This window comes from Phoenix dactylifera, chromosome 11, assembly GCF_009389715.1.
Source record: "Phoenix dactylifera cultivar Barhee BC4 chromosome 11, palm_55x_up_171113_PBpolish2nd_filt_p, whole genome shotgun sequence".
Taxonomy (NCBI): Eukaryota; Viridiplantae; Streptophyta; class Magnoliopsida; order Arecales; family Arecaceae; genus Phoenix; species Phoenix dactylifera.
Genome location: NC_052402.1, coordinates 15,598,660 through 15,669,376, shown reverse-complemented (window position 1 = coordinate 15,669,376; position 70,717 = coordinate 15,598,660). Strand labels below are relative to the sequence as shown.

The 70,717-nt window shown below is 46.1% G+C and overlaps 5 protein-coding genes across 5 annotated transcripts in view; 1 reads left to right on the top strand and 4 right to left on the bottom strand.

The window, feature by feature from the left end:
• LOC103717080 (caffeoylshikimate esterase) overlaps positions 1-76 on the bottom strand; it is an 8,421-nt gene extending 8,345 nt beyond the window's left edge. The window contains exon 1 of the mRNA XM_008805324.4: positions 1-76. This exon is cut by the window's left edge and continues 550 nt beyond it. The gene's annotated coding sequence lies outside the window, so the exon portion shown is untranslated.
• A 449-nt stretch (positions 77-525) lies between these two features.
• On the top strand, positions 526-6,426 carry LOC103717092 (nuclear pore complex protein NUP43). The gene is made up of 5 exons (XM_039131745.1): positions 526-1,314; positions 2,789-2,858; positions 3,789-4,023; positions 5,855-5,928; positions 6,052-6,426. The coding sequence occupies exons 1-5, from the start codon at positions 674-676 to the stop codon at positions 6,124-6,126; spliced, it is 1,095 nt and encodes a 364-aa protein (XP_038987673.1). The 5' UTR covers positions 526-673; the 3' UTR covers positions 6,127-6,426.
• A 3,813-nt stretch (positions 6,427-10,239) lies between these two features.
• Positions 10,240-12,182, bottom strand: LOC103717091 (adenylate isopentenyltransferase-like). The gene has a single exon (XM_008805338.3). It carries the CDS (start codon positions 11,684-11,686, stop codon positions 10,625-10,627), a length of 1,062 nt encoding a protein of 353 aa, XP_008803560.2. The 5' UTR covers positions 11,687-12,182; the 3' UTR covers positions 10,240-10,624.
• A 23,110-nt stretch (positions 12,183-35,292) lies between these two features.
• LOC103717075 (ER membrane protein complex subunit 4-like) lies at positions 35,293-42,420 on the bottom strand. The gene is made up of 6 exons (XM_008805314.4): positions 42,205-42,420; positions 42,059-42,115; positions 40,726-40,879; positions 38,180-38,277; positions 38,012-38,077; positions 35,293-35,660 (listed from the first exon to the last, which is right to left on the bottom strand). Exons 1-6 carry the CDS (start codon positions 42,325-42,327, stop codon positions 35,622-35,624), a joined length of 537 nt encoding a protein of 178 aa, XP_008803536.2. The 5' UTR covers positions 42,328-42,420; the 3' UTR covers positions 35,293-35,621.
• Positions 42,421-62,409: 19,989 nt separating this feature from the next.
• LOC103717074 (V-type proton ATPase subunit G 1-like) lies at positions 62,410-69,010 on the bottom strand. The gene is made up of 4 exons (XM_039131744.1): positions 68,908-69,010; positions 66,778-66,874; positions 62,811-62,911; positions 62,410-62,725 (listed from the first exon to the last, which is right to left on the bottom strand). The coding sequence occupies exons 2-4, from the start codon at positions 66,863-66,865 to the stop codon at positions 62,582-62,584; spliced, it is 333 nt and encodes a 110-aa protein (XP_038987672.1). The 5' UTR covers positions 66,866-66,874; positions 68,908-69,010; the 3' UTR covers positions 62,410-62,581.
• Positions 69,011-70,717: the final 1,707 nt, after the last annotated feature.

The following is a 70,717-nucleotide window of genomic DNA, read 5'->3' as shown; positions in this document are numbered from 1 at the left end:
ACTTCGAACGTCCCTTTCCAATCATCACCGAGGAAGGAAGTTGCCCATGCTTGCCATGCAGTCATGGCATTACCGGGCACCACAAGCAAAGCTTCATTTTCCAAAACAAAATTAAATAATTAAAAACTATAATTTATATGTTTATTTGTACTAAAAAAAATTGTACATGAAATATCCATTAAGTACCCATTAATAAAAATTAGTTTTTAAGTGATGAGCCTCTTTGGATTGGTGGCATGAAAATAAAAAATAATCTACATGTTAATTTATGATGAAGACTTCGACCAAAAAGTTTTGGACACATGCATATAATAAAAAGTATAATCATAATATGACATATTATATAATTATAAAAAATAATAAAAGTGTCCTAAAAATAGTAATACAATTTGCACGTTTCATATTTTAGTACAGTAGTATTTTATCAATTAAAGGAATATTATATTTATAAATCATTTTTTGTGAAATAAAAAATTTCCAACATTGTCTATTTATTAATTTTTTAAAAGGATTTTTATGTACTGCAACAATTTGGAAGCAAGCCAGAAATTTGCTGATTCTACAAGCGGGGAGGGGGGTGGAAAAAAAGAAGAAGAAGAACATTCCCACTCATCGCTATTTATGCTTTTTGAACCCTGTCATAAACCCTGAAAAGTGAACAGGAGACGAAAAAATGGCGAGATCCGGCGATCTCCACTTCCACCGATTCCCCCAGTCCAAATCCGTCGACGCTGTCCGGTGGCTCTCCCCCTTCTCCGCCTTCGACCGCTTCGCCGCCGCCGCAGTCCACGACCCGGACACAGCCTCCTCCGCCCTCGAGATCCACTCCCTCACCGTCGACGCCGCAAACCCTAAGAGTCCCCTCCTCCACCTCTGCTCCTTCTGGTCCTCCCCCTCCCGTATCTCCTCCCTCCGCTCCTCCCAGACATCTCACAAGCACCTCGTAGCCGCCGCTGCCACCCTCTCCGGCTCCCTCCACCTCCTCTTCGTCGACCCTGTCGAGGGGTCCATCGACTCGGAGCTCTCCATCGCCGACGACCACTCGCTGCACGCTGGCCCCATCTCGGCCGTCGACCTCCAGGCCGGCGGGCAGGCGTGCGTGAGCGTGGGGGAGGACGGGAGGGTGAACCTGGTCACCGTTGGCGAGGCGAGGCTGGACCACCAGAGGGTCCACGACAGCCGGGGTTTGGTCTCCTACATGGCCGCCAGGTGGGCGTCGCCGGCGGAATTTGCGACGGGAGGGTTAGGGTTTGGGGTCCAGTGGTGGGATCAGAGGAAGCCCGGAGGGTTGGTCTCTCAGTTCAAGGGAAACTGGTGAGTCGAAGTTGTTAGATGTTAAAAATTCTACTTTTTAGGCTGTTTGAAGTTTTGGAATACCACGAGAATGATCCTATCTCATGTAGGTTTTGTTACTATGCTTTAAAATATGTCCGTTCGTCAAAATTTTAGCTTGTTATCCTGATGAAGATGCCAAGAGTTTCTCTACCTGGTGGAAACTTGACATTACATATTCAAATTTTGCTTTTAAACTTGATTCTCGTTTATCAGTCAATTAACTTATCAAATGCTTCAGACTCACAAGAATAATTTGTACCAAAATGGACTTGTTGCATTGCTTGGAGTTACCAATCATTTTGTGTTCGAAATTAGTGAAATGGAACATATACATTACCAATCTGGTCATGTCCTCTTCTCATAGTAGCTTTGTCTAAAGATAATTCTTGAATGATTATATATAATGGTTGAGCCCGACTTGATAAAATATTATTGTAAGTTAATGGATCTACAAGCATAGGCACTAAAATGCACGAAGTTTTGAATAACATGAACTTGCATGTTGTATCACATCAGTGTCAGCCAGCTTAATATATCAAAAATTTATCCACTCGATTTTGAGAAATTCTTCCAGCTAGTTCTGGGCCAAATTTCTTGTCAAGGCAGTTCGAAGGCCCACTGCGAAACTTGGATGGCCAGAATAGTGACAAGGAAAACCTACCTTGTCAATTTTGTTAATTAGCTGAGATGATCAGAAGGCAAATTTGCAAAAGCATCACTGTTTCCTTGGGTAGTTTCTGGACTGATGGAAGCATGGAAGTGTATTAGTTTCTTAGGCGCACAACTCATTTTAAGTTCAAAAACCAAAGAGCCAATCGATTTGCTTGGGCCTTACTGCACCATGTTTTCCTTATAGCTTTATACTATCATAGTCTATAGATGTTTGAAGAAACCTGTCAGGTTATATTGAGGATTATCAAGTGCTTTTGATTCCTTGCAGAACACTAATGACAGAATTGTTATTATATGGCCTATTGTTTGGGGACATAGCAACGCAAACTCTTTCGATCCCTACGCATGCATACGCATCAACTGGTCTGTTGCTGTGTTCAGGTAGCGTACATCTTTATGATACCTGATAACCTTTATGGGCATCGGCGCTTTCTGTAAGCAAGGCAACAGTTTCTTCTTTCAGAGTCATGCCTTCTCTCTGGTGCCTTTCGTTGACCTGTCTTATTATCTTCTAATACTAACCATGAAATATTACCTGGACCTGTTGCTCCATTGATAAGCCTTCTTATGTACTGGAACTTTCAAGTAAACTGTATTCATATTTCTTTGTTAATCAACATTAAAGTATTTTATTTTTCTGTCCTTCATGAGCATGTGTTGAAGAAACTATAACTGAACATTTAACTACGATGATCTCGTACTTCTTATCCTTCCACAACACAGACTGTTCACCCATGCTCTGTTATGCAAATTGATTCTTTTAAACTTGCTGATGCTACAGGGCACGAGGAAGTTTGACCGGCATGGTGCATTCCATTGATATTCATCCATCACGAAAGCATATATGTGTGGTAAGAAGGCTTCTTGCTCAGTCTTTACAAGCAGTTTTCTTAAATCCAATGCCAGACATCAGATACAAGAATATGTTCTATTTGACCTTTTACATCAACATGCATATCCAGAATAGAATTTTTGACATCCTGTAGAGTATCTTTTTGTGTTGAACGGGGATATATGACACATATAAAGGTCACCATAAGTGGAAAAAATTATATAAAGATTTCTAATCCTTCTTTCTCCTGTAGCTTTATGCTTAAAACCAAACTGACTTTGGTAGCTCTAACGGTGCACAGTGATGATAATCACAGGCCTCATCAAAGTCTTGAAATATGAAATGCAGTGCACATTTATCACTTTCGATACAGAAGGCTCTAGGACTACATTTACCATTTAAGTTTAAATTTAATTGACCTGGATAAACCTGTAGATTTGGAAGCTCAACTTCTTAAACCAATAAATGGTTTAATTGTATAAAACTTACAAACTCCATTAGCGTTATATTAGTTAATATCAAGTATTACACCAACAAAGGGGCTCCCCGCCCACTCTGCTGCCCACCTGGTTTCTCTCGTTTAATGCACTTGTTGTTACTGCACATTCTTATGTTAATGACTGGCTGAGGTTTTAAAAATTGGTGGGGTGGCGGGGTGTCCCACCATCTTGAGTGTGGGGATGGGACAAGTTGGGAGATGGATTGGGATCGATGGGAGATCCACCATCCCCAAGTTGTCGGTATGCAGAACATCCCAGAAAACTGGGACAGCCCCATCCCACAGTATTTTAAATTATTTTGTAATAATCTCTTTCTTAGACATGCTAATCTCTTCAGAGATATTCCTTCTATTTGGTCTTTGTTGTTTAGTTCCAGGTTCACCATTTGAAATCTTGTTTCAGATGGTTAATTATAGATCATGATTACCAGTTCCTTTGAATTCTTGAAGGTTGGTGGCTCCTCTGGTACAGTATTTGCTTGGGACCTTCGCTCGCAACAACAACCAATTCTTCTCTCAGGAGTTAGTCTAAATGGAACAACCCAACCCATCTCTGAGAGTGAGGTTTGGGAGGTCCAGTATGACAGCTACACTCATAGCTCGAACATCAACTCAACTTCTTCCACAAGAATATTACCTATTATGATGTGTTCGGAAGACGGGATCCTTGCAGTCCTTGAGCAAGGTATGATACATCTAAATATGTGATGATGCATGCTACCATTCTCAGTAATCATGACACAGAAAACATGATTGAATTCCGAGAATTAGAATTGCTGATAGTTGCTTTTTATTAGTAAATGAAATTGTCATAAAATGTGCTTGACTTGCTGAGAGGATCCAAGTGTATTTCTCTGTCCAATGTATATTTCAACTTGATATTTCATTAATTTTGTAGACTGTATGGCACTTCAAGTAACTTGTTTACATAGAGGATGGTTTACTCCTACCAAATACGATAAGCTATGAGCTACTCGATCTGTTTCTCATAAATTAGACAGTGAGACTGTAGGAGACACTCCCTGAGTCATGTCATTGCTGGGTAACTATTTCAGATTGTTTAAGTTAATTATCTTATTGCCATGCGTGAACTTTCTGTACATGTTATAATATGTTTGTCAATCAACAAGTCAATTTGGAAATTACAGTCCTTTGTAATTACTAGTGGCTCTGTAGTGGAACAGTGTATTCTTTACATGCATATAACTCAGTTCCTACCGGACTCAATCAATAGATGTGAAAGTCCTTTGGGCAAGTCTCATGCAAAACTCACTTTTCTGTGCCACCTCTCTCTTCATCATTAGTAAGTTTTCTTGATACAGGCATTCTTTAAGTTTTTGAAACCATTACCTGTTGGAATCACACTTCATCATTAGTAAGTTTTCTTGATACAGGCATTCTTTAAGTTTTTGAAACCATTACCTGTTGGAATATGTAGTTTAGGATGTATTGGGGAAGAAGGCCTGGATTGTCTCTAGCGGAGTTTTTGAAACCATTACCTGTTGGAATATGTAGTTTAGGATGTATTGGGGAACACACACACACACACACACACACACACACACACACACACACACACATTTCATCATTAGTAAGTTTTCTTGATACAGGCATTCTTTAAGTTTTTGAAACCATTACCTGTTGGAATATGTAGTTTAGGATGTATTGGGGAAGAAGGCCTGGATTGTCTCTAGCGGAGTTTTTGAAACCATTACCTGTTGGAATATGTAGTTTAGGATGTATTGGGGAAGAAGGCCTGGATTGTCTCTAGCGGTTAGAGAGGGTCTTCAACCTCTCCAAATAGGTACTTTCAGATATATGATTTTAGAGTATAGGAATACAGAGTTGAAATGTAAAAATAAAATGGTGCTCTAGAAAGGTTTATCAACTGCTTTCGTGAAAGTTTTACCAGTATTGAGCAACTTTATTGTGTAAGGGGTATTGTGGTGGTTTGGTGCTCTTATCTTAGAAGGCACATTTGTAATGAGTAGTCCAAGATGTTTACTTCTTGTTGGTGCTCCACAGTGTTGCCACTGTATCTCCTTAAGAAGCTGAAATGAGATAATGAAGTGCTTAGACAAACTTACCTTGTGATGTCCTAGTATCCTCTCATTAAAAAGTGTCATTCTGACATCAACTTTTGGCATGGAAGCAATTAATTCCTCTGGATGTCCCCGTGTCTCCAGACTTATTCTTCATATTCTTGCATCATAGTAGCTGCAAGAAGGGAGAAAATGTAGGATGCAGATTGTAAGAGATTTAAACATCAACTTTTGCCCATTTTTCAGAAGATTTGGGAGTGTGTTTGATATTCCTTCATCACCTGTTTGTCTAATCTCTATTTTCTGTGCTTTGCCTATGTAAGATTCTTCAGCTTATTGTGGCCATCATTACCTAGGAGCTCTGTTATCTTGTCGCTTTGTTTTCTCTCTATCATCATGGTTCTTATCATCTGTCAAAAATCATTATTTCCTTGTAATGCGCTAAACTGAGCCTAGCTATTTCTCATTCCACAGGTGAGGAACCCATCGAACTGCTAGCAGAGAACTCTGCTATCAATGCTTTTGACGTAGATCCTCAGAATCCATCTGTAAGTTAGAAAAAATGGAGAAATTATCTGAGATATCTTAAGATCAATTGTATTTTTTTGGGAAAAACTTATTTATATACTTGATATATTGCATGATATGTGGATGATGAAGAATTTTTACAGGATGTGATTTGTGGTTTGGAGTGGGAAAGCATAGGAATCTTAACAAGATCAAGGGAGACCGTGGCGAGATACTGAAAATTGATGGCTTAGAAGGAAAATTGTATTTTTTGTGTCATCATTGGCGTGGAGACTGCTTTAACAGGATCAGCAAATTTCCTCCAGAGCTTCTCTCGCCCGTTTCATCTCTAACCATGTCATCACAACAATGGGATATTTTTGCTGCAGCTTTTATCACTTAATGTACGTTGTTGTTTCTGAGGTAAGACTCCCCAGATGTACTAAAACATTTGCACTTGAAACTTCCAAGATGGACAAGGAATCAGTCGTCATAATTTTAGGAAAAATGTTGTGACATCGCAAGGCATTCTAAAGAAACTGTATCTAGTTGCTCCTTGGCCATTTTATGAAGCTATGAAAAGCTTGTTACTGTGGCAATTCTATATTTTCCTCGAAAATTCTGCTGCTCAGGCTGATAAACTTGCATGCAGTGCAGAGTTTACATTCATTGAACGTTGCTGGACGCGTTTCAGCTACTTGTTAGCCAATTTTTGCAATCTGTCCTTTTTCCAGTGAATACTAGTGGACTTGTGTCCGTTTTCAGGCTTAGAATGGCTTTTTATTTTCCCCCTCTTTTTAGGTTTAAGCTTCGTGAGATCATGTAAAAGGAATGAAATTTATGACTGGTACTGTTATGGTTTCTTTGGTTTGGAGATTCTTTGATGGAAGCTTCAAGAGAACTTTAGGGACTGTGAACAGCATCCCACCCCTTAAGATAAAAGCTTTCATGCCTTATTAGAAATCACAATTGATTTGCCGTACAAAGATCAATGCTATCTTATAACCTAGTTGACTAACATCCAGTCAACTCTCATTCTCTCCATTGACCTCTCTCTAAAGTTACTCTCTCCAAGATTTTTAACCTGAGAATCCATTAGGAATGGACTCGTTTGTTTTTTTTTGTAATTCCTTTGAATTCCTAATGCTCGGATGTAACAATAAATCAAATATTTTATATGATACCGGCATATGGGAACTTACATGGCCTTTGCCACAACGGTTATCAATTTCTCATTGGAGCTCATATGTCTAACCAGCAAATGTAAAGAATTGCAAATGTTAAAACTTGCCTCAGATTAGAAAGACCAGAACATTGTGATGCAGGTTTTTGTGCAGCTTGTTCGGAATTATTGGATGATAAATCACGCAATGCATTTGGGCAGATAAAATCGATAACTTTCTTTCAATTCATTTTTTCCTCTCCCTTATTTGATCGAAAGGTTTGAAGGCAATGTGCTACAAAGCAAAGCAGAATCTGGCATCGCACAACCATCCATTGTTGAATTGAGGACTGTGATAAAATGTGTTGTATCATAATAAACTCGGCCAAACCATGCTCTCCAAATCATGAAATTTTTAGTTGGATCTGATCCATCGTTGAGTTGGTGGATCAATCTAACCATAAAGTAACATGCACAAATATGTGTGTATCGTGCTCTTTTCTTTTTTATCTATTTTGATATGTGCTGCTTCGCAGTTGGATTGGTTCATCAACTCAATAATAGTTGAGTTAATGGATTTGATCCAATCAATAATTTCTTCTCAAATTGTTTATATAATTCCATCAGTTTTGTACTGTGCACCTCGAACTCATAGCCTCTCCGAAAGAGGAGCAAGGTGCGAAATAGTAGGGAAAACAATTCCTAGTCGGTTTGTTCAATTTTTTCTGATGTTAGGTTTGCATGGCGATCCTCTAGTAAATAGTCAGATAAATCAATAAACTCTTATATCTTGTACTTTTTAAAAGACTCTGAGTGTGTCACATAACACATGCCATCATATCGTAGCATGTATTTATTTATATATTTTATGTATAGTTCAGGCCTTGATGTATCCATAATAATCTTACACCTAGAATCCTAAGTACTTGGTATCTTTTGATCTTTCCTTGCCTCACACTCCCAGTGGCAAGAAGGGGCAGCAGTCATTGTGGATCTTTCAGTCTAAATACTCCTCTATTGGCCAAAGGAAAATAAAAAGTGGCAACCCTTAAATATGGGATGTTGTTGAGAGAGCTAAGATGTTGTTGAAGAAATTGGAAAGGAGATGTTGCATAGAGATTAAGATGAAAATTTCACAAGATGCTAGGCTTCTTGTATTGGATAATGTAGATAAAGCTAGAGAAGATTAAAACCATTTGTTCAAGATAATATAAATAGAACCATTAACACAAGCATCAAAAAAAAAAAAAAGAGGATGTCAAAAGGGAGATTAGCAGTATTGTACTCCAGGTATTTTTCAATAATAGGTAAAAGAAATTTGGAACACTGAAAAAAAAAATTTATCACCAGATTTTTTTTGGTTTTGACTTCGGTTTTTTACCAATACAACATTGTTTTTTTGATTAACCAAGACATCATTATTACAGAAATAATCCTCCTAGTTAATATTTTATGAATGCTTTTATCAGATGCCAAAATTAAGAAAAATTTATAGCAAACTATTACAATGTCGATGAAGAGAAGTGATTTGATGTGAATGTCTATTTGATTTTACCGGTACTTAGCTTAAATTGTATTCGAACCCTTTGCTACCAGAACAGATATTAGACCATTTAAAATGTATATTGATGCCTCATCCTCCCAGACCTCACTAATCTTTGAAATAAGCACTAAGTATTGGGGTGTTACGGTTTTTTTTTTTAAGTTGATAAATTAGAGAAACTACCTTACTTCGTTCTTATCCCTTCGAAAATAAAAATCAAAACGCTCCATCATCGGGTCCGATCAGATCGTGGTCACCCGAGGTCCCCCGAGTGCACCTCATAATCGGGTACGACTCGCCCTATAGCTGCAGCTCATAGAGAGAGAGAGGGCGAGAGAGAGACTAGCGCAGGCATTTGGGAATATAACAAGACTACGAGCACTAGCCCAATGCACATATGTTTTTAATTCTCTTGGCCACAGTTTCGTATGTGGCTAATCATTCTGAAAATACTTGTTGCCTTGCACACTCTGTGATGTATTGTGTTTTATTTTTTTTTTTAGATGTATTTATATTAGAAATATATGGACTATTTGTTGTAGCAAAAAAAAAATACAAATTAGGAGGGCTAATACCACTAATGCCCTCCTACAACTATAATGATGATTTTGCCGTTTATAGAGACCACCAATGGCTTCAATTCCACGGACGACCACCCAAACACCTCTTTTTTTTTGTGCTGAGCTATCCGCAATGATCAGAAATTTTGTACAAAAGAATAATTGATATTCTTTTATAGACCATTGGATCATATATATATATATATATATATATATATATATATACACACACACACACATGTATATATGTATCTATATGTATATATATCTGTATGTACGTATGTATATATGTATGTATACATGTGTGTATATATATGTATACATGTATACACGTATGTACGTACGTACGTACATACGTACGTATATATGTATGTATACATGTGTATACATGTATACATACATACATACATATATATATATACACACACACACATGTATGTATGTATCTATATGTATATATATATATCTGTATGTACGTATGTATGTACGTATGTATGTACGTATGTATATATGTATGTATACATGTGTATATATGTACATATATGTATACATGTATCCACGTATGTATGTACATACGTACGTATATATGTATGTATACATGTGCATACATACATGCATACCTACCTACATACATACATACATACATACACACACACACACACACACACATATATATATATATATATATATATATATATATATATATATATATATATATATATATATATATATATATATATATATATATAAGTATGTGTATGTATGTGTGTGTATGTGTATGTGTGTGTATGCATGTGTGTGTGTATGTGTATGTTTGTATGTAATGTATGTTTGTATGTAATGTATGTTTGTGTGTATGTATGTAATGTATGTATGTGTGTGTGTATGTATGTATGTGTGTATGTGTGTGTATGTGTGTATGTCTGTATGTACACACGCACACGATCTATATGGATCTCCAAACCGTTGCTGTGTGATCCAATGGCAAAAGTCTTTTTATCGTGCTAAAAATACAATCCTTTCCAAATATATATATATATATATATATATATATATATATATATATATATATATATATATATATATATATACACACAATGACTGAGATACCAGCATTGTTTATTTTATCGTATATTTTAATTTTTATTTCCCCGTCGCTCCACTGCTCTGTCCCTTCCGCGGGCCAGCCCCCGGACTCTGGGACTCACTCGGCCCTCACGCTCGGGTCAGGGGCTTCCTAACGCACCAAAATTAGCCGCCTCCTCCTCCCCGACTTCCTCCTACCTTACCACCCCGCGGACAAAATTCTAAACACTAATTAAAACAAAACAAGATCGCAGCCTTTCCTTTAGACTTTTCCCCCCGTTCCGTACTTTCTTTTTGGTCTCCTAAGTTACCTCTTTTTCCATTCTTTCCAGAAGAACGCCGGCTGGGCTGAGAGAAAGTGGAAGGGCGAGCGAGAACCCACGAACTCAGCTAACTACCGACTCCAGGAACCTCTTCGCCGCGGCGACGCTGGGCCCCACCACGTCCCGCTCCCACGCCGCCGCCGCCGCCCTCCCGGCCCCTCCCAGCCGGGCCTGCACGGCCGCTGTCGCGTCCACCCGCCGGAGCGCCCACCCGCACCCACCCTCCCCGAGCCGTCCGATCTTCCGCACCTGCTCCTCCGCCAGCCGCCGCGTGTTCGCCTTGATCGCCGACACGGCCGCCGCGTACTCCGCCGCCCCTTTCCCTTTCTGGAAAAACTCCCGGAACTCCGCCACCCCGATCGCCTTCTCCAAGCCCGGGTGCCGCCCCGGCTCCGCCCCCTCCGCCGCGAAGTACGCTTCCAGCTCCCCCACCATCCCAGCCGCCACCATCTCCTCCACCCGCCGGTCCAGGTGCTCCGCTAGCACTGTCGCCTCCACGTCCACCCAGAGAAAGCAGCACCGGTACCGCAGCTGCTCCCGCCTCCCCCGCCGGCGGTCCCCCGACGCGAACGGGTCCGCCCGGCGGTCGTGCCGCGCGGCCAGCAGCGCGTGGATGAACGAGTTCGACCCGCCCGCCACCACCGGGAGCCGCCGGTGGGCGGCGATCCCCTCGATGGCGGACGCCGCCAGGGACCTGAACTTTGCCGCCGGAAGCTCCCCGGCCGTCGGGTCGAGCTCCCCCAGCAGATGGTGCGGCACGCCCAAGCGCTCGGCCAGAGGGATCTTGTTGGTGGTGATGTCGAGGCCGCGGTAGACCTGGATCTTGTCGGCGTTCACCACCTCCGCCGGGAATCTGGTCGCCAAGTCGATGGATAGCTTCGACTTGCCGGTCCCGGTCGCGCCCATGATCACTACCACGCTCTCCTTCCGCCGGCTGCAACAAGCCCTCCAGGGGTGGTAGAAGAGTTGGAAGTTGCGGCGGCGTCTCTGGCTTTCCACCGCCGTCATCACGCTCTGGTGTCCCGACGAGAACTTCGACGCCGCCGGCGGCCGCTGGAGCCCCTGGAGGAATGAGAGAACTAAAGCTCTGATGGTGCTGCCGGTTTTCGAGAATAAAATTCTCATATCGGCCGATGATAACCGGATTGTTGCAATAATTTTGTTTACAAAGAGAAGAGAAGAGAAGAGAATGGAGAATTGGATATAGAAAGTACTGGCTGTGCGGGACTGGCATGCCAAGTATTTGTTAATGAACTCATTCAGTACGAAGGGAGTCAAACGATGGGATAGGAGGAAATGCCATACTTCACGTAAGAACAATTGCAGCTGAGGCCAGCCAGCTATCTCAATTCATGCTGTTCTCGTTGCTAGCCTCCTCAGCTTTCGACCTTGGTCTCTCTCTCTCTCGCTTTCGCACGCACGCACGCACGCAACACGCGCACGCACGCACGTGCGCCTAGGTGTTACTCCATTGGATACGGGCAAGCCCTTGTCTTGGTGGTTGCGAGTTCGTCGTGGTGTGCCGATTTACCGATGGTATGTGATGGATAAAATTAATGGAAACGTAAAAACTGAGCACCGCAGGGGCTTTGGCATCAGCCTAACTGGGTGGCTGTCCGTCCTAAACGCAGGAGACGGGGTGGGGAGTGTTCCGGCTGGTTTGCAACTAGCCAAGTGGCCACAGCTGCTGCACCAGACCCAACAGGGGGGAATCCTGGTTGCGAGCAATGATGTTGACCAGGACCGGGGTTGTCTATTGCATGCTCGAATCTATCATTGAATTGTGCAATGATTGTTTCGAAATACTTTCCGCCTAGCTATTTTGGTTATGGTTCAGAGCCATTAATTTTTTTAATTTATGCAAGAGATGCAACCCCAACCATTGGCCAGCTTGAGCCTTATCCATTAAAGGAATTGATTCTGCTGCATGTATTCTTCAACTAGTCCATCGCCATCACGTCAGAGGATGCATCGATGGGGCTTTCTCGTACGGAGAGGGTTGGTGTTTTTATTCTTTTTGCTAACATTTGGGCAGTTTTGCTCATAAATTGAGTGCAGTTTCGATGCTTATGCGGTGATTGGCTGTGGTGGGTGCTACACCTCAAGCTAGTGTTTATCCCCCTCGCGCCAGGCCAATCGTTGCATGATCACAAGGAGGGCCCTGGGGAGTAGGACACGGACCATGCTCTCACATACGTGCAGCTCCCAAGTGGGAGCTCAATTCAAGTAGTGACCCACAAAATGAGGGGTGGGAGCCCATCACTATGGTTTATCTGTTAGGGTATATATACATGCCATGTCGGCTTCGTTCAACTTTTTCTCGCTCTCGATCGTAGAAGTGTGATGGACAGGAGGAGAAATTATTGCTTACACGACATGTATGTAATACCCTCTCCCCCCCAAGCTGTCATTCTCCCCTAGCTGTCTAGTTGGTACAGTGGTATGGTACAGAGCATACCATATTAAGCAGACCCCATTCTATTACGCCACATTATTGGAACAAAGCGGTTAAATCTGGCTTTCTCGCACTCATGTATTACTGGTACAATCAGAAAGCGTCCTCACGAAATAAATTTCTATTCGTAGATCTACGATTGCCGGAAAGTCAGCTGTCAGGTTAAAAGCATATATGTCAAGGTATAACCCGAGATCCAAGTCAGCACCGGCAAAGATCTCTTGATTCCTCGCGGCCGGTCCGGGCACTTTGATTATCGCAATCTAATTTTGATGGTCCAACAATCATTCCAATTTTTTTTAGGCCCTTTCAGCCCAGAATGCCTACTGACGTTAAGCTAACCGCCAGAAACGCAATACACATACACAGTCCTGCCCAATACAATATCAACCCGAAAGCCTTCGATGGGATAATAGCCAAAAAGCATGCAACGACACAATCAACAGGTGAGCCCTTACCCGCACTCCGAGCAGCCGTGAATGCAACCAATCACAACCGCTGGTTCCTGTGCTAGAGCACCACATATGTTGTTGATGAATGGAGCTCACAAGAACCATTAGCCGTGATTGGCTGCATGCAATGTAGGCAACAATTTTTTTTTGTGGATAGGTGGGAGTCAAAAGAGGGTTATCACTATGTGCTATGGCTTTGCTCTGCTTGGAGAAGATGCAAGGAACTCCTGACTGTTTTTTTTTCATGGATGAAGAGAGCTCGAATTGTAAATATGGTTAGTCTCAAAGAAAGGGATTCTTTTGAGAAGGCGCTAAGCAAGAGCTATGTCTTGAGCTTTTTTATCTGATAACGAAAGCACCAAAGAAAACAGTAAATACTCGGGACCTCATCTTGGAAAAGCAAACCGGAAGGTATGATTTTGAGTTCCTCAACCCTATATAAGTATCAAAATCTTTCTAGTGCTTGTCTCATGTGGAACTAAACACTTCCTCCAAAGTTCTCATGCATTTTGTTTGTTTTAGCTCTATCATCCCCGTCAGCCTAAGAATTCAAATTAAATCATAACCAGGGGCGGCCCAATACATGTGGAGGCCTAAAGCGAATTCAGCGAAATGAGGCCTTTTTTTAATAATAATTTTTTTTAATAAGTATAAAATATTAAAAAAAAATGAGATGAAAATAGATAGCTGTCAAGTACACTATTTCAACAAAGATGCATGAATCTAACAAAGATAGACAAGATGCAAGAGCAGAATAGGAAAAGGTTATCCGATGGCACTTCATGGTCAAGGTGAAGGAAAGAATTTGTCCAGAAAGGGGCCTCTATATAAGAGAAAGTAGGGGCATTAGGGAAAATTCACTCCATCTAATTAATAAAAGTCCCATCCCACCATCTCCCCTTTAAGTGAGTACCCAAGCAGCAACTGCAACATCACAGCAGAGCAGCCATTCAACCCCCTCCCTCCTTTTCTCTCTCTACCACCCAAGAGGGGAGAAAATTAAAAGAGTCTCCACCCTCCAAGAAGTTTTTCTTCCTGATGGCCCAGCTGGAGCAGAAGTAATGTGAGGGAAGGAAAACAAAGACCAAAACCAAAAAATGGAAGGGATGAAAGATAAGAGTGGCTTCAGACGTGCATCAAGCCAACCAAATCCCTCCTCTCTCTATCTCTCCACCCAAAACAAAACTAATGTCCCCAACTTTACAAATTGCCCCTCTGCAGGCCAGGAAACTCTCCACCTCCCTTCCATCAAGGGGGAAGACTGTAGCCCGTTCCTGCTCCTGTTCCCGTTTTATATGGAGCCTTTGCTTTCTTTTGGTCATTGCAAATCGGTGCCTTTTTGCCTTATTCTTCCTTTCTTCTGTGGTTATCTTCTCTTTGCCTTCCGGAGGTCTTTCTTTGGGCTGAGACGGTCACCTAAGGCTCGGGCCGGCCCTAATCATAACTATCATAATTGCCTCATGATCAGTCCTATATGGGCCTATGTTGTACTTTCTCTTAATCCATATGGATCATGGACCAGGTCCACTTTAATACTATTTATATTGATTCAAGATCTCATCTAAAAAGGCTAGCTGAAATGTGTGATATATTTTGTATTCTTTGGTCTTATATAAGTTTTCATGATCTCCCTACTGCACAATTAATATAAAACTAAATATATGCCTGCATGACTCTTCATAATATAAGTTTCTTGATAATTAGTGTTAGTGAAGTGCCTCCTCTATTTTAAATATTTCATTGATATTCTACTAGTTGTGGAGTCAAGTGAAATCAAACTTTTCTCCTTCTTTGTGCTACAAATCCAAGAAAGACATATTGAGATGGTATTGTTGGAGAAGGTGGCTTGTATATTGTTTGCCCAAGTTTGACCTAAATTTGAGGGAAGCCAAATCTTTCAAGTTCATCATCGCAAAAGAATGAGCCCTTTGCTTGAAAACTAGTGCTAAAGGTGCTCCTTTGGTACCCATGAAAACTTCCTCCCGTAATGTGGTAGGAATAAATTAGTATAACTGATTGAAATTGGTAAAATACATTAGTAGTGATAGTATGTTGAATGAACAAGCAAGTATTTCGCAAGCATTAGGATCTTTTCTTGTGTATTAGTAGGTATATATGGCAGAACATTTACCTTGCCTAAGACATGGAAAGGTTGAACCAAATAATATAAGATCTTTCCTATATGGAGACTGAGAATGAGCATGTTTTTTACAAAATAGTAAATTATTTAATTTTAGTGTGTCTATGTGCCTCTCCATTCCTGCTCTTCTTTTTCCTTAATCCATTTTTGTTTTGTTCGTTTGATTCATGGCTTGTATGTGTGCTTTTATTAATTTTTAGGTGCTTCCCTTCTTGACCAGCACAGGATGCTTGTTCATAGAATATTATGTGTTTATTTGTATTTGGTAATACCTCCTCTGAAGTTAGTGTAATGTGTTTTACAAGGAAAGAAGAGTAATTAAATTCAAATTTGTTTCTTTGTATTTGCCAGAGAAAATAGCAATGTGAAGATCGGTTCCTTGTAGATTTTCATATAAAGGGATTATATGTGATAATCACTCTAATTTTTTTGCTATTTTCCAATTTTCTTTTGATAGAATTGTTCACTTTTTTAGATGACCATTATAATAATTTCTGCAGCCCTCCATTACATTATATATATATATATATAATGTAATAGAAAAAGAAAACATCCATTAGCATGTACTATTTAGTTGCACGAACGATTTGTTGTAATAACTATTATTATTCTCACTATATCTATTATTTTCTATCATAACACAAATATAATAATCATTATAATAGTGATTTTTTATAAAAAATTATAATACTACTTTTTTTAGGTAAACAACTGCTGTTATACTCGTTACAATGGTCGATAAGAATTTTGATGGGGTCTACGATAATAGAACAATATTGTTATTGAAATCATGGAGTTACCTTAGCATATGAAATGATATCCATACCAACTGTAATACATTAGGGTAGCATAAAGTTTCCCTTCAAAAAAATTTCCCAACCATCTTGATTCTTTTTTTAAAAAAAAATGTCGAATAATTTTGCATGTCCTATCTACGATATGAAATACGGGTGCAAAAGAAAGTGTTGTATGCAGACAATATTGCATTGCTTAAGAAATGAGAAGATTAGGAATGGTGAGTTTTTTTTGATGACTTTTGTGTGATATGGTCAGATTTGACAATTATCCTATCTTTTGATATTCTTCATTAATGTCATTTATGATGGATTTTTCCACGTTTATGAGAATGTAGAAAGATGGGGTGAATTACCTATGCAACTACTTTTTAGGAAATGAATCACCTTTGCATGTAAAGGAGCATTTGATACCAACATTGATACCTTAGGGTTGCATACAAGTATACAACTTGGTGCCTCCCAAAATTTTACCCAACTACTTTGATTCTTCTTTGGTTGATTTCTCGTATAATTTTGCTTGTCTTAGCTAGGGTGTTCTAAAGTTCTAGTGTAAAGGGATGCTTACATATCATAAGCCTTATCTATTGCTTCATGACAAGATAATTGACATGGATATATAGATTTTTTTAAAACAAATTCTTTTGATGCTTAAGGATGGCCAAAAAGGCTGATAGTTACATACCTTGCACCTTTTCTCGGTCTCATCGGGCCAAACAGCATGATTAGAGCACAACAAACATAGGTCTTGAGCACTTGATGCTAACATGGAAATTAAAGACAGATGACAGGTTGACAGTCCATGACAAGGCCTTTTGCTTGTTTGTTTGTGTGCGTATTTCACTTGTTATCATATCTCCTAATTTTAGGAGACTAATGTGTCTCACTTGATCAGTTTATCCCACATCAAGATAAATCTCGTTTAAATGGTGATTTAAATCCAATCAAATAAAGAGTTTATCTTATCAGGTGGTTTCCGTGATGGATGGAAACTGTTATAGATAAATCTTATAAACCTTATAGATAAAGATACGGATCTCTAATCTAGCAGTATAAATAAGTCTGTGGATCCATCATCTAAAGCATTTAAGTCCTACATAGATTAGAAGATTCGGATACGTACTTGAACAGCATGGGCGGAGGTCTAACTGTAGTATGTAGAGGCAACAAGCATGCAGTTAGAAGGCTAGGATCTTTATTACTGCAATAAATTATGACCAAGTCTACTGAGCCAACTTCAGCTAAAGTTTGATGGCCTCATTCATCGTTCAATCAAGTAGATAAAAAAATGGATAACTATAGCCCTTGGGTGCATCAGCTGCTTAGGCACTTCCAGCTTATGTGGATAAGTAGTTTGGATAAAGAGGTATTACCATAAAAGAAGGTGTGATCCTAAAGGAGTTATCTTCCGCAGTCGCACGCGGCCACAGACTAAACCCCAAAACTATCACATCCAATGTCGCAGTCTTCGTCACCTTGATGTGTTGTATTTCTGTAGGTGAAAGCCAGGGATCACCCATTATTCTGACTTCTAAAGGAGCTGCAAGTGAAAGTCGCCTTTCTGAATGCTGCTCGTGTGGGCTCCCACTTCCAAGCCCCCATTTCCACGGCTAAAACCCATGTCTTTTGTCCTCATCGGCTTTCCTTAGTTTATTTATGACCAGTTGCTACACTAAACAGCTATAATGACAGCTACCAGCAATTTGAGGGTGTTTCCCTTCGAATCTCCTCACCAAAACGTGCCAAGTTCCACTGCTTGCCCTGGTTGCGAGGCAAGGTGGCGTCACATCCGGATGGTCTTATGTGGAGGCGTTCAGGATAATGTTGGTCAGACGAGCTAGCCACACTGCGTGAGGAGAAGATTTTCGAGAAGGTGGTCCTGAAACCCAATTATTTCTAATATTTGTATGAATCTACCGAGAATCTGTTCAAACTTATATTTAGTCTCACATCGGTTATCCACTAAGTAAATCTTGAATGCTTATATAAGATTAACATATCTAAATAACAACTTCTAGTTACCAGGATTAAGATTTATAGCAAAATAATATATATTTCTATATATATAAAAGGAGAGATAAGAGAAAGCATGAGTTTTTGTATTTAGTTGGTGTCTCGCCAAGGATAAAGGACAGGGATTGCGAGCCAAGAGAGGAGCAGCGAGAAGAATAACAAATAATAGGAGGAGGTCAGAGAAGCAGCAACGGGAGAGGTTGCTCCAACTTGTTCCTATCCGAGCGTTGAAACAGAATGTGCTTTGAGCATCACGTGCTCTTAATGCATGGCCGAAGAGAGCGTATGAGCCGTGAACGGTTTATCCAAATGTTTTGGTGAGATCATTAAAAAACTTAAGCCTCATATAAATAATACTTGCTTTTCGTGATGATGTTAAACTTAAGCCTGGATAAGATTATACTAATAATTAAGAACTACCCTTCGGACGTATTCGTCCAGAGTGACAAGAGGAGATTGGAGTAATAATTTATGAAAATTTATTGTAATCAAAGCATTCATCAAGTACCATGTCAGCCAGCTAAAGCAATATAATTGAAGTGGGTAATGGGATGATGCTTCTGACCTTCTATTTTTAATAGAAAAAAAGTAGTTTATATGTCTAAGTTAATCCATGCAACCATATGGATCAATTCAGTAGGGCCATATTGGCACAATCATGTGGCCTTTGTTTGACTGTTCCACAATGACACAAAATATTTTTTTAAAAAAAATGAAGAAAAACAGAAGTATCCAACTGACTTTGCTAATTCTTGCTTCACCATTTTGACCATCTAAGAATTACAAAGATCGAGTGCCAAGATTTGGGAGAAGACGAAATGTAGGAGACTAGGAGTCAATCTCACCTGTATGAACTCGACTTAACTAGATGTGTTGCTGGAAATTGGACCCGGGGGCGATCGTCCGTCGAGGAGGGGGAGCTGTCGGCGGACGCGAGGGAGTAGCGATGCGTCGGCGGGCGGCGTCCTCTGTCGGGGTGCCTGCAGAAAAGCCGGTGGCCGGGTCTTCCGGCGCCGGCCCTCCGATGCTTAAGTCAGAGGGGGCAAAATAGTGTTCAAAGAAAATGGGAGCAGTAGTGCTTTCTTCTCTCTCTCTCTCTGTTTTCCCCCCCCCCCCCCCCCCCCCGCCCTTGAGAAGCACGGTTCCTTTTTATAGGGGGGTTTACCTGCGATGTGACCGGACAAGGCCGTCGTACAGCTCGGCACGTTGCTTGATCTGGTGCACGGACAAGTAGATAATTACACTGATGTCGGAGGTAAGGCCGTCGTACGACCTGAGCCGTCACGCGATCGGGTGAATCATTGCGTTGATGTCGGCGGTGAGGCTGGGGTCAGACTTATCATGGCGGACAGGACTCTGCCGAGCTGATTTGCCGTGGAGAGCTGAGGATCCGTAGATGAAAGGAGCCACGCGCATTAATTGTTGCGTAGGCCGGAGATTCACATTAATTGTTGCGTAGGCCGGAGATTCACATTAATTGTTGCGTGAACTGGGGATTTGCCGGGATCATGTGTAATAAATGCTGGGGCAGTGGCAGGATATGGCCCTTGGCCGGACCTCGGAGAGGTACGGCCGCGGCAGGTGGTTGACAAAGACAAGCCTTTGAGGTCGGAAGTCCTCTAGGTCGGATGATCCGGGATCGGACGTTCTGGGGTCGGGCGCCGACCTCAGTCGTCCGGGGTCGTCGACTGCATAGTCTTCCGGTGGAAGGGTTATTGTATTACTGGGGGAAAACCGTATTCCCCCAACACTACCCCCCGACTTCCGAGTTCGAGCTGCAGGCTCGGACGTGGGAAGTAGAAGTTGTTATCGTGGTTATCGAGGTCGAAGGGGATCATGCCCGCACCCCTAAAGCTTCTGTAACGAAGTCCGCGCCTTTTGAACCTTCGAGGTCGCTTCATGTGGTGGATTTATGATGAGGTCCGCGCCCTTAGGCATTTCGAGGTAGTTATGGCGTGGGCTGCGCCCTTTGGCCCGTCGAGATCGCTTTATACAGCGGACTTATGACGGGGTCTGCACCCTTACGTATCTCGAAGCAGCCATGATGATGATTACGCCATTTAAATCTCCGAGATCGCTTTGTACGGCGAGCTCATAACGAGGCTCCCTAGGCCCGATGAGGTGGCGCCTCGACCTTATAATCGAAGCCGCCTCCTTAAATAGGCACGCCGTTTCGCGCTTCAAAATGAGCACGTGGCATGATCTGAGGTCGGACGTTTCCGATTTTATATTGGCGGAATAACGATCTGGGAGGCTGGGGTTATCTCGGCGCTCCACGTGTCCCTGAGGCTTATTAAATGAAGGGAGCGGAGGTGATGTCCGCTCGTCTTTTAAGGTGATCCGGTTCAGTGGGCCTATGATGAGGCCGTGAGATCCGATGGGACGGCGCCTCGGTTGCGTACCCGGGATATTGATCCGGAGTGAATGCGGTGCTTCGGGTTCCGAGGTTGACATCTGGCGCAATCTAGACGGAGGATGGAAACTAAGCCCGCCAATCCGGGCCGTTAGGGGGGTCTATATAAGCCCCTCGAGTCTGCCCTAATATTCCTATTTGGTCGCCCTTTGCTTTTGTCGTCCCTACCTCCATTCTCTCTCCCAACAATACTTTGCCGACGGTCCCCGGAGCGGTTTCCGGCGACTCTTTCCGTAGGTTCTTGCCCCGTGTTATTTAGGGTTTCCCTTCTTCTCCTACCTACTCCTCTCATCTTTTAGTTTACTTCAATTTTCTGAAAAAATGGGTCTTGGTCCGGAGGAGGTAGGGTCAAGCTTATCGAGGGAGGAGCTGGAGTTAATCCGCTCCCGGTTCTTCTTCCAGCCCGGGTTTCGTCTCGAAACTGCAGGGCCGGAAGACAGGGTGACGCGGCCGCCCCCAGGTCGGATCGCGATTTACCGCGAGACGCTCTGGGCCGGCCTGCGGTTCCCTGTTCACGAGTTCGTGAACAACTTGCTGGTGGAGTATCAACTCGTCCCAGCACAGCTTGCTCCGAACTCGTGGAGAACTATCATCGGGTTCTTGTCCTTGTGCCTCGCGCACGGGATTCCGATCTTGGTGAGCATTTTCCGCCGGTGTTTTTTATTAAAGAAAAACCCGGCGGATGCAGAGTGGCTATACTTCGCCTTTCGGGGTGGTATGTCGCTCTTCCAGGGTGCCCCTTCCTCTATTCATGAGTGGAAGGGGAAATTTTTCTTTCTTGCATCCGAGGTGCCGTGGGGGTTCAACCCGAGGTGGGGGCATCCTCGGTTGAAGACTCTCAACAGGCTCTCCGATCCCTCGGGGAGGGAGCTGAGGGTCTTGGACTCCCTACGGGCCCTCGGGAAAGGATTCAACCTAACCGAGCTCCTACGGAAGGGCGCCTTGGCGAGCGTGGGCTTGAGCTCGGCGCGCCCCGAGGGTAAGAATAGTTGTCTCGTCCTATTTTTACCTATTTCTTCTTTTCGCTAACACTGGTCTGACACTCGAAAAATTTTTTGGTTTCAGACATCCCCCACATGCCGACTAGCAACACATCCCTCTTTTCTCGGCTGAAGAGGCGGGAGGCCGAGACTGGCGGGGCCATCCCTCAGCCCCGGAAGAAGTCGAAGTCGGCCGCTGCTTCCACCTCGGCCGGGACGGGAGGCCCGGAGGCGGGGGTCTCTGCGGGCGCCCAAAGGCGGGCGCCAGATACCGGCGATGCGGGCTCGGCAGCCCCACTCCGTCCTACCCCTGTCGCCCAGCGGGGAGGACCGATGGTGATCCGACTGCAGCCTTCAGAGCCCGGGCCGAGCAGGGGCCTCGAGGTCCCCAGCTCGGGCGAGCCAAGCTCCCCGAGGGATCAGGCGGGGAGGTCAACCGAGCCGGGGTCCCCAATCCTCGAGGGGAGCTCGGCCTTCCACGATGCCGATACCGCGCGCGCGGTATGTCGGCACGCCATGCTTCCAGCGGACCGGGCCGAGTTCCGGAGGGCGTCGCTGGAAGAGATCGTCGACAGTACCTACTGTAATACTGTTCGGGTGAGCTATTGCCTCTCATTGGCTACTAACTTATGCATACACTGCCTGCTTTTTACTTATAGTTGCTTTCTTCTTCTTTTTTCCTCTTTTGCAGCGTATCCATGAAGTCGACTCCCTGGTGTTTATTGCCCAAAGTTGTCAGGCGGAGACTCGACGACTCAGCCGGTAGTTGGAGCCGGCCAAGAAGAGGGTCGCTGAGCTGGAGGCCGCGCTGGCCGAAGCCGAAGCGCGAAGGGAAGCCACCGAGGCCGGGCGACTCGCCATGGTCGAGGTGCTCGAAGAGGAGAGGGCCGCCCATTCGTTGACGAAATCGGCCCTGCGTGCCTCGGAGGCGCGCCTGGGGGAGGCCCAGTCCGAGGTCGCGGGTCTGAAGTACGAGGCTGGGGTCTTCCGCCTCAAGATCGAGCAGCTCGAGGCCCGGGAGAAGAGGGCGCTCGAGCGGGCCGAGAACGCCGTGGAACTCTTCAAGGAGTCAGAAGAGTTCCGCGATATGTTAGAGGAGGAGACTGTGGACGGGTTCCTCCGGGGCTTTGACAACTTCCGGAAGCAGATGGCTCGGATATGCCCCCAGTTCGACCTCTCGACGGTCCGTCCGAGGATGAGGTTCGGGTACGGCTCCGACGACGACGACGATATCCCTGCTGCCCTCATGTCCGAGGAGGACCTTGCTGAGGCCGGAGCCGTGGCAGCTGAACCGGCGAGGGCGGAGGCCATACCTCGTGAAACCAGCGAGGTTGTTCCCGCGGCGCCGGCCGAGGCCCCTGCCGCAGACCCTGAGCCCGCGCCCGCTGCAGACCCTGAGCCCGCGCCTACTGAAGACCCGCAGGTCATTCCTGTAGACGACGAGGGCGATGCTAATGAAGCCGCCGCCTCTTAGGACTTCGGTTTTTTCTATGTTCATTGTAAACGAGGTCGGCCTACAACTTTGTAAAAGGCCGGCCTCTAGTTTTGTACTTAGCCTTTTGGCGTTTCATCAATAAAAGCTTTTTCTTTCACTTCTACATTTATTCTTCTTCTCTGCCTTTTTCACTCGCAAACGAGGTCGGTACTTCTGCCGACTCTCGACTTCGTATCCGAGCCTTCGGATAATATTAATAAAGACATGTTCTTTGGCCATGTCTTACCTTTCTTCTGGTGTGTATAAGTGTCCGAACTCTGATTATGCTAGCTAGGGGGGCTCCGAGCTTAGACTTTAGGAAATTTCACCAAGTCTTGTAGCTCGGATTCGTAGGTCGCAGAGGTTGACAAGTTCGGCTTTTAGGTTCTCATGGCACCGGGTTCGGGCTTCGGGCCCCCAAGTGGGGCCGCGCTAGACCTACATGGGTCGCTACCGAGGTTTTCGGCCAAGCTTTTGAGCCTGGCTCTTGGGGCGCAGGCCCGTAAGAAAGTTGTCCCCCAAAGGGGAGCTTAGGCCAATAGTCACATCGTCGCCAGGTTTTTCATAGTCATTGCCCTCGGACTCTGCCGAGATTCAGGCGAGCGGGGTTGGGGCCTGTAAGGAACACCTCGGCCTTTGAGGTTATCTTCACAAGTTGACATCGGAGTCTGGGCATGGGGGCTGTGTTGGGCCCTAATTTATGAAGACTTTGTACAAATTGTGGAGACTTGATGAGCGGAGCATGCATAATGTGGTTAGGAGATCGGTCTTAAGCCGACCCATTGGAGAAGCCCGGCTTTGGGGCGAGATAAGACTCCAACGTTGGATGAGATTCCGCTTAGCAGTATGTAGATAAAATTTGACAAGGAGGGCGTCGAGTTAGATGTACCTCTTGCCTTCTCAGAGTTGTGCTTCACATGGCGGAGTAGGTTGCCTCCCTTCCTCGTCGACCTCCGGAGTCATTTTTGACTTTAAGGGGGGCTCGGGCTTCTCACGGACCCGACGGCACCCGCCGAGGTTGAGAGGATTTGGGGAGACTTTATTGATTTGTAGCTCTTTGCGAGGTCGAGGGAGCTTGAGACCCTATGATCGGACCTCGGGGCGCCCCAACCTTGGTCGAGGGATCTCGCGTCAAGTCGGCGGGTCTGTGGGCGCTTTGCTGACCTGTGGTGCCTCCCGAGGTCGAGGGAGTCTGGACCTCTACGGTCGACCCTCGGGGCATCCCGACCTTAGTCGAGGAATCGTTCGTCAGGTCGGCGGGTCTGTGGACGCTTTGCTGACCTGTTGTGCCTCCCGAGGTCGAGGGAGTCTGGTTCTCTACGGTCGACCCTCAGGGCATCCCGACCTTAGTCGAGGAATCGTTCGTCAGGTCGGCGGGTCTGTGGACGCTTTGCTGACCTGTTGTGCCTCCCGAGGTCGAGGGAGTCTGGTTCTCTACGGTCGACCCTCGGGGCATCCCGACCTTAGTCGAGGGATCATTCGTCAGGCCGGTGGGTCTGGGCACGCTCTACCGACCTGCGACGCTTCCCGAGGTCGAGGGAGTCTGGTTCTCTACGGTCGACCCTCGGGGCATCCCGACCTTAGTCGAGGGATCGTTCGTCAGGCCGGTGGGTCTGGGCACGCTCTACCAACCTGCGACGCTTCCCGAGGTCGAGGGAGTCTGGTTCTCTACGGTCGACCCTCGAGGCATCCCGACCTTAGTCGAGGGATCTTGCGCCAAGCCGATGTCTCATCGTCCTGCGATACTTTCCGAGGTCGAGAAAGTTTGGGACTCTACGGTCGAACCTCGGGGCATCCCGATCTCAGTCGAGGAATCTGAGGATCACAAAACGACCCAACATTAGAAGAGAATTGTAATCATTGAAATAGGCGATTCATTCGCAGAAAAGAGATTGAATCTATGGTCCCGATCGTCTTAAACCCCATGGGGTTTCATTGGTAGTACACTCGTAGATTCTCAGAGTTCCAGCTTCGCGGGATCAGAGTCCCCTTCAGGGACTTCAATTTGTACGTCCCTGGTCGTTGTACCCGGGCGATTTGATACGGCCCTTCCCAATTTGGGGCGAGCTTTCCTTGCTCGGTCGGTTGAGAAGCCTCGGCTCTTCTGAGGACGAGGTCCCCCACTTTGAAGAGCTTGGGCTTGACTCTGGAGTTGTACTATTGGGCCGTTCTCTGTTGGTATCTTGCCATACGAACCCGGGCGACCTCTCGTGTCTCTTCAACGAGGTCCAAGTTGCTCCTGAGCTGGGAGGAATTGGTGTCGCGGTCGTAGTGCTCCACCCTTGGAGAAGAAAGGCCGATCTCTAGCGGGATGACGGCTTCAGTGCCGTATGCTAGGTTGAAGGGGGTCTCTCCTGTGGGCAGTCGGAAAGTAGTCCGATACGCCCAGAGGACGTTGTACAAGTCCTCGACCCACTGTCCTTTGGACCGATCAAGCCTAGCCTTGAGTCCCTGCAAAATAGTGCGGTTAGTTACCTCGGTTTCCCCGTTTGTCTGGGAATGAGCAACCGAGGTGAAGCGGTGGTCGATGCCGAGCTCGAAGCAAAATTTTCTGAAATGGACATTATCGAATTGCCGACCATTGTCGGATATAAGGATACGGGGTAGTCCGAATCTGCAAATTATGGACTTCCACACGAAGTCCCGCATCTTTTGCTCGGTAATCCGGGCGACGGGTTCGGCCTCGACCCATTTGGTGAAGTAGTCGATGGAGACGACCAGGAACTTTCTTTGTCCGGAGGCTAGGGAAAAGGGCCCCAGGATGTCGATCCCCCATTGGGCAAACGGCCAGGGGGCGATGATGGAAGTCAGCAGGGCCGAAGGTCGACGCTGGATATTGGCGTTTCGTTGACACCGATCGCACCTCCGGACGAAATCCGTCGCATCTTTCTGGAGCGTGGGCCAGTAATATCCTTGTCGCAGGATCTTATGGGCCAGTGCCCGACCCCCCAGGTGATTTCCGCAGATCCCTTCATGGACCTCTCGGAGGGCATAGTCCGCCTCGGAGGGGCGGAGGCATCTGAGAAGGGGAGAAGTAAATGATCGTCGATAAAGCCTATTCTCGTACAAGACATACCGGGGGGCTTGGCGCTTGATTCGGCGAGCCTCCGTCTCGTCATGAGGCAAGGTCCCGTCTTGGAGGTAGCAGACGAGCCCATCGATTCAGCTTGGCTCGGAGTCGATGCACATGGTGGGCTCGGGTTCCTCCGTGCTGGGGATCTGAAGATACTCAAGCGTTGTTTCCTTGGGAAGCTCGCTCATGCGGGAGGTTGCCAATTTGGACAGCTGGTCTGCCCTGAGGTTTTCCGCTCTGGGAATGTACTGAATATTGAAAGAATTCAGGGCAGACGTAAGTTCCCGCACCTTTTGGAGATACTTTTGCATGGATGGCTCTTTAGCTTCAAAGTCTCCTTGGATCTGGTTCACTACCAGCTGGGAGTCGCTGAAGGCCGTCAGGTCTTCCACTTTCAGTTCTTTCGCCAGCTTGAGCCCGGCGATGAGAGCCTCATACTCGGCCTCGTTATTCGAGGCCGGGAATTCGAGGCGCAAGGCTTGCTCGGCCACCACTCCGTCTGGACTGGTGAGGATGAGTCCGGCTCCACTACCCCCCGAGGTTGAAGACCCGTCCGAGTGCAGGACCCATGGCTGCCTCGGGGCTTCCTCCGCGGATACGGGTGGCAACTCGGGGTCGTCCGGCAGGGTACATTCCACGATGAAGTCGGCGAGTATTTGGGCCTTGATAGCCGGCCTGGGCCGATATTCGAGGTCGAATTCCCCGAGCTCGACCGCCCATTTGGCGATCCTCCCCGTACGATCCGACCTTTGCAATATTTGCTTCATAGGCTGGTCGGTCAATATAGCTATTGTGTGGGCTTGGAAGTAAGGCCTGAGTCTCCGAGCCGAGATGATGAGAGCGAAGATGGTCTTCTCAAGTTTAGAATATCGGGTCTCAGCATCCCTGAGAACCCGGCTGGTGTAATAGACCGGCTTTTGGAGCTTGTCCTCTTCCCGGACGAGGACTGAGCTCACTGCGGCCGGGGAGACGGCCAGGTATAGATAAAGAACCTCGCCCTTCTGGGGCTTGGTGAGCAGCGGGGGAGAGGCCAGAAGGCTCCGGAGCTCTTCAAAGGCTCGCTGGCATTCTTCTGACCACCGGAAGTCTTTCGGCCGTTTGAGGCTTTTGAAGAAAGGGAGGCAGCGCTCGGCTGACCGAGAGACGAACCTTCCCAAGGCGGCAACTCGCCCTGCGAGCCGCTGCACCTCCTTAACTGTCTTCGGAGGCGACATCTCTTGCAGTGCCCGGATTTTCTCCGGGTTGGCTTCAATTCCACACTGGGTCACTATGAAACCCAGAAACTTGCCCGAGGTGACCCCGAACGCACACTTCGCCGGGTTGAGCTTCATTTGGTATCTCCTGAGCTTGGTGAATGTCTCGTTGAGATCGGCTATATGGTGTTCCGCCGCTCGGCTTTTTACCAGCATGTCGTCCACGTAGACTTCCATATTTCGGCCGATCTGATCTTTGAAAATTTGGCTGACCAGCCTCTGATAGGTGGCTCCAGCATTCTTCAGGCCGAAGGGCATCACCTTGTAGCAGTAGGTGCCCTTGTCGGTGATGAAGGCCGTCTTTTCCTCGTCTTCCGGCGCCATTCGGATTTGATTATACCCTGAAAAGGCGTCCATAAAAGTTAGCAGTTGGTGTCCTGAGGTGGAGTCGACGAGCTGGTCGATGCTCGGGAGGGGGAAGCTGTCTTTCGGGCAGGCCTTGTTCAGGTCGGTGTAGTCCACGCACATGCGCCATTTCCCATTGGCCTTCTTTACGAGGACTACGTTGGCGAGCCAGTCCGGGTAGGAGACCTCCCGGATGAAGCCGGCTCCGAGGAGTTTGTCCACCTCCTCGGCCGCAGCCCGTTGTCGTTCTGGGGCGGAGCCCCTTTTCTTCTGCTTCACAGGTCTGCTAGTTGGCTTCACCTGGAGCCGATGGACCATGACCTCAGGGTCAATTCCTGGCACGTCCGCGGGCGACCAGGCGAAGACGTCAGCGTTGTCCCGCAGGAAGCTGACGAGGTGGTCCCTCTCGCAGGCGCCAAGGCCGGAGCCGACCTGCACAGTTAGCTCAGGAAAATTTTCTCGTAGTGGAACTTGAACAAGAAGCTCACCGGGCTCTACTTGCTTCTTCCAAGGGGTGTCCCTCGCATCGAGGGTTTCTATGGGTAATGAGGGGTCCGTTGGCTGAATCGTTGCCCCGGTTGGTCGCTTTACTCTGTGGGCCGCCATGTAGCATTGCTTGGCAACCAGCTGGTCTCCACGGACCTCGCCTATTCCTTGGCCGGTGGGGAACCGCATGAGCAGATGGCGGGTTGAAACTACGGCTCGAAGGGCGTTTAGCCCCGGGCGCCCAAGGATGGCGTTGTAGACCGAGGGCAGACGGACCACCAGGAAGTCCGTCCTCACAGTGCTCTCCCGGGGAGCGAGGCCAACCGTGATAAGGAAGCTAGCCTCACCTTCAACTGGGACTGAATCCCCAGTGAACCCAACCAGTGGGGCATTAATTCTCCGGAGATGTCCTTCTGGCAACCCCATTTTTTGGTAGGCATGATAATACAAAACGTTGGCTGAACTTCCATTGTCAACTAGGACACGCTTTACATCAAACCTATTTATAATCATAGAGATGACCACAGCGTCATCATGAGGGGTCTCGACCCCTTCTAAGTCCTCGTCCGAGAACGAGATGACTTCATCAGTGCGTGGGCGCTTCGGGGGTGCTCTTTGGGCGGCCGTTCCTGCCGAGGCCCTCCCAATCATGTTGATGGTGCCGGCAATGGGCCTGTTGTCGTCCGGATTCTCGGACGGTATGGTATTCTCCGCCGGCCTCCTTTCCTCATGTCGGTTCCTCACGAACCGGTTGAGTACTTCCCGACGGATGAGTGCTTCTATCTCGTCCCGGAGCTGGAAGCAGTCCTCCGTGTCGTGCCCACGGTCCCGATGGAAGCGACAGTACTTCCTAGGATTACGGGGAACTCCCGTGTCTCGCATAGGAGGCGGGGGTCGGAAGAAGTCCCGACCCTCGATTTCCATCAGGATCTCGGCCCCGGGAGCATTGACAGGCGTGTAGTTCTTGTACCTCCCCGTGTACGTCCGAGGCCGTGGTGGAGACCTCGGTCGAGGAGGGGTCCTCTGCTAAGGTCGTCCCTGCTGCCGGGGCGGGCTCCTCAGCCGGGGGAGATTCTTCTCTCGACGGGGAGATCGACTCCTTTGTCGGCCGCGTTCCTCGCGGCGTTTCTTCTGCTTCTTTGAGGCGGGCTCAATTGCTCCCCGCCTGGAGGCGACCGCCTCCTCGGCCTTGGCGTACTTCCGGGCTCGGGCCAGCATCTCGGTGAAGTCGGCCGGGAAGCTCTTCTCGATGGAGAAGAGGAATCGGTAGGAGCAAACCCCAGTCTTCAAAGCCGACATGGCTATTGACTGGTCTAGCTCGCGAACTTCCCAGGTGGCGGCGGTAAAGCGGTCCAGGTACTCCTTAAGGGATTCCCCCTCCTTCTGTTTGATATCCAAGAGGGAATCTGACGTCCGTCGTTGGCGTCGGCTGGCAGCAAAATTAGTGGCGAACTGCCTGCCGAGTTGCTCAAAAGAGGATACCGTGTTCGACTTCAGTCCAGAGAACCAAAGCCGAGCGGTCCCTCGGAGGGTTGCTGGGAAGGCCTTGCAAAGTATGGCTTCCGAGGACCCTTGTAGGGCCATGAGGGCCCGATAGCTCTCCAAGTGGTCGAGAGGGTCGGTGATTCCGCTGTAGGGCTCTACCTGAGGCATTTTGAACCTCGCGGGAACCGGCTCGTCCTCGATCTGGCGGGAGAAGGGGGACTTGGTAGTAAACTCAAAGTCTCCCTCTTGCCTCGCCTTCTTGCTGTGGAGCGCCGCAATCTGGAGCTCCAGGTGCTCAACTTTTCGGTCGAGCTCCCCCGCCCGCGGAATTGTTGCCGTGATTTGTGCCGGTTCGCGGTGGTCTGGGGCTGACTCAGCCTCAGAAGGCTGGGGTCTTCTGTTGAAATCTTCCCCCGGTAGCTCTCTCTGGGGGGAAGTCCGCTCTTCGTTGTTGGCTCTGGAGGAGCCATGCAAATTCTAGCCTGGGAGAACCGGGCCGTTGGGAGGAAATTCCGGCAGGACCTGGGCCTGCGGGGGAAGCGTTGGTAAAGCCTCCTCGCGCCGTAAGCCTTGGACGGCGGCGGCCAGGGCCTGGACTTGCTGTACCAGGGCATTGAACTGTTCCGGCTGGACCTGGGGAACTGGGTCAGCCGGAGTTGGAGAATTCTGGACGGAGCGTCCAGGACTTTGCGGGGGACGCCGGGAGATGTTGGAGGCTCCCTTGCTTCTCAACTTCATGATCGCTACTCGGGCCCTTCCTCTAGCGCCAACTGTTGCTGGAAATTGGACCCGGGGGCGATCGTCCGTCAAGGAGGGGGAGCTGTCGGCGGACGCGAGGGAGTAGCGATGCGTCGGCGGGCGGCGTCCTCTGTCGGGGTGCCTGCAGAAAAGCCGGTGGCCGGGTCTTCCGGCGCCGGCCCTCCGATGCTTAAGTCAGAGGGGGCAAAATAGTGTTCAAAGAAAATGGGAGCAGTAGTGCTTTCTTCTCTCTCTCTCTCTGTTTCCCGGCCACCGGCCCTCCGATGCTTAAGTCAGAGGGGGCAAAATAGTGTTCAAAGAAAATGGGAGCAGTAGTGCTTTCTTCTCTCTCTCTCTGTTTCCCGGCCACCGGCCCTCCGATGCTTAAGTCAGAGGGGGCAAAATAGTGTTCAAAGAAAATGGGAGCAGTAGTGCTTTCTTCTCTCTCTCTCTGTTCCCCCCCCCCCCCCCCCCGCCCTTGAGAAGCACGGTTCCCTTTTATAGGGGGGGTTTACCTGCGATGTGACCGGACAAGGCCGTCATACAGCTCGGCACGTTGCTTGATCTGGTGCACGGACAAGTAGATAATTACACTGATGTCGGAGGTAAGGCCGTCGTACGACCTGAGCCGTCACGCGATCGGGTGAATCATTGCGTTGATGTCGGCGGTGAGGCTGGGGTCAGACTTATCATGGCGGACAGGACTCTGCCGAGCTGATTTGCCGTGGAGAGCTGAGGATCCGTAGATGAAAGGAGCCACGTGCATTAATTGTTGCGTAGGCCGGAGATTCACATTAATTGTTGCGTAGGCCGGAGATTCACATTAATTGTTGCGTGAACTGGGGATTTGCCGGGATCATGTGTAATAAATGCTGGGGCAGTGGCAGGATATGGCCCTTGGCCGGACCTCGGAGAGGTACGGCCGCGGCAGGTGGTTGACAAAGACAAGCCTTTGAGGTCGGAAGTCCTCTAGGTCGGATGATCCGGGATCGGACGTTCTGGGGTCGGGCGCCGACCTCAGTCGTCCGGGGTCGTCGACTGCATAGTCTTCCGGTGGAAGGGTTATTGTATTACTGGGGGAAAACCGTATTCCCCCAACAAGATGTAACATGATGGACCAACTCAAAGTCTGAACCCAACCTAGCTAATCCCAGTGTAGTACATGCTGCCAAAATTTCAATTCTATTACTTTCTTTGACACATCCTCCCTTTGGCACTGGAACTGGGAACAGGTTCCATATGACTCAAAAATAACATGGTTAATACTTCAACTCAAAAATTCTAGCTATTCATGTCGAGAGAAATGTACCTCCGTAATTCATGAAATGCAAATTCTGCTATTTTCGAGGATTATATCAGAAAGCATGCACGCCCTCTGCAGCAAGATAACAGCATGGAACACACTGGATGCATTGCAGACTAGTTTGGTATGCTTAAGTCTCAATGCAGTTGATATGTTGATTAATTAGAGACCTAATTAAGACATAAGAGCGTATCTACTCCATCATGCTAGTGACCAAGAACGTTAACTACTTAGTTCTTTGCAATCTGTGATTGATCTAAAAAACATTCTAACCAAATTATATCGGTATAATGTTTTGGGAGCTCAACAATAATTGTTCCATCCTTCAACTCCCAACAACCCTGGATTTTTAGCCTCTCACCACACACAAAGCAAGCGATCGAGAGGGAAACACATGAAGAAGGATGTTGACATAGACTGGAGATGCAGTATTTTTTTTTTTATTGCCAAAATAATAGGATTAGGTGGGCTATCTTATCCCCTCAGAGTCTGAAGAAGCATTGCATATTCATTAAGAAAAGATTCACTCTAGTGCAATGTGGATAAGAAGTTCCTGAATAACACCTGGCTACGTGTAAAGGTATAAGATTAGAAAGTTTAATAGGGTAATGCATTCTTTACATAATCGCATAGAGAGTCAAAAAAAAAATCCATTGGTCAAGGCTTAGAAGCTGTAAGTAGTCCATGGATTCGAACCAATGACCGATCCCGCAGGTCACGGTTTTTGTCAGCAAGCATCTCTTTAAGGATAGTCCTTACTTTGATGTTAATGGGTGCGGTTAGCTTAACATAAACGGCAAACTCCTTCTTGTCTTGTTTCTGGGGAAAGACTAATTAATGTTCTTATCATATCATAGTTATGATCAATTCAGATCGCTGAGTCAGCACGTGATTTAGCTATGGTGGTTTTCACAACATATAGATTCCATTTCACAGTTATAGTCCCTTCAGTTACCAAGTAATTCACATCTCATGTACACAAGAACTTGGAAAAATGTAAAATCCAACCATACAACCTGCAAATAACTGCACTTGAAAGATGATGACAAGCCGCATCCACACGGCCACACCAATCGGGTGCAAGCCGCCATTGTACCAAAAAAAAAAAAAATGATGACAAGAAGAAACTGATGGAGATCACCCGAGTACGAACACAAGTTAAACATAGCTCAGGTCATGTTCTGTTACTTTTGATTTGTTGCTTTTTTTTTTTGGTACAACGGTTGCCCACACTGCTCTAGAGTGAGTGCAACCAATAGAGTCGAAAAAAAGGAGATGGCATATGGATGAAAGGGCGGCTACAAAGCATGTCCAAAAAATCTCTCTGGAGTGGTAAGTAGCAAAGAAGACGACCCAATCTGCAGCCCTGTTCGCTTCCCGATACATATGAGTAACCTGAAATGAGTCACAATCTCTCGCTATTCTGTGGATATTCTTGAGCAGTGGGTGGCTATCACCCTTGCACTCTTTATCCCGAATCTGCTCGACCACCATCGCCAAGTCCCCTTCCTGAGCAGTGGGTGGTTTGTTGCTTTACATAATTGTCGCTATATGTTCAAAGTCTTTTCCTCATAATCAGCACCAAACCCCTAAGTTTACCAACCATTTATTATACTCCAAACAGATTGATTACATCTGGGGCGTTAGTTTAAGCACTCTATGAGGGATTTTTTTTAATAAAGATTCCAACTGTCTACAGCAGGGTATGGGCAAGAGAGGCAAACTTCACCATTGCAATAGAGCCTTGAAGCTCTGGAACAAAATCTAAAGACAGACGAGTACCTTCCACAAAGTCCCACATCCCAGTCTTCTGTTTCCTTTTAAACTCTCCTTTCTTTCTTTCCTCTGACATCAACAACAATTCTTCGCAACACAGATAACAATCCTTCATGTAATCTTGTTTCAACCGTGCGTAAAAATTTTACTTTAGCCAGAATAGGACACCAAGTATGAAAGTAAACATACCGCACAGCCAGAACGAGTTTGAACTTTGAAATGAGAGAGCATATTTTTATCCCTCGAAACTTGATCAAACTTTTCAAGTCCCAGTATGGAAGTGATTTCATTTTCATCTACTGGCATGTAATTGAGAGCTGTCTTCTTTACAATTTGAGCCTGGTTTGAGATTAGGCTTCCGAATTGAGCCTGAGCCTTTCTAGTAGTTTTTTTGATGATAAGCCTCTATCATAGTTGCGACTGATTTTTTTAAAAAATGGGTGTCTGCTCATTTTTCTCAGCTTAAACTGAAGTAATAGTTTTCATCATCTAAATGAAAGTAATTCAGTGTTCATACATCAGTTTCTTTTCCCCTTGCATCCTTAACCTGTCATTTAGCCATGTATTTAGAATGATTAAACCATTATAATTTAGTTTTCAATCAAATTGAGATCCTATGATTTTGAATGACATTCTCATGCGAACAGTGAAAAATGAAGTCAGAACGAAAGAGAAAGAGTCATCAATCATTAACACCAAGGCAACAGTCTCAAACAGCCTTTGGTGATTAGTCGATGCCACCTGGCAGCTCAAAACCAATGGTCACACTGGCTTTGCAAGGAGAAGCACAGAAAATGCTATCATCTATGGCCCTAAGAAGGCACACTCTGTTTCAGGTTTCCTCGTAACCCTCTCTCTGGCTCTCCTTCAAGCTTCGCCCCTTCGAGAGCTCATCTTCAACTGGAGCAGAGAGAGAGAGAGAGAGAGAGAGAGAGAGACGAGGATGATAAGTCTATTATTCAGCATCTGCAATTAAACAGAGAGAGTACATGAATGGCTATAATTTCCGAGGCATGCAAATCCTATCCAACTAGAAAGGCTTCATGCCTAAGAGAAGCACCGATGAATGATAAAAAAAGTCATTAACAAAGACACCAGGTTAAGGCTTTGAAAGATGAATAGATGATAGAAGTAGATAATATAATCTGGAAAATGCTTCCTCTCCCCGAAAACTTTCTCAAAACTTATTTGTCCAGGACAAACTTGACATTTTCACCCCTAATGAACCACCGACCCTGCCATGTCGGGCACCAAAAAACAGGATTTACTAGTTTCGGGGAGATTACTAGGTAAAACATAGCAGTGACCAAACACATTGGTTACCTATACTATGATTTGACTCTCCAACATTTGCCATTGATGTTGGCTCCTTATCAACAAAGACTTGCTTCCTGAGAGTGACGACTTGGCTCGCCCAGTTTAGCAGGGCTTCCACTGATCCTTATTCTCAAAATAAAAAAAGAACACAAAAAAAAATACTTCCTACAAGTTCAAAATTTAAGTCTGAATAACAGAGCATCTAGTCTCCACACAAACATTAAGAAAGCTGCATTCATATAACCGATATTCATTAGCACTATTGCAGCAAATGAGAGAGAAACATGTATCACAAACTATGATTAACATAGATCTCTTAGCAATGACGGTAAACACCACGGAAAATGCATGTCTAGTCAATAAACATAACATAATAAGGTTAACTTGGTTATCTTAACAATGAGAAACTCACACTAAACACACAGATATCCAGATGGAAATCAAGTTATCAAAACATCTGAGAGCAGGAAATTAGATCTTGCACCGGCATCATCATCCAACATAGAAAGATTCCACATCTTCAACTGGTTCAACGCAGCGAATGGAGATAAGGCATTAGAGCATCAGTGTATTGGAAGACCCCCACCAGAAAACTCGACCTCCTATGATACATGGTATACAACCCCAAGCATAAGCTCACGTAGTACTTTAAATGTTCCCAGAAATGTAAACATGTTGAATGCATTCTCAAGCACAATGTCGATCCAATTTTCATCGTTACACTACATGCAGGTTGATTTTGTACTTTGACACAATGAAATTCACATTTCGATGCATTTCATATGAGGCAACAGAAATATTGATTCCAAACATTTAGCATACAATGCCTGAGAAACAAGGGCAGAAAGAGCTTTCCTGGGAAGGGTATATCCACTGAGTGCATTAACAACTAATCCTTTCATCCAAGCTAGCATGCTCCCCAGATTAAATGGTTAAGTTAAATAGAAATAAGACTCCACGCATAGATTATTAAAAAATAAAGGTGAATACAATCTACAAAATTGTGTAGATGAAAACAACAATACTAATATTGCAACCATAGTTTTAAATCTCAACCAAAGCTCTGAAACCACAGAACCAGTACTTTTCAATTCTGTTTAGCGTTAACCAACCTATAGGGCCACATGTGAGCACACGCGCATAAGGAAAACTCATTTTTTTTTCATTACAAATATGTTTGGCAAGTTTTGAGAAAGTTGGAGGCTTTTGAGTTTATCATTTATTTCATGTTCAAGAGATTTTGGGGCCGATGTTCAGGAGAATGAGGCAAAATTTTTAAGTAGATTGGGTTTAAATAATAAATTTGCAAATTTTGAATCTGAAGTAGTGAAATCTGAACTCAAGTTCCTGCATACAGCATCCAGCTTCAAAACCCAAGAAGTTATGTAAATTCCTGAATCACTATTCTAAAGTTTATACAGAACTATTATCCAGTATTGCATGGACACAGATGCAAGAATTGGATTTAAACACGTTTCCAAATGTCTGACTAACAAGAGGAAGAAAAGGGGTTATCGAATATGTAGAAAAAAATAATTGCAATTAATGCATTAGTCGAAAACATAATATTAAAAGATATTTTGTTAAGATCTTCCAACATGCACATTCCTCAGCTTAACTTTCCCATTACCTTAAAGATTTTAGAAAAATGGCATTTTGCAAAGTTGTTTGCTTATTTCAATACTACATCATTGACCAATCTCTAAAAAGGACAAAAGCTCACTTTTAAGTTTTAACATTAGTATAGTGGGTTGAGAACATCTTCGTAGTCCAACTCCACCAATTTTTAGAAGGTACAGTTAAAAAAACCGATAAGTATCCAATATAACTGTACTCTAAAATGATGCCTCATATATAACCTTTTTTTTCTTTTTTTATAGGATTTTAGGATTTTTCTTTTCCGTCTGCATGGTGGTTTGAAAACTCTGAAACCTGAATCAAAACTGCCCAAACTTCTGGAATTACCAGAAAACAAGGTCAATTGAACTGGCGGAAGATAAAACTGAAATCGAGTTTCTGAACTTTGTGCAAAACATGCAACCCTCATATTATGGTTTCCATTCAATACGTCATCTATCTTGCCGCCTGGTGTGGACTTGACACAGAAGTTGAGAAAATGGAGTAGATGCTCTTCATCTGCATGGCTGTGTAACCTAGTCAATCATTTACAGGGTTTTTCACTCTTTGTTTTAAGACAAAAAAATTGTGGATACATGGATTTTATGAGAGCAGATTTGTGGCACTGAAAATAGGTCATTAAAATGAAGACAGGTAAATTTACCCTTATAAATCCAGAATGAAAAAACTGATTGGTGTTAATATTTGCAATATTTCTAAACTTAAGATTGATCTTATAAACAAGTCATCCCTCCTCATGATCACATCAAACTAAATCAGTCCTGATGAGAGTTTGAGAAAAAAAATTTAGGGGAACAATGGACAACGTAGTTTGAACTATCATCTTCAAACCGAATTTCGGCTGAATTAGCAATATATAAAAACATATGATATATAATTTAGAATTATCTCCAAACAAGAAAAAGGGTTCCGAGAAATTTTTATTAATAGCAAATAACTCTGTGTGATTAATTCTACTTTGATACAAGAGGTATGCACCATATTAGTTTGGCACTGAACTAGCAGATGGCATATGAAATCATGACTCTTAAAAATATTCTACTCCATAACTGTGATTGCAAGGTAACATTCAATTCTCGCTGTGTGAGAAATTTGCAGAGTAAGCAGGTAACATTCAAGTTGGGTCAATGTATTTATATTTAAGAATTTGAAAAGTTAAATAAGCTGAAAATTGATGCTGCAAACATTCTTACCATGCGCACCAGTTTTTCACTAGCCTTCAAAAAAGACAATGAAAGAACAAATAAAAGGGAATAGTAGAGAAGGGCATGGTAGTCTACCAGCATAACAGATGTATCTGAGTAAGAGGATATACCTGAGCAGGGGCTAGAGATGAAACCCAGTCGGATGCATGAGTTGGAAGAAGGCCTAATGTATTCAGCTTTCACATATGAAAGACAACCATAAGATCAAGAATGAAATACAAAGATTGAAGATAAATTAATAGGAGAAGTACGTCAACATTATAATTAGCTCAACTTACCTTCCATACACCCAAGGCCAGACCAGCCAGGTTAAGGGCAATAAATAGCAACTTGGGTGCAAGAATATCTACCCTTGAATCTTTGTAGGGTTCAAAAACTGTGATAAGAAATTGCAAAGGCAAGCAAGACTTCAGACATTATACATCTTCGCTCGCAAAAGAAAGGGAAAAAGATGCATCTTAACCAATTATGCCAAACAGGATAATACTACTTAACAAAGGAGAGAATAAACTGCACTGTAAGGTGCCTAATTTTTCAATTAAAATGAAGGCATGGACAGGAAAGAATATCATAGTCTTTACAAGAGCATTTAATGCCAGGAAAATTCTCATTTCATATAAAAACAATATAAATCTGCACTTAAGCTAGGATGTTGCATTCCTATTTTGGGATGTGATGTGTGAGCATGAATAGCCAGGCATTGAAACAGTGCAGTTTGCATAATTCACCATATAAACATGAAAGGAAACCAATGCTGAGTTCTTTTGCAAATACAAAGAAAAGGAAAAAAATGGCATGTAATTTTAGAGGAAGTAGACAAATAAAAAAAGAAAAAGTGGAATGACATGCTGGCATAATTTATGTAAAGACAGGTTCTTGTCATGATGGTTTAAAGCTCTCACAGTGGTGAACAATTGACATCACACATCATACCTGATATGCAGCCATATCAAGAGGTAGTTAAGAAGAAGAGATAATGAAGATGGAAAAAAGTGAAAAATGGAAAAGAAAAAATCATTTAGACTCCATGAAGATTTCGTTGCCTACAATCCTGCAGCCATATCTCTTGAACTAACAGTATAGCACCTGGCTCAAATACTACGATAGAAAGAACAGGTGAAGAAAGTCAACTTGATGGAACATCTAAACAAACGGATTCCTACAAGAAGAAAAAAATCTCACAAAAATATCTATTTAAAAGAGAAACAAGATGAAACAGAGCCCTCGTTCTAGATGGTGGATTCCTTATTCCTGTTCTCCTTCAAATTCAAGTAAAGACATCTAACTCCCAACAGAGGCTACTTTTGACACCAAATGAAACAAGCCTCAATTTAATGTTTTTAGGACAGTTAATTCCAAAACAAATCCAAGTCTGGCCTGCTTGAACTCTCATGTAGAAACTGCACTAGTATACAACATATCATTTTGTTATATGGTCATTTTCTGCATTGTTTAGAGCCGTATTCAATTGTGGATCATTTTTAATTAATGTGCTTCCCATTGTATAATTATAAATATTATGTTGAGAACTTGATTCAAGATTTTGGTGAAATGTACTGCATTCTTCTTAGTCACAAGGTGCTTTTATTTGTATATTCGTAAAAAGTTGACTGCTTATATTTTTTTAATGTAAGTGTTATCTTCTCACAATTGTTTTACTTGTATTTTGATTCCACGGTATCTACCTTTACTATTCTAAATACTGAGTCCTGATTAAGAAAACATAATTAAATACGTCTGCCTCCTTGGTGTCATGTACAAAAAAGTTGTTTCTGTCCCTGTAGCACTTTAGCATGTGCAAAACCACACAGCTGATCTTATAGTACCCTTTGTGGAAATTATTAGTTCAAGTAATTCTTTGGATTATCCTAACCTTATCAATTTTTCACCTCATATTCTTAATGGATATTTCAATAAGAACATGGATTGTACTTTTGAAAATCTAAGTAAATTATGATTTCAACTGATTTATCAATATATGTCATGGATTATCCACATTTTAATCAAGAATTTTGGACGCTAACTTACAAGTCAGGTTCCTTGTAATTTCCATGTATAAATGGTTTAATTTGAAACCTTTTCGTATCTTAAAAATCAACTTCATTTTCCTTCAGCTTACAGCAAATATGCACATAAGAATACCATTGTTCTTCGTGTAAGAACTGAATATTAGTATGATGATTAGTTCATATTTCCACAAAAAGTCAATATCCATGTTGAGAACAAGTCTAACAGACCTCCAATAATCAAAGCCTCTTATCAATGGGATTGACATTGGGGGTTATGTAGAGCATGACTATTTAGCTCATCATTTGTGTCTCAACCATGAATTCCTCTTTCAAGCATCAGCTTTCCCCTCTTTGTTTGAACTTTTCCATGATTATAGGTCTCCAAGGGTTGTCCTTTCATTGCAGAAGTTTTGTAACCAATAAAGTATGTCTCAGTACTCACCAAATCATCTGTCAGGTAACATGACAGTCCCCTCTTTGACTGAAGGTTACTTTGACCAAAAATTTCATACTGATTTGCTAAGGGTTAACAGATTCTACCAATCCTATGATATAAATTTTGCAATTAAAGTCAAAGACTACAAGGCAAAGGTGTTATAAATAGCACCAGTATTCATGAATCAACAGTCTACATACAACAATTTAACATTGATTTCACAGTCAAAACACATTTGAAGAAAAAAATCTTGAAAATCTAATCAATGTGGCGAAGCAAAAGATATAGACATATGAGGTCAACTCAGTACTGAAATTGAAAATTTGCCTCCAATGCTTGCATAACCAAAGAAAAGGAAAGCTTAACTAGTGTAACATACCCTTTCCGACACCTTGAAGGGCGCTTATTGGCTGCCAAAGAGCTGAGAATGTTATGCCGATACTGAACAAATGGACTGTGCTTCCAGCCATCCACATCATGAAACCCATCATTAACAAGTTCTTCAACGGGGCTTGTGCCACTTCCCAAGCTTTCTTCTCACAACAAAATGATGGAGAAATAGATTAATATGATGAATATAGATATTAAATATTAGTGGAGCGCAAGGATGTAATGGCATTAGTGCAATAATAATGCAGATTAGAACATGAAAAGCAATCTGATTGCACAATGACAATATAAAAAAATCAAAATTTGAGCATATGCTGTGTTGTTCCATGTTGATAATTGCATATTGTGCCGAAAAATAAAATAGAAATTTCGTCTTGATAGTGCGTGGTATAGAGCTGTATCAATGTTGGATTCAATCAGAGCTAGCATGCTACTACCCAGTATCGACCCACCATTGGGTGCTGGTGCTTGCTCAGGCCAAATAAATACAAACTGATACCAGAAACTATTTTTTTCCTTTGCATTTTAAGTTTTGCACATTCTTTTCATACGTTCCTAGTTTTGTTTTATTTCATTATATTCTATTTTTACCTTCCATATGTTTCAGTTTTTTTATTTACATATTTCTATTGAATTTTTTATATATTCTAATTTATGTTTGATGTATTTTGTTCGCTTTTTTATTTTTGTCTTACTATCTACTTCACATTTTATATTTTTCCTTCTTCTTTCTTTTTCTTTTTGGTTTGTGTGTGTGTGTGTGTGTGTGTGTGTTGGGTTGGGGGATAGTTGCATAACTAGCACCCACACCAAACATCAATCTAACAGCTGACTAAACTTGAATAAAAATATTTATTTATTTATTCTAACAGTTTATTTATTTATGTTTGGAGGAAGGGGTTTTGCATAACTGTCACCTAGACTAAACATCATTTAATGACTGCAATTTATGACCCCGCTTGGAAATTAGATAGCATTCAAATACAAAAAATATCATAAAACGAAAATAATTAAGGGTAATTTTATCCCAAACACATGAAAATTTAATCCAAACATAAGGCACCCATCAGCTGAATTGACTGGTGTTGCAATCAATTCTTTATCCAACATCAAAAAATGGCTACGATACACAATATAAAGCATCATAATGGTAAATTTAGAACCAATTCCCAAAAGGAAAAGAATAAAAGTTCAGATAACAAATTGCATAGGAGGAAAAAAAACGAAGAAAAAACCTAACCAAAATCCTAATTCTGCCATCAAGAAAGGGAAACCTATCGATCACGAAATTACATTCGTGCAATAAAATCCTAATCACGCACCTGCGACTTCCACGCCGCCTCCGCGTCCTTCTTCTGCCTTCCGCCATTAGCGTCGTCCTGCACGTAGAAGAGGAAAGCTCCAGATCTTCATAAAAATCGCCAAACAAAAAAGAAGAACCACGGAGGGGTGAGGGGGTGAATTGTACGAGATCTTGAGAAGATCGATTGAAACCGAGAGGATCTGGAACGCCTGAGTAAGAAGAAGAAGAAGAAGTATTCTCAGCGAATTCCACCGCCCATTTACGAGCCAAGCCCTTGCCCTTCTCCATGCCTTCTTGCGAGAGCCGAGAAACAGGGAAGAGAGACAGCAGCTATCCCCTAGACCTCGGTATTTGGAGTCAAAGGCGGACACTTACCTCTCTGTGCAGCCCAGGACGGGGTTGGCCCAATTAACACAATACCATCGATCAATGTTTAGATCCAACCCAATCCATCTACAAATTGGATCAGTTCGACTTTGGGCTCGAATCTTTAAGATTCAGGAAGGAGGATGGATCGACTACATCCACGTTCCCATGTTTCTTGAGGTGAAGGTTCTCCTAAGTAATGACAAAAATTAGTTAAAACTTGATAAACTTATTGTTGTGGTTGAAATATGGCCTGAGGGTGCTTCGGAAGAAGCCGAGAAGACGCCTGCCTCGGGACAGAGAAAGAGGGCTACCTCCTGGCTCCTACGCTCCAGGGTACCTGCACAAAGCCTTGGCCAAGGATTCCGACGAAGGCCCTCTGATGGCTAAATTAGTCGGACTTTTAGAGAGATTTCTGAGTGGCTTAGATAGCCTCTTGTAGCTTAAAATAGCTTATAATGGCTTACCAAAGGCCTTTCCCTATCTTTTTTTATAGGATGAGGGTATCGGCCATTATCTGAAATTTCGAGTCGATCCGTGATCAGTTGGCCATCAATTGGAGGCGGCGTACAGCACGGAGATCAATCCTGCAGGCGGAGAATTCGGGAGATATCTTTCCGAATCTGTTCTGAGGGTCCGCCACGTCATTCCAAATGGAAGTAGTCGAGGAAGTTCTTAAATGCGTCATGCGCGCACTCACTCCGAAATGTTACCCGGTGATATGCGAGGGGTCAGTCATCAATGCCCTGCTTCCCGAGAGGCCAGTCTTTAACACCACGATTCTGGAAGATCTGCTTCTAGGCCTGCCACGTAGCATGATCTGGCCGCTCGGTAGCCTGGGCATAGGATCCGTAGGATCTTCGATAGGATCAAGGTTGATAGGGCCGAGGTTAGCTCGGCTTTCAGCAGGGTCCGAGGTCAGCCTGGCTCTGGCCGAGGTCGGCTCGGCCTTTGGTGGGCTGAGGTCGGCCTGGCTTTTGGCGGGACCGAGGTCTGCTCGGCTCTTGGCGAGGCGTCATTGCCTGCAATCGAGGGAGCCTTTTCGGCCCGCTCGGCTCTTGGCGAGGCGTCGTTGCCTGCGGTCGAGGGAGCCTTTTCGGCCCACTCAGCTCTGAGGTTTGCTCGGCCGAAATTGGGTGACTCCATGCCGGAGTAGAACGATCCATTTTGCCTCCCATCACTTATCATGTTAGTATAAAAAAAAGAAATAAAACCAGTATTACTAGTTGGTTTATAAAAATATAATAGACTAGTTAGCTTTGTGGCTATCTTTGCTCGGCATGATTCATTAATATAGGTTTAATATGCGTATTTGTATATACGAGTTGGGCATGGTATTACTGGTCCATAGCAGCTTAAATGGAAAAAGCAGTCCCCACCGAGATAACAAACAACAAGGAAAGAGATGACGAGCGTTCGGAGGGCCTGCAATAATGCATGCAACCATGTCTTGCCCCGGCAGTAAGGTTTGCAGGTGTAGAACAGCTCGCTGCTCGGTGTAGATCAAATGTGTCGACTCAAAATCCAAAACAAATATCAATTAAATCAAACAATATTAGTGGAAGAAAAAATTTGGGAAAGAAAAAAAAATTATTCAAAAAAAAATATAAGATGAAGTAATTTCTGGAAAAAGGTCTGAAAATTTTTTTCTACCATAAAGATGTCTCACCAAAATTATTCCTACTTTGTTAGAAACTTATCAACTTTGGACATGAGATTTCATTGGAAACCTCTCACATTTAAATATGAGATTTCAAATTTGGTAGGATTGGCTCAATCCCATAATTATAGAAGTATAAAATATACAACTCAAAAAAATCAAAAAAATAAGGAAAGATCTTGCGTAGTTGCAAGGTCATTAGGTTGTTGGACAAGAGAAGACTTTGCGCCCAAGCTCGATAAACTTCCAATGCATGGCTGGAAAGGCATTGATGGAGAGAAGATATCATGCCCTAGTATGGTAGGTTTCTAATAAAATCTCATGTCCAAGTTTGATAGGTTTCCAATATATCTCAATTCTTAACTAAAGACCCAAGAGACACCTCCTCTCTCACAAAGATGTATCAAAAAGTTAACCCCCCCCCCCTCAATAAAACTACATTCTCTTTCCTATTATAAAATAAAGTGCTGCTATCTCTCACTAAAAAAATGAAAATATTACTGTTACGGGGGAACTTAGCCACCATGCCCCACGTGACCGGCACGCGCGCCCAGGAAGACTACGGCTGCCCCTTGATCCAGCAATCCGACCTCGAGTCGGATATCTTCAGCTCCGCAGCCCGACCCCGAGTCGGCTGCCCCTTGATCCAGCAATCCGACCTCGGGTCGGATATCTTCAGCTCTGCAGCCCGACCCCGAGTCGGCTGCCCCTTGATCCAGCAATCCAACCTCGGGTCGGATATCTTCGGCTCCGCAGCCCGACCCCGAGTCGGCTGCCCCTTGATCCAGCAATCCGACCTCGGGTCGGATATCTTCGGCTCCGCAGCCCGACCCCGAGTCGGCTGCCCCTTGATCCAGCAATCCGACCCCGAGTCGGCAATCTCTCGACAACAACAGACTGTTCCTCTGAGGCACGCCGCGGCCCCCTGCTCCACTACTCCCTGCAACGGCCGTATCCGGCGCTGCCCCACGATCCCCTGTAACAGCCGTACAAAGCGGAGCTCCACTATGCCCTGCCATGGCTGTACCCAGCGCTGCCCCACGACGCCCTGTAACGGCCATGTCAGTGGCAGCCCCATCGTGCCACACGATGACGAATCCCCGGAAAAACCCCCCAGCCTGATATATATGAGGCTGGGGGGGAAGGGGGAGGGTAAGATATATCTTCCAGAGTATCATCTCACCTGCTACCTTCTCCTTCTCCTTCTCCTTCGATCTCCTCTGACTTGATCGTCGGAGGGCCCCCACTACCCCGGTGGTGGTGCGAGGCTTGCTTGCAGGTTTCACGGCGGAGGGCGGAGCGCAACCAAAGCAACTCAAAGGGAACCCCGTTCACACCGCTGTGCCAATCGTTCTCGGTCTGGACCACCAGCAACAGTTGGCGCTAGAGGAAGGGCACGGATCTCAGAGCGATCGTAATGGCACGGCGAGGTGGTCGTGGAGCTTCCAATGCTTCCGGTCGCGGGGCCTCTCGCGCCACTGGCCGGGAGGCCGCTGCATCTCCAACACGCTCTCAGCAACACTCCACCGCCCCACCGCCCATTCAGATGGTCGAAGCCGCCCAGTTCGACCAGCTAACCCAGCAGGTTCGCACCCTCGCGGAGGCGGTGCAGAATCTGCAGGGCGCGATGTCCCGGGCGCCACAGCGGGCTCAGGAGCCACTGCTCCCTGAGCGCTCGCCTGTCCTCCTCAACCCGCGCTCCTTCCTCTCCCATGGGGAGGAGCGCCGGCGCGAGGAGGATTCTCGAGCACGGTCTATTCTGCCGGGACCTTTCCCTCGGAGCTGCGCGGGGTACGAGAGGCGGGCCCGGGCGCGTTCCCAGACTCCCCGGTCCTCGAGGAACCCGCGCTCCAGTCGGTCCCCCACTCGCCACTCCTTGTCTCCCACCCACCGGTCGCGCTCCTTGGACCGGCGGGTGGACGATCTCCACCGACAACTCCAGGTCCTGAAGGGCCATTCCAAAGATCCCTTCGCCGACTTAGAGATCTCCTCCCAGCCGGCACTTGCCTCGAGGATCCTGCGAACCCCGAATCCTCCGGGGTTCAAAATGCCGGCGATCGAGCCCTATGATGGGGCGGCAGACCCGCGGGATCACATCGAGAGTTTCAGGACCCTTATGCTCCTCCACGGAGCATCAGATCCCCTTCTCTGCAAGGCCTTCCCGGCAACCCTCCGTGGCCCGGCGAGGGCGTGGTTCGCCGGGCTGGAGGCTGACTCAATCCGGTCTTTCGACCAGTTCACTCGCCTCTTCATCACTCATTTCGCCGTCAGTAGCCGGCGGCGACTGGTCTCCAACTCCCTCTTTGACGTCCGGCAAAACGAGGGAGAAAGCCTGCGGGATTATCTTACCCGCTTCAACAGGGCTACGCTGGAGGTCCGGAACCTGAGTCAGGAGGTAGCTCTTTCAGCCCTGAAGCGTGGCTTCCGGAAGGGCAGGCTCACCTTCTCCCTGGACAAACGCCTGCCGCGGAGCTTCCCAGAGCTGTTGTCCCGGGCGAACCAGTATGCGGACGCCGAGGAGGCGGCCGCCCACCGGAGCAAGGAGGCTGCCGAGATCCCTCCAAAGCTTGGGAAGAAAAGGCGGAAAGAGGCACGCCAGAGGAGGAGCCCGACGCCCCAGCGTCGGCGCAGAAGCCCGTCGCCGGCGAAGAACCACGGCGCCCCACGCCCTCGTTCTCCGCCCCGACGTTTCAACCGGTACACCCCTCTCCTGACTCCCCGGGCCCAGATCCTTATGGAGATCAAGGAGCGGGAGGACCTCCCGGCCCCGAGACAGATACGAAGGATCCCTGGAAAGAGGCCCTCCCGGGCGTACTGTGAGTACCACCGAGACCACGGCCACGACACAGAGGACTGCTTCCAGCTTCGGGACGAGATCGAGGCCCTTATCCGTCGGGGGCGTCTCGGTCGATATGTGAGCGACCGACGTCCCCCCGCAGACCCGCGTCCGGCCGATCCGGCTCCTCCGGAGCCTCGGGGGCAGAATCGACCCGTTGCGAGCGTGATCCACACTATCACTGGGGGCTACTCTCGGCCCGTGAGGAACGCAGGGGGCTCGACGGAAGCGTCAGGGACGGCCGTCGTAAAGAGGCAGAGGGTCGGCAATGTAATCACCTTTTCTGATGAGGATGTAAAGGGGGTTCAGACTCCCCACGATGACGCCATGGTGATCTCCCTCACTATGGCAAACTATGATGTAAGGCGTGTTCTTGTGGATAGTGGAAGCTCAGCTGATATTTTGTTTTACGAGGCCTTCCAAAAGATGAGCTTGTCCAGACAGTTGTTGCACAAAATGTCCACCCCCCTCGTAGGATTCACCGGTGACGCTGTCCCGACGGAAGGTGTCGTTGAGCTGCTTGTGACTGCGGGCGTCGCACCTGCAGAAGCCACGGTGCGACTCGGGTTCTTGGTCGTCCGTGTTCCCTCGGCCTACAACGCTATCCTCGGGCGACCCGGGCTGAACGCCCTTCACGCGGTGGTCTCCACGTACCACTTGCTCATGCGGTTCCCCACGGCGGTCGGGATCGGAGAGGTCCGAGGTGACCAACCGACCGCACGGCAATGTTTTCTAGCAACCCTCAAAGGGAAGAAGCCCGTGGAAGCCCTAAGCGTCGAGTCCCTTGATGCCAGAGACGAGGTGGCCTTGCGGCAGGGGGAGCCGGCCGAGGGTGTGGTCGAAGTCCCCCTCGAGGAAGGCCGCCCCGACCGGGCGGTCCGGGTCGGCGCCAATCTCGATCCGGGAGCTCGGGCCCGGTTGGTGGAATTCCTCCGAGCCAATACCGATGTATTTGCCTGGTCGGCGGCCGATGTACTTGGGATCGACCCGGAGGTCATTTCTCACGCCCTCAACGTCGACCCGACCCACCGACCAATAAAGCAGAAGAAGAGACACTGTGCCCCGGATCGGATCCGGATGGTCGACCAGGAGGTAGACAAGCTCTTGGAGGCAGGATTCATAAGGGAGGTAAGCTACCCCGAGTGGCTGGCAAATGTTGTACTTGTCCGGAAGGCGAGCGGGAAGTGGAGGATGTGCGTCGACTATACCGACCTGAACAAGGCGTGCCCTAAGGATAGCTTTCCGCTTCCGCGAATAGACCAACTGGTCGACGCGACTTCCGGATATCAGCTGCTGTCTTTCATGGACGCCTTCTCCGGTTACAACCAGATAATGATGGCCCCACAGGACGAGGAGAAAACTGCCTTTATAACAGACCGGGGGCTGTACTGCTACAAGGTAATGCCCTTCGGACTGAAGAATGCTGGCGCCACTTACCAGCGCCTCGTCAACAAAATCTTCAAAGAGCAAATCGGCCGGAACATGGAGGTGTACGTGGACGACGTGCCGGTGAAGAGCCGCCATGCAGACCAGCACATCGCGGATTTGGAGGAGACTTTCACCACCTTGCGGAAGTTTCGCATGAAGCTGAACCCAGCGAAGTGCGCCTTCGGCGCTTCGGCCGGGAGGTTCCTCGGTTTCATTGTCAACCAGCGGGGTATCGAAGCCAACCCGGACAAAATCAAGGCCATCCAAGGTATGCCCCCTCCGACCAAAGTAAAGGAGGTTCAGGAGCTCGCTGGAAGGGTCGCCGCGCTTGGACGATTTGTGGCAAAATCGGCCGAACGCTGCCAACCATTCTTCAAGGTGTTAAAACGCCCGAAAGACTTCCTCTGGACGGCCGAATGTCAAGCAGCATTCGACCAGCTCAAGGAATACCTGGCGTCTCCTCCCCTACTGTCCAAGCCGCAAGAAGGGGAGATGCTCTACCTCTATCTGGCGGTCTCCCCAACCGCGGTCAGTGCGGTGCTGGTTCGGGAAGAGGCAAAGCTCCAGAAGCCCGTGTACTACATCAGCCGGGTCCTACGGGATGCCGAGATGCGGTATACGAAGGCTGAGAAGATCGCCTTCGCGCTGCTGACCGCGACCAGGAGACTTCGCCCCTATTTCCAGGCCCATTCTGTCACCCTCTTAACTGATCAACCACTACGACAGATCCTCAGCAACCCCGGAAATGCGGGACGGCTGGTGAAGTGGGCAATAGAACTCGGTGAGTTCGACATCCGCTACCAGCCTCGACCCGCCATCAAGGCCCAGGTGCTCGCGGATTTTCTCGCTGAGTGCACGGTGCAGGAGGCGGAACCTAGACCGCCGGAAACGCCCAGCCTCGACCTCCCGACCTGGACGCTTCACATCGATGGGTCGTCGAACCCCGAGGGTGGAGGAGCCGGGCTGGTCCTTACCAGTCCTGATGGAGTGATAGCCGAGTATGCCTTGAGATTTGGATTTCCAGTGACCAACAACGAGGCGGAGTACGAGGCCCTAGTCACGGGACTCAAACTCACCAGGGAGCTCGGCATCCGGCGTTTGAAGGTCTTCACCGACTCCCAGCTGGTGGTCGGGCAGGTCCGTGGGGAGTTCGAGGCCCGGAGCCCGACCATGCAGAACTACGTCCGGAAGGTGCAAGCACTCATTCCCGATCTCGGCAGTGTCGACATCCAGCAGGTCCCCAGAAGCGAAAATGCTAGGGCCGACAGGTTGTCCCGCTTGGTGAGCGCAGAGGCGCACAACTTGTCGAGGGCAATCTACCTGGAGACCCTTGAGGCCCCGAGCATCGGCGAGGCTGGAGCGGTGATGGCGATTGATCCGGAGCCGTCTTGGATGGACCCGCTCGTCGCCTACCTCGCCGAAGGGATCCTCCCTGAAGACGAAGATCAAGCTCGGCGACTTGTCAAGAAGTCCGCCCACTACGTACTCTATGAAGGGAGGCTGTATCGGACCTCGTTTACCGCCCCCCTCTTGAGGTGCCTCCGCCCCTCGGAGGCGGCCTACGTCCTCGGCGAAGTCCACGAGGGCGTTTGCGGATCGCACTTGGGGGCTAGGTCCTTGGCGCACAAGATCATGAGGCAAGGCTATTATTGGCCTACCTTGTTGGAGGACTCAAAGGATCATGTACGGAAATGCGACGCCTGCCAGCGCCACGCCAACGTCCAGAGAGTCTCTTCTGTCCCCTTGGCACCAATCACCGCACCCTGGCCCTTCGCACAGTGGGAAATGGATATCCTCGGACCATTCCCCGTCGCTTCAGCCCAGCGGAAATTCTTGATTGTTGCAATCGACTACTTCACCAAGTGGGTGGAGGCAGAGCCGCTGGCCACTATCACGGAGGCGCAAGTCCGGAAGTTCGTGAAGAAAAATATCATTGTCCGATTTGGGGTACCCCGAGTCCTCATCTCGGATAATGGTCGACAGTTCGACAACAAGCATTTCCGTGATTTCTGCGAGGAGTTCGGGATCGAGCATCGGTTCACATCTGTGTCGCATCCCCAAACCAACGGTGAGGCCGAGGTCACAAATCGGACAATCCTCCAAGGAATTAAGGCGCGAATCGGTCGGACGGGGCAAGCTTGGGTCGAAGAACTCGAGAATGTCCTTTGGGCGTATCGGACCACGCATCGGACCCCTACCGGGGAGACACCTTTCAGCCTAACCTATGGCACGGAAGCGGTTGTTCCCGTGGAGCTCGGACTCCCCTCGCCCCGGGTGGCCGCGCACCGACCCGAGGCCAATTCGGAGCAACTCCGAGGGAACCTGGACCTCTTGGAAGAAGCAAGAGAAATGGCGCAGGTTCGGATGGCGATGTATCAGCGGAGGGTGGCCCGATATTATAACTCCAAGGTCCGACCGAAACTTTTCAGAATCGGAGATCTGGTGCTAAGGCGAGCCAAAGCATCTCAACCCGCGGAAGGTGGGAAGCTGGCGCCAAATTGGGAAGGCCCGTATAGGGTTCGCTGGGTAAACCGACCTGGCTCCTACCAGTTGGAGGCCCTAGATGGTCGAGAAATTCCGAGGAGCTGGAATTCCGCTAACCTGCGGGCGTATTACCAGTAGAACGACAAAGCCAGGAAGACAATTCGAAAAATGTACAATTCTTTTCATTTCAATAATTCCTGGTTACAACGGTGTGTTCGTGTGATTACAAAGAATTTCCAGAGGGGAATTGGGGAGTAAAGAAAACAAGGAAGAGGTGGAGACTCCGTAGAGTTGAAGTTCCGGGATCCCGAACTCTCCACCCGAAGCAGCTGCAATCCCACCGGACGTGGGTGCTTCTTCCCGGAGGCGCCATCGACCCCTCACGCAAAGGACGAAGAGCCGGCGCGGACGAAGAAGAAGTGGACGAAGGAGGAGTTCACACTGCTCCTAGAGGAACGCCACCTCCAAAGGATATTCCGGCCCTCCCCAAGAGAAGGGGAGGAAAGGAATACAAGGGAGAAGAGCGCGAGGAGGCGCGATCCTGGATGAAGCGTCTGGCGCAGAGCTCAATCGGGAGGCGGGGCTGAAAGGAGGGGGGATGTGATCCCGGATGAAACGCCTAGAGCGGAGTTCCGCCGGGGAGAACCTTCTTGTTGATCCCAGATGAAACGGCTAGTTGGCGGAAGTCGCGAGGGGCGCGCCTCCCGTTCCTCTGGCAGGGATTTCCCAGCCACACGCCGGAGAGGAGGTCCACGATCCATGGCAACCTGAATAGCTCCGGCTTGGGAGGCTCCACCGCACCTGCACTTATATTTATAGCCAAACTGTGGCCCCCCGATCGTTCCGATGCGGGTGGCTCCGATAAAGGCGGGCGCACCGAATCCGGAGCCGTTCCAGCTCTCGAGGCGTATCCTCCCACGATCTCCTAAACGTCGTTCTCCTTAATTGCATTCTTCATGCAGGACACTCCGGGCGGTGTGTATCCCACGGCCCACGTATCTCCGCTCGCGCCCAGGCCGCATCCGCCTCGAAGAGCGCGCGTATCGCGGCCGCTTAACTGACACTCCTTGCAAGCAGCAACTGGCGATCCGATTTCCCAGGTAACGCCTCAATTAGCATTTAATACCCTTCTGGTGTTCCCCAGGCGACGCTTGGAGAATAGGAGAAACACGATCGTAGCTGGCCACGGAGAAATCCCGTCGAGCGCCAAGCGACAGGCGCGTGACCAACGAGCGGAATTCCCCGAGGCTCGGCCCTCGGATGCCAGGCTAACCCGATGATCATCCCGGGAGCAGACTAGCCTGAAGCCCCGACCGGTCGCCTCGACTTGCGCCAGCCTTGGCCGACCAACGAGCGGAATTTTCCGAGGCTCGGCCCTCGGATGCCAGGCTAACCCGATGATCATCCCGGGAGCAGACTAGCCTGAAGCCCCGACCGGTCGCCTCGGCTTGCGCCAGCCTTGGCCGACCAACGAGCGGAATTTTCCGAGGCTCGGCCCTCGGATGCCAGGCTAACCCGATGATCATCCCGGGAGCAGACTAGCCTGAAGCCCCGACCGGTCGCCTCGGCTTGCGCCAGCCTTGGCCGACCAACGAGCGGAATTTCCCGAGGCTCGGCCCTCGGATGCCAGGCTAACCCGATGATCATCCCGGGAGCAGACTAGCCTGAAGCCCCGACCGGTCGCCTCGGCTTGCGCCAGCCTTGGCCGACCAACGAGCGGAATTTCCTGAGGCTCGGCCCTCGGATGTCAGGCTAACCCGATGATCATCCCGGGAGCAGACTAGCCTGAAGCCCCGATCGGTCGCCTCGGCTTGCGCCAGCCTTGGCCGACCAACGAGCGGAATTCCCCGAGGCTCGGCCCTCGGATGCCAGGCTAACCCGATGATCATCCCGGGAGCAGACTAGCCTGAAGCCCCGACCGGTCGCCTCGGCTTGCGCCAGCCTTGGCCGACCAACGAGCGGAATTCCCCGAGGCTCGGCCCTCGGATGCCAGGCTAACCCGATGATCATCCCGGGAGCAGACTAGCCTGAAGCCCCGACCGGTCGCCTCGGCTTGCGCCAGCCTTGGCCGACCAACGAGCGGAATTCCCCGAGGCTCGGCCCTCGGATGCCAGGCTAACCCGATGATCATCCCGGGAGCAGACTAGCCTGAAGCCCCGACCGGTCGCCTCGGCTTGCGCCAGCCTTGGCCGACCAACGAGCGGAATTCCCCGAGGCTCGGCCCTCGGATGCCAGGCTAACCTGATGATCATCCCGGGAGCAGACTAGCCTGAAGCCCCGACCGGTCGCCTCGGCTTGCGCCAGCCTTGGCCGACCAACGAGCGGAATTTCTCGAGACTCGGCCCTCGGATGCCAGGCTAACCCGATGATCATCCCGAGAGCAGACTAGCCTGAAGCCCCGACCGGTCGCCTCGGCTTGCGCCAGCCTTGGCCGACCAATGAGCAGAATTTCCTGAGGCCTAACCCTCGGATGCCTGGCCTAGCGCCGGAAGAATTTCCTGAGGCCTAACCCTCGGATGCCTGGCCTAGCGCCGGAAGAATTTCCTGAGGCCTAACCCTCGGATGCCTGGCCTAGCGCCGGAAGGATTTCCTGAGGCCTAACCCTCGGATGCCTGGCCTAGTGCCGGAGGAACTTCAAGAGTCAGGAGTCGGCGAGACGCTACCAAGAGTTAAAAAGAGGAAGGACGAAAGTGAAATGAGGAAACACTTTGTTTGCATTAACTTTCATTGCATCAGGGCCGAGACCCATACAACATGGCAAAACGCCAACATACAAAGAAAAGAACAAAGAAAAAGTACAGAGGGTCAGCTTGGAGGAACCCCTGGATCGGGAACGGCGAGCACGTCCGCGAAGGGTAGGGAGACGGTTGGAGAACCGGCAGGCAATGGCATCGAAGGGGAGTCGAGGAGGGAGACCCCACTCAGGTCAATTCCGGGGTATTTAGTGGACACCCTTGCCAGGCCTTCATCGAAGCCTAAGGCAAAGGAGTCGGACCCCGCATCCGACATGTCACGGATGAACTCGGCGGACTGACGATAGGCCTGCACCGCCTGACGCCCGATTTCCGCGCTCTTCTCGGCCAGCACCGCCTCCGCTCGCTCCGTAATCTGAGCTTTCGCCTCCATGACCTTCGCCACAATCCGGTCGTCCGCCTCGGAGGAGACCCTCAGCAGATCGGCCCGAGCCTCCATGTGCTTCGCCTCGGCAGCAACGCGAGCAGCCTCAGCCTCCTCCAGGCGCGAATGAAGCTCCTGGTTGCTCGCGCGGGACTCCTCCAAGGCCGATTCCAATTCGGCCAGCTTGGCTTCAAGATATCGGGCTCGGTTGCGGGCGTTGTCGGCTGACTGCTGGGCCTTCCCCACCTCTCCCGGAAGTCGGCAGCCTTCCGGGACTGCTCTTCGGCCCGCTCCTCCGCCTTCCTGATCTCGCCTTCGAGACCCGAGGCAACCTTGAGTTGCTCCTGAGTCTCCAACAGTTGCCTCTCGAGGGCGGCGAAGCCGAGTACCCGCTCTTCGGCCACCTGGAGCCTCGTCTCGAGGTCCCTGGTCGTCCTCCCCGCCGCAGCCTGGCCTCCCTCCTCTACAGCTTTCAGTCGGCTCTCGGCCCTCGCCAGAAGCCTCGCCTGTTCCTCGTGGCTCTCCTCCAGACGGATCATGTACTGGGCGAGCTAAGAGATAGGAAAAATGAGGGCGTCAGGCGGGGATCAATAGAGCCTATAAATGACGAAAGCGGCCAGAAGAACACTCACCGACATGAGACAGACGCAGCTGGCAGCCCCGACGTCAGGGATCCCCATCTGCCGGACCCGCCTACGGTCACTCTCCAGCAGCACCGTCTCGATGAGGTTTCGAGCGCCGGCGAAAGTGAAGGCTGACCCCGACTTCGCCCCGGAGCCGGACGGTGGTTCTGCGGCCTTACCCTTACCCATTGCTTGGGGGAGAGTCGTGCTGACCGTGCTCGGGGCGGGGGCCGCTCCAGAAATCGACAGGGTCCCGCTCGGCCGGGGCCTCGGCGCGCTCCTTCTCGTATCATCCGAAGCCGACCGAGTCGAAGGCCGGGCTGGGGACCGATCGCGTCCGACCCGGCCGTCTCGGGCGCGCCCGGGTGACGCCTCCGAAAAAGCGGTAGTCTCATCACCGGAGGGCTGATACGGCGTCAACTGTCGGTCTGAGCCCGTGGCGTCCCCCTGACCGGTGGGTCCGGACCCGTCTGTCGGCGTCGGAGTCGCCTGCTGGCGGGACTTCTTCGCCGGTGGGACCCCGCTCGGAGGAGTCCGTTTCTTCCTCCGGACCGCTTCCAGTAGGGACGCCCTACTGACAGCCATCGCCTTGTCCGACCGCATGACGTCGTCGATTTCTGCAAAAAGGACGAGATGGTCGGAGACTGAGAAACTGATGGAAAGAAGAAACGAAAGAGGAGAAAAGAGCTAAAAAAAGAAGTGGTGGCAGGCTCACGGTCGGCGGGGACCGAGCTCAGACCGACGTTCACCAAGGCATCCTCGAAAATAAGGCGGGCCACCGGGGGAAGCCGGCCCTCGGCAACCAGCCCCCTCAAGACGGCAACGCCATCGGACTCCTCCCTCGACAACCTCGATAAGCCGATCGGGGACTTCATCGGCGTCTCCCAGGTTGCCCCGATTCCCCAAGAGGGTTCTACGTCAATGAAAAAGAAACGCTCCTTCCAGCCGTGAATGGAGGAAGGAGCATCCTTGACGAGGCCGCACCCTCGCCGCGCCGCAAAGCACCACCACCCTCTGTCCCGGGGGTGGCCGCTCAGGCCGTAGCATTCCCAAAAGACGTTCAGGGTGGCGGGAACCTCGTGCATGCGGCAGAGAACCTGGAAGGCCGTCAGGGTACGCCATGAGTTCGGCACCAGTTGCGTCGGCGCCACTCTTAAACCCCGAACACCTGCACGACTAAGTCCGAGGGGGCAAAGCGGAACCCAGCCCGAAGGATGTCCTCATTGATGGCGACCTTCCCTGGAGGAGGATGGGACATCCTCTCCTCAGGCCCCGGGAGCGTAATGTTGCAGGCTTCGGGAAGGTGGTACCGGGCCACGAACCTATCTAGGTCTTCAGGGACCAGCTCCGACCGAATGCGGTCCGCCCTTACTTCGTCCATCCCTAATGGCCAGTGAACCTACGGTCAGGACGGGGTCAAGAGGGGGGAAGGCACCGGAACGACTGGAGTACACTAACACGAAAGGAGAAAGTACGGAGAGCCCTAAATTGAAGAGTGGGGCAACTCACCGGAAAGGGAGGAAGAACGGCTCCGAGAGCGTCAAAGGAGGAGCGAACGAACAGTTCGGCGGCAACGGCAGCGGCACAAGGGAGAAACTTGAAGATGCCTGTGAAGAGAAAGGCGGACGGGGGAGGGCCCCCGGTTAAATAGGCGGAAAGGCGGGTGACGCCAGAGAACACCTGGCTGCCGAAAGTTTGTTCGCGCCCCAAAGGCGAATCGACGCCATTAAGGAAGGATGTCCGCCGAAATCCGCAGACCGCCAGATCAGCGACAACTGCCATACGCCATAAAGAAGGCGGGAAGCTCGGAGCGCGCGCGCCTTTCCGAGGGATGGCGGCAATCTCGAAGCATCACTCCCTTCACCCGTTCCCCTCCTGGTTCCAGGCTCGGGAGTGGGGGGCTACTGTTACGGGGGAACTTAGCCACCATGCCCCACGTGACCGGCACGCGCGCCCAGGAAGACTACGGCTGCCCCTTGATCCAGCAATCCGACCTCGAGTCGGATATCTTCAGCTCCGCAGCCCGACCCCGAGTCGGCTGCCCCTTGATCCAGCAATCCGACCTCGGGTCGGATATCTTCAGCTCCGCAGCCCGACCCCGAGTCGGCTGCCCCTTGATCCAGCAATCCGACCTCGGGTCGGATATCTTCGGCTCCGCAGCCCGACCCCGAGTCGGCTGCCCCTTGATCCAGCAATCCGACCCCGAGTCGGCAATCTCTCGACAACAACAGACTGTTCCTCTGAGGCACGCCGCGGCCCCCTGCTCCACTACTCCCTGCAACGGCCGTATCCGGCGCTGCCCCACGATCCCCTGTAACAGCCGTACAAAGCGGAGCTCCACTATGCCCTGCCATGGCTGTACCCAGCGCTGCCCCACGACGCCCTGTAACGGCCATGTCAGTGACAGCCCCATCGTGCCACACGATGACGAATCCCCGGAAAAACCCCCCAGCCTGATATATATGAGGCTGGGGGGAAGGGGGAGGGTAAGATATATCTTCCAGAGTATCATCTCACCTGCTACCTTCTCCTTCTCCTTCTCCTTCGATCTCCTCTGACTTGATCGTCGGAGGGCCCCCACTACCCCGGTGGTGGTGCGAGGCTTGCTTGCAGGTTTCACGGCGGAGGGCGGAGCGCAACCAAAGCAACTCAAAGGGAACCCCGTTCACACCGCTGTGCCAATCGTTCTCGGTCTGGACCACCAGCAACAATTACCATCCCTATTCTGCTAAAAAAACAAACCTTAAAAAATTGAGCTTAAAGCTCAGCCTAACTTAACATGGTCTAAACAATTCTTCTGTCGGCAAAAGAAAATACGAGCAAATTATAAGATTCATTATCAAACATAGGGGTTAACTGAATATGGAGTTGCCAAATCTGCAGCATGGGAGCAATAAACCTTTCATATGTATAAAAGCCGCACCAAAACACTTTTTATTAGCCTTTATAATTGCATGTAATTTATTAAGGCCGTTATTTATTTTTCTATATAGGTATTTTTTGAAATCATTTCGATATCCATATGGATGTCAAAATCGACCTAATAAACCTGCTTTAAAGTGTTGCTTCAAAATTTTAAAATTATCTTGCTATATCCAAAAATTTAGGACCGCTGCTTCAACTTTTTCTTCTATACAATATCCTCAAGAGTGATAATGAAACTTTATCCAACAAAAAGAGGAAGAATAATCACAGCCAGTGCCCACACCACCACGAAACAAATATGCTCAATTGATTTAAAATTTTAATAAAATGGCTGAAATATTCTAAGAAAAAAAATTTATAATCAATTGCGATTATTTGAATAATGTAGAAAATGACAATAATTTGTACAAATAAAATATGCTCGAGGCCGAGTAAAGGCTTAAGAACTAAAATTCTGTCTTTTGTCAGTTGGACGAGGGCAAAAGTGGCAAGCATCTAACGGCGTTTCGGCACCACGAGACGACCGACCCACCCCGACCGCTTTCCGTTAAGTCCTCCACGTTGACGGCGTCAGCCTCCCACCACGCCTCTCTCAACGGCGACCGAAGGTTCCTCAGGTCCGCCACCGACACCGCCCCGACGTCATCGCTGACGTAAACCTTCCCCTCCCCACCGCCGGCGACCCCCACCACCCTCCTCCGCCGGAAAGGTCGCCACTCGGCGGCGACCGAGGGCGCCTGCCCCCCAACCCTCGCGTCCCAGACCCTGACCGCCGCGGCCCCCACCCTCTCCGCCGCTGACAGCACCTCCGCCGGCGACGTCAGGGAGGCCGCCGGGCTCTGGCCAGCGCCGGGGAGGAACGATCTCAGCACTTCCCCCCGGTTCAGATCCAGGAGCGAGATCAAACCGCCGGATCGATCGAGACCTAACCCCAATCCCTCCCACGTCTTCACCACAGCTCCACCCAACCCCAGCTCCGGCCAGAACGGACGACTCCCCGAATTACCATCATGCCCCGAGTCATCATCTCCACAAATACCAGAGCCGAACGCCGACTCGTACTCGTCCGACGACGAGACCTCCTCCTCCTCCTCCTCGGTGTCGTCGTCGTCGTCGTCGTCGTCATCGGACGATGAGCAGGAGTCGTCATCGGAGTAGGCGGCGACGGGATGAGAAATTCCCAACCTGCCCTTGCGGCGGCGGAGGATCAGGAGCTCGGTCTGCCTGACGACGCCGACGAAGGCCGCGGAGGCGGCGAGGACGAAGACGATGGATGCGCAGAGGCTCCCAATATCGGGTAGCTGGTGGAGGAGGCGATTTATGACGCTATAGTTTTGTAATCGGTCGATCTCCGTGTCAATAAGAGAAATCTCCATGGCGAACAAAGCAATCCTTGAAACAGACGATGATGATGATGCAACAGAAGAAAGGAAACAAGGGAGAAGAAGAAGAAGGAAATAAAGAAACAAAGAAAGGCGAGGGAGCCGGCGACAGTGGTGGGGGTATTGGTTATATCGGCAGCGGCCAAGCCGAGGAGGCCACGTACGGGGTGACGTGGCGGGAGGGGTATGGATAGAGATGTCCAGACGGGAAGGCAGCGAGCTTTTTGGTAAACTGAGTCAGCACGTGATTGGTGCGTGGTCGCTGAGTCATCGGGACGTCGCCTTGCGGCTAAGGGCAAAGGAGTGGTCGGAAATCCGTGTCGTCCACGAAGAGAGAAAGGGGCGGACCAGTCGCAGGACGACGCGTGGACGCGGCGTGGTTGTTGGCGAGAAAATGAGAATGTTGGAGCCAGCCGTCGTGAAAGGCGACAAGAGACTCCGCCGCAGTCCGACACGGCACTTGCGGGAATAATCGAAGGATATTCTTGTCGCTTTTATTGGGTGTAAATGCCGTGTTACCTTGCTCGACCTCAGCGTGTGCCGAGAGGATCCAACCGTCCGTAAATTTTTATCAGCTCAAGTTTACGACAAGATCGAGCGGACCGAGGTTTCATTGATGGTGTAATTTTATTACGACAGCACACTTTTTTTGGGAGGTTTGGGGAGTTCTAGTGTTGAGTTTTCTTTGCGTCTATATAAGTCTTCTAAGGACAGCTAGATTTCATTTGACAAAGCTAGATAATGTATGTTCCAGGAATGGAGACTAATAAAAATTATATGTAAGGAATTTTATAATTTAATGACGATATTATCTTATTCCGGACATGTGATGTGTGTCTGGTTTGGTTAAACCAGAGGGAACATGGAAAGAGTGAAGTGCCATATCTATTCAGTAGTGCACAGTAACATGTCAGTATTAGTTTTCATACAGTTCAAGTCAGATGTGATACCTATTTCTTTTTCTAAAAAAAAAGAAAAATCCCATAAACTTATCAAAAGTTTTAGTGATCAACCTTCTTAAACATTTATCTCATTTTGACTTAACAAAACATTTGCATCTTTGGTGAAATAGCTAATTTATTAATTATCTAAGTGAAACAAAGAAAATATGGATTCGTATATGACTTGTCTCATAATCAAGCTCAACAAAAGTATTTACTTTGTGCACCCAACATTTGTTAGCTCGGTTGATTGGCAGAACTCTTTAAGTGCATGCTTACTTGTAGAGGAGGTCTGAGATCCAAATTCTAGATCAGGCATTCTAGTACTCTCCATCTCTCTCCCTTTCTTTTTTTTCTTATTTTTTCCTTTTCTTCTTTCTTTCCTTCCTTCTTACTTCTCTTTCTTTCTTTTCCTTCTTTCTTCCTTTCTATTCTTATTCCTTTATCTCTTCCTTCTTTGGTTTTTTTTCTTTTTTCTTCTTCTTTCCTTTCTTTCTTTCTTCTTTCATTCCTTTCTATCTTTTTTCCTTCCTTTTTTCCTTCATTCTTTTTCTTTTCTAGTAGTTCTTTCATTCCCTTCTCTTTTTCCCTTCTCATATTTGTTTTCTTTCTTTCTTCCTTTACTTCTTGCCTTCCTTTCTTTTCCTCTACTTTTTCATTAATTTCATTTTTTTTCTCTTCTTCCTTTTTCCATATGAAGGGATTTCGAAATCTCACCTCTATCACAGTCATATTTTTTTAAAAAAATAGGATGGGATGGCCAGATTGCCTCTATCTTGCTAGGACTTAAAACATTCCACCCCTCTCTTATCACCGCTCCCACATTTGCCCTACGACTCTGCGAACTTGAACACCGCTGTGTGTAATGCACGTCGGAGGGAGAATGACAAGCTATGATGGCGAACGGCCCTGATTCCATCCATGACATCGAGTTTTTGATTAAAATGTATTAAATCACTTTAAAGCAAATACATCTATGCAAATATCATGATATCCCTAATCCAATGATTTCATTCGAGTACGGCTACAAAATCATGCTCTAAGCTACGCTTACATACTCGAATTCACTTGTCCTATTCTGAGTTTCTGTTTTTGAGTTCACTCATCATGCTTTATAAACACAACCCTTTCAAGAAGCATGTGCATTAAGCTATGCTACACTAATAAAATTCACTTGTCATGTTTTGAATACATCATCATATGCACCAGCAAACGCACTCAGTTTCACTACCTGTCTCATGAGCCCAACTCTTCCAAGAATCATGCTCACATAGACTGTGAAACTTCATCTCGTTCTGAGTTCGCCAGTCATGTTTTCTAAATGCACTCAAACTCATCTAAGAACCAAGATCGAATTCATTCATGATGTTCTAAGTCATGTTCGGAGTACATGACCATGTGGTCCCATAAACATACTCTAGTCTACTTGCCTTATCGCGAGCCCAACTCTTCCAAGAACCAAGCTCATGTCATATTCCAAGTTACATTCATTTTTTTTGGTACATTAAGTTCATTCATTCATCACGTTCCGAGTGCACTATTATGGACCCCTGCAAACGCATTCGAGTTCACTTGCTATATCACCAGGTGGTACTTTACTACGTATCATCAACATTAGCTTGGGCACTTTACTGTGGATCATCACCATTAGCATTGACACTACTGTTGGATAGAGAAGCAGGGAGTCCTTATACTAGAAGTATATACAAGTCAAAACCAAGTTCATCCACAAGCTTAAACACTTTCACCTTCCTTTTACTAATCGACACAAGACAAATCTTTCCCTAATGGATTCCCAACCCTCTGTGTTGCATAAAAACATATACTTGATTGTTGGGTTTGGCAAATGCAATTTGATTCTAGCTTCAAAAATGTTTTATCTTTAAGATGGTTTCTATGTCAAATCAATCACAAAGTAACCATCCATCTTGGTGTCTTGCTTCACAATTCCAGAAAATTATTAAAAGATGATTAGTAATGCCTAAGACGTACTAGAATTACAGATGTAATTGATGAAAGGATAAGAAAAACCCAGTTGAAAACAGGCAAAACAATGTTTCCAACGAGTGCCTTGATACAAAAGTCCCTGTGATATCATCAATGCTCTAATTATTCGCATTTCACAGTTTGCCTAATGGATGTTAACCCTTCTGCTTTTCCATTACATAATGGAATTTATCTCATCAGGAAATAAGAAAAAATAACAGTGGAATATATAAGCTTCATACAAACTGTGAAATGTAGTGTCAATGTAGTGTTCATCACAGTGCCTATAGTCCCAGTTTTCTTTGCTGAGCTTGTTGAATTACAGATCCTCTTGCTTGTATCTCACGCGAGGTTCTTCTGCAAATAATTTGCAGAAGTGTCATCAAGTGCTGCTATTAATAAAATTATAAAATAGGGACTTTATCTTCCAATGGCAATGTTAACGCTTGTTAATCTAGCTTCAAGAATTTGGTTACATAACCTGATGTTAAGTATCCAAAACTATGTGCTTAAAAAAGTATAAATACTCAAAATAACAGAAAGAAATAGGAATCGGCAAAAGGAAAACTTGTCGCAGAGGTCTAAGATCCATAGCATCAAGCCATCAACACTAGACAAAAAATCTGGGAAATGCAAAGGCAGCTTATTTGAAGAACAGAATTGAAATTTATGGTTACAAGCATTACATGAGACAGAATGTCCATCAGATGCTCTGAATTAACAAAAAATTGATATTAGTTCAAAAATATTCAAGATATCATCCACAACCACCCCCAGGTAAGTCCAATGATAGCTTAATTTTTAACAGTAGTCACATGCTTCAGAAGCATATTAACAACATCAAGGGAAACGCTTGCTGCCTGTGACTTCAGGTATTCGATCTTCACGTCAGTTTCTTCTTCGAGGCGCTTAACATTTGCACCAGAGTCCCCGCTACTCTGTTTGATTTCAGAAAACAACAAAGACCAGTTGGAGGACTTACAAATCCCAGGCAATGATATAAGAAGCTGGACTGGTATTTACCTCCACAACCTTCCTCTGAAATTGAGCTTCCATGTGGGCACGATATTCAGCAACCTCCTTTTCAGCCTCTTCTTTAGCCCGCTTTAGCCGGGCCATTTTTTCTGTCCAGAAAATATTGATGCCATTACAAACTAATTCCTTTCTCAAATAAGGAAGCATGTATATCAGATGCTCTTTTTCATAATATTGTAATGCCAAAAGTTAAAATAATAAAAAAAAAGAAGTAAGTTTTGCATGTCAAATTCTGTTCTAATTGTTTGTAGGGATTCTCAAAAACAAGAAAATGAATTTACAAAATAAACTTCCACAAATGTAACAAGCACCACAATGCCTATCATAAATGTGTTCCACATACTTTTTTTCCTTTTTAATTGTAGGCGCTGTTGTAGATTTACATGACTCCAGGAATCAATGATTTCTGTATTCTTTGGCCTCGATGAAATACACGATGTTCTATAAAGGCAAGAAAGAGAGAGAGAGAGCATGTTTTTCACTACTGGGAATTTCTAAACAGCTACCGGAACAATAGATAACCAAATTTGGAGATGAAATTACATAACAACCACCATTAGAAAATTCGAACAGTGGCGCTTTGCGTTGGTACAGAAAAAACTGGATACAAATTACAAAAAGGAATTGAACAATTATGACATACAGAATTAAATAAAGCCTGGAATTAGGCGACAATTTAAATTTTCAAAACTAGAAGGAAGTCTATGTAGAGAAATTCTTAAAAATAGAACCACCAACCAAGGCAATTGCAAGAAAGAAATTACCTAAAATGAATTAGCTCAGCCATAAGGATTTCAGAAATAACCTAGTATAGCCCTAAACAACCATCTCATATGTGTCAGTTTACAAACAGAAGCATCTACTATGAAAAAGGATTCGGATGACACAACACCTAAATACCGGGAATTCCACACAGGACGATTCTTTACAGGGTAGAACAGTGGATCAACACAATTGCAGCAAATATTTACCTGAGAAGAATAAATGTAGCCAAATGCATTTCAGCGAGAACCAAATACAGCATTTACCATTCCTTTTTGAGTATAGATCTTTTGAGTTTACAAACAGAAGCATCTATGTGAAATGCTCAGACCATCATGGGGTTATTTGGCATGAGGATAGGCTCCCAATGATTTTGACACACAAATTGACAGTGGTTTCATAATATACAGTTTTGTTAAGTTACAGCACGTGTTTGTCTTTAAGCTTTCATTAGAATATATAGCCAAACTGTCAAATTAATATTGCATAAGAGAAAATAAATAAACTGCAACAGTTAAAGTCTACTAAACTCAGTTTACCCAAGAGATTAGGTTCGAGTCCTGACAACGGAATTTCTTTAAAAGTTAAAATATAATGTTCATGTGCACATGCAAATCTTACTAGTCATTTTAAATACCCAAAAAATCATAATTTAAAGAATGAATAGATATTTACCATGTTGACCATATTCGTTGGCTCTATTGGACATCTCATCCTGGTGAAAATCCCCATAATTTAGAATCCACATATCTACATGTCTCAGCTTACATCGTACAATGCCTAGTTTTATGCATGAGGTGACTATATTCTTTAATATGCAAGAGAGAGGATGTGACCACAGGCTTCACTGACTGATAAAATGGTATAAAACAATGAATAAGACATTATTCGTCAGATCCAAAACAAAGTGTACCTATTACAGGATGCCTTTAGGAACTAAAACGAAAAGTAAAAGGGAAAAAATAAATAAGAATACTCTAGAATGGTAAAACAATCCTAGCATTAGGCTCAGAACAACTCAATCCCCCCTTATGCAACAGGTATCCCATCCAAAAGGTATGGGAAAATGGAAAGCAATCACCACTTTTTGTGATTGTGTTTTTGTTAAAGTATATGTAGTTGTATTTGAGTCACAACAACCAGCATAGTTTACTTGAAGATCAACCTACGATAGATAACACTATAATTCCCTTAGCATGCCTCCTAAAAATCTTTGAATGTTAAAGATTACACTAGGCCACATTTTATAAAAAAAAAATGAACATGATTAAAGAAAAGAAACAGTGATGTTCAATGCACAAACTTTCAGATAAAATGACGCATTGACTTCATGTATATATAGTGCATCTAGTCACAATATCTCATCCCATACTGTTAAAGATGACAAGAATTAGCATATGTCAATCATTTGAAATCCATTGGAAAGCATTGAATTGAAATGGAGAACAAACACTCCATACATTTCAATGTGTTAGACTGCCCATACTCCCTGTAATATATTAAGCCAGAAAATCAAAGCTGACAATTTACTGAACCCTTCCATCTCTATTTTTTTTCATATTCCTTAGGATGAATAATCAAGTCATTAAGTACCCAGCATCTGAAATATTTATAATTTTATGTGGTTACATGGGATGAGGAGAAGACATTATCGATAAGCAAATCCAAACTATGGCACCCCAATAATGATTTTTCAAGTTTCATATCCACATCAAGATGAAGACAGTGTTCATGAATAAAACAGAACTTCTTGAACAGCAGACAAGCATGAAAATTGTTGGTTATAACATAAAATGGGAGCAACAAGAATCAGTGATATCCCTCTAATGTGCGATGGACCTCTCATTCTCCCTCCACCACTATTTAGCTCTTAACAAAGAGAAGATATAAGAGAATCAAGATATAGTCATGTAACATGTTCTGTAACCATCCTTCTTCCTATGCTATGAAACTTAAGCCTTATCAGCAACGAACTATTGATCAGGAGTTCAGAACGCTTAACAGTGTTAAGCTATCATCGCAAACTAATGTAGGTGCAAACTGAAAAGATCAGACCACTCAACCACCAAAAAAAAGGCCATAGCAGGAGGTAGTTTGTTTCACCTTACAGATGGGTCCATAGCTAATCTGTAAAGGCTACCTAGTGGAGTGACTTAGCTCCCACTAATTACAAGGCTATCATAATTGCAATTCTCAAAATCATGAGCTCTTTAAAAGATCATTGTTTCAATCCTGCCTGAAGAGGCCAACAGATTTTAACAGCACATTCTGAGCAATAAATGATATATAACTTTTGTGTTAAATTCTTTAACACAACAAAAATCCTAAATAACTATATATAGATTGATACAGTTCACAAGGTAAAAAGGCTTGCATATGTTCACCGGCCAAAAGATGCAAACAATGTTTATCAGCCTCTTTTGCCGTAAGAAAAGTGTAATCTATAAAAGATATGTGCAGGAAGCATGACCAAGCCAGCACAGATATACACATTTCTCTTCTTCGCAAATCAAAAGTAACACGACTATTATGACAACTGATTCAACACTTAATATTTTTTTTTTTAAAAAAAAAAAGCCTGAACCTATATGGCCTATGGAGCATACACTTTCCAAAGTTTTGCAAGCCACATCTATCCATTCAAATATACACCAATCTAGTGTAGAACATATAGTATGTGCATATTTGCACATACATGTTTCACTTCACTAGTGAGTGTTCATGTATCCGCTACCTATTATATCACAAAACAACCTGATTAATAGAAGAATTTATACAGCTCAATTTATGTTTGGTCAAAATCCATGGACATAACATCTCCAAACATTTGCAACTATAGCTGCAAATGCTAGAACTTGGTTAAAAAGTTACATTTCCAATAGCATTCCAACAGTGTTCTTGAGAAACTTGTTTATGACTTCTCTTATATGATAGAATGAAGAGAAGAATGCAAACATATTCTTCTATATACAAGCATGTCAGCAACCTGCTTGCTCTGCAGGGCCATTTTAGTAAATATGCATGAAAAATGATTTAGAAAAGTAAGAGTGACAACATTTAGGACGACATAACAGGAGGTCAATGGACAGCTTAAAAGATCTATAACATAATTATGCTGAAATCCAAGTCTCCATTGCTTCATAGTATTCCATGCTCCAAATTGCAGAATAATATAATATTTCAGAGTAATTACCATTCCTAGCAGCATTGACAATATGTTGAGCTTCTTGCTCTGCAGCCAATAATTGCTGAATTCCACCTTGGCGCATGCTGGAGCCCATTTTTGGCAGCTAGATGAAAAGTAAAAAATACGTGATTTGTGTGCATATCATAGAAAAGAGAAAAAGAAGTGTATCAAAGCTAGCTTAGAAAATTAACAATTCTGCAAATCAAGCGGACACTCGTTGACTCTAAATATTGGATACTTAACATAAAAAATAATCATTTTGCAGAAGGGTCAGAGTCTAGCCATACAGCAGTGAGACAAGGTAAGTCCACTTGAGGATTTTGTCATCAAAGTCATTTTTTATTGCACAGAAAGCATCTGGATCACGAATCTTAGTTGATGACAGTATGCATGCTATTGAGTGGAGAAACATGATTTTAAAAGCGCATGATAACGCAAATAAGAACCTGAGTAATTGCTACCATGCAGTTGCAAAACTACTATCCTGAACAAGTCTAAAATGTTATATGATTATCATTAAATGCAGATGATATTCACCTTTAAGCAAGGTGGAGTACATATCACCATTGGATACTCCAGATTCCAGATTTTACTAATATTTCAAAAGGCCAACTCCCATGTAGAACAAAGAAACAAGAAAATGAACAAAATGAAGAAAAGCAAAGATTGCCTTATCAGCATATTCAAAGATCAAGTAGTTGTTTGAATAACTAACATAACCCAAATTATAGGTGTGAAAAAGAAACCATCTTTAGTACGGGTTTACACTATTGACGCATGGTAGCTACCTTCTAAAGGGATAGGTAATCTTATATCATTTAACCCTGTGATCACTAGTCAGATATAAATTCACACCCACTAAATTAGAGGGGGAAAAAGACATCAAAATGTATAGTTGAATAAAGTACCCCATTGGTTAAATGTATAAAAAGTACATCAACTGGAATTTTAACACTGAAGTTAAGATGGAACACTAAAATCTGTACCAGTTATTAGACACCACCACCAACACTCAAACCAATTAAACCAATGATAATCCATCTAGCTCTTCAATCAATGACTTCTTATCAAAGAGCACCAATTTTTAATATCTGATCAACAGGGTAAGCACATGGAAGGCACACAAACCCTCAAAAGATAAATTACTTCCTACAGAGAAGTTCAAGCAGAATGGGAAAATAAAAGGAAGAAGACCAAGATGAAACTGAAACCAAAACCAAAACATGGGTGAGAACATTCCGGAATTCATGAAACCGAACGTGATCCAGTCAATATCATCGACCTTCCTTTTCTAACATTTCCCCTTTGGAATGGAAAATAATTATCTGGAGCCTACGATCCGATAGGTACATTGCCCAACAAAAAAAAAACTTAGGTATTCAGCCTCAAAGACTCTGGAAAAGCCAAGATTATATGCCAACCAAAACTCCCCGTCGAGATATACTGTCGAGCAGAACAATCAAACAGAACTACGAACCTACCACACTCTTAGACAAAGAGCAGACTGACCTAGATACCCAAAAAAACATGTATAAGGGGAAAAAAGGGGGAAAAACAAGATCCATCCAGAAATAAACACATAATTCACCAAGGTTTCCGGTCATGGAGTTTTTAACAGAGATCCATCAAAATATTAATAATTTCTGATGAGCATGAAAAAAAAAAGATAAAACCCCCATAACAAAAGATAAAAAAAATCACAGTTTTCAAGCAAATAAACTTCAGAATCAAAAAATTGATGCATTAAAAATCTCGTCAAGGAAATAAAACATTTCCCATGGACCAAAAACCCACTAAAATTCTCCGCAAAAGAAGCCGGGAGAAAAGGTTGCCACAAAATCAATAGAACATAAACTCATTAATAATAAATTGTTTCTTAGTTTTTCGAGAAACCTCGCCTGATAAACGCCAGGTGGGCAAAAAAAAAAACATTAGACAAAGAACAAGATCTATCATATCATAGATCGAATAGATCGATGGATCGGCAAGTAGAAATCGAAGCCAATGCAAACTAATCTAGTGGTCCACGCAGTAGTATTACAACTAAAAAATCTAAATTATAAATAAAATGTTCGGGAGAAAAATCAGGTAACGAAAGCTTTGGAGATGGGAGAAGGCTTGGAGACGGAGACGCACCTGTGGAATCGGGCCCTTTGCGAACGGGAGTGAATGGGTTCAATTCGAGGTCATTGGCGTCTCCTAATATATGCCAGCGTCTCAGAGCCATCGACGCAGGGATATTGCGGGAACAAAAAAATTAATAGGAAATGACTGAAATACCAAGGGTTTTTCGTAAACTTCGAGGGCATACTGGGAATTGACTCCTGCACACTTCGTCGAGGCTGTCGGATTTTGATCCCGCGGTCATGAAGTCGCATTAATCATTGTGCTGCTGAATCAAGATTGGAGCCAGGGCTGTTTGGATTTGATTTGTGTTTGAAGATAAATATTTATGCAGATAATGGTAAAATCGGCTCCAAATCCAAACTGAATATATATATATATATATATATATATATATATATATATATATATATATATATATATAAACTCTTCATATATCTTCTTCGGAAGAAGAAAATAATTTATAAAAAAAATTGTAATTCTATCCGATTCATCTAACTCTATCTATCTCATCTTGTTTCTAGAATCTGGTCTAACCCTAAGGCAAATATGGACGGATTCGATAATGACAATCCCACGTATTGTCATTCCTATGAAAGAGGTACGAGCTTTCATGATCAAACATACTCCATCAAAACTTGTAGCCCAACCAAGACTAAAGGTTTGCATTATAATTTACTAATGTCAAGCACAACACATTTGAATGCATTATTGGATAGCAATAAAAAGCATGGTTAAGCATGTAACGAACATAAAAGAAGACATGATGGTTTTGATTCCTAATTTAATCACATACCTTTTGTTATTTATATAACATGATAAAAACACTCATTTCTGGATCAATTTTTTTCCAAGAAACCCTTCTAATCACATGTCGTGACGTAAAGCATAGCACAAAAAAAAAGGAAAGAAAAAAAAAACACCTACTACAAAGTCTTCCTATTGAAAAAGCAGCTAATAATTTTGGACACATATGATGCATGTGAGGGGAAATATATAGTCGGCCGCCTGATTAAGTCGACTTGTTTGGTTTGACCTGCCTTGATGTGAATTGAGTTAGAATTGAATGCAAACAGGTCTAGGATGAACAAACAAGTCCGCTCAAACACCAAATATGGACTTCTGGAATACTGGTTCAGTCATCCTCTATTTTGCTCCACCTGTTGATTTAGAAATAAATTTGCTGTTTTGAAACCAAAATAAAAGACATCAAGGAGCATACCAATAGACGGACGAAAATATTAAAAGAGCAGATTCGGACACCACATACAGCAATTCAGATTCTTAGTGGATGACAGACCATTAGTGCTATCTCAGCTTTACGACGTCATTTACCATGCAAAAGAAATGGTGGAGCAGCCAACCAGCTCTGCATTCACCCATTCCAGAAAACCAGGAAGCCGGTGCTCTCCATTTTATGTTTTCAGGATTCCTCACTTTCTGATAAATGCACTGCCACAATTATCAATATATCCAATTTCTTTGCCTCTATTTTCCATAATGGTGAAGCCAGAGAGAGAGAGAGAGAGAGATAGAGAGGTTAAGGAAAACTAGAAAAGGATTGCAATTATAATATTATAAATAATACCTTGGTCTAAATTGATATTGACGCTCTCAAGCATTATGTCTAATCTTAATTATCCCCATGCTAATCAGTTAAAAGCATCTTACCCCAAAAATTAAAATGCTAAAAGCAACACCAAGCATGGGTTCTAACAAAAGAATGAGTAGTATGTTTATTCATATGAGAGAATACATGAGAAGGCAGAGTCAGACTGGTTTGCAAGTTGGCGATTTTCTTTTGAAACTTATAACAAGTTCT

Excerpts from the sequence above, each read along its gene's own strand:
- LOC103717092 (XM_039131745.1), top strand. The coding sequence starts at position 674 with ATGGCGAGATCCGGCGATCTCCACTTCCACCGATTCCCCCAGTCCAAA. Across the intron at positions 1,315-2,788 it reads TCTCAGTTCAAGGGAAACTG|GGCACGAGGAAGTTTGACCG; the intron begins GTGAGTCGAAGT and ends CTGATGCTACAG. Across the intron at positions 5,929-6,051 it reads TAGATCCTCAGAATCCATCT|GATGTGATTTGTGGTTTGGA; the intron begins GTAAGTTAGAAA and ends GAATTTTTACAG.
- LOC103717091 (XM_008805338.3), bottom strand. The coding sequence starts at position 11,686 with ATGAGAATTTTATTCTCGAAAACCGGCAGCACCATCAGAGCTTTAGTT.
- LOC103717075 (XM_008805314.4), bottom strand. The coding sequence starts at position 42,327 with ATGGAGAAGGGCAAGGGCTTGGCTCGTAAATGGGCGGTGGAATTCGCT. Across the intron at positions 40,880-42,058 it reads AGGCGGCGTGGAAGTCGCAG|AAAGCTTGGGAAGTGGCACA; the intron begins GTGCGTGATTAG and ends TGTTGTGAGAAG. Across the intron at positions 35,661-38,011 it reads CATCTCTAGCCCCTGCTCAG|GAGGTCGAGTTTTCTGGTGG; the intron begins GTATATCCTCTT and ends CATGTATCATAG.
- LOC103717074 (XM_039131744.1), bottom strand. The coding sequence starts at position 66,865 with ATGGGCTCCAGCATGCGCCAAGGTGGAATTCAGCAATTATTGGCTGCA. Across the intron at positions 62,912-66,777 it reads TGTCAATGCTGCTAGGAATG|AAAAAATGGCCCGGCTAAAG; the intron begins GTAATTACTCTG and ends TTTTCTGGACAG. Across the intron at positions 62,726-62,810 it reads TTCAGAGGAAGGTTGTGGAG|AGTAGCGGGGACTCTGGTGC; the intron begins GTAAATACCAGT and ends GAAATCAAACAG.